Genomic DNA, 60948 nt, shown 5'->3' on the forward strand with positions numbered 1-60948 from the left:
TCAAGGAGAAAACCATGCACTACCTGCCTCTCAAATTATTGTTACAAGTGGAGCAATCAAGACCAAGGGATAGCAGTACTAAAGTAGGTACTCCTCATCCAGTCAGCATGGAACAAATACTGTATACTCCTCAAATAATTCTAAAGTACAGGGGGACCATGAGATCTTCTGAACAAATGTTGTATTGAACATTTACCATTTACCTGTCTACAATGCCAATTTTTTGTTATTCAGCACCACATTGTCCTCGTGCTCCACGGCTATCCTCAAGGACTCGTTTTGTTCGCGGAAAAAAAATAAATTTCACTGGAATATTTTAGCATATTTGGTTAATTAGGAGAAAATAACACGTTACAGAGTGGCTGAGCACCTATTTTTATAGGAAAGTTGTATGTTTTTTCATATCCTTCATGGACTCTTGTTTCTTATTTTCATAAAAATACTTTTTTTTTTCTTCAAAAATTCCAACCAAATAAAAAATATTTTTTTATTTTTCTGCTGACCAAATCCTACACATCAAGCTATGGCACTGTCTATCAAAGAAAGACTTCTAAATGGTCCATTTCATACTAAATCGTCTTGTAAGTTTAGGTGTCGTGTAAGAAATTGACCTCACCACTCCCTAAGGGCTCGTTTGGTTCGCGGGAAGTATTTTCCCTCCTAGGAATATGATTCCTGGAAATCAGATTCCTAGGAAGAGGATACCTAGGAAAGTACTTTTGGCATGTTTGGTTAACCATGGGAAAGTGACAAATTTCCAAAGTGCTTATGTTTGGTTGACCATCCACTCTCCTAGGAAAGTTAAGTATAATTCCTATTATGCCCTTAATAAAAATTAGGTCTTTAATGCCTCTTTAATGCTTCTTTAATGCTGAAGGGTCTTTTTGGGAAAAAATAAAAAAGGAGTGATTCTCAGCTCATGGGAAAGTAACTTTCCCATGTTTCTCATGGGAAAGACTTTCCCATGAAATGTGGGAATCATATTCCCATGGGAATACAACTTTCCCATCTCTCTTCTTTGAAAACTCCAACCAAACAAGAGGCATTTCATTACTTTCCCGTTGACCACACTTTCCCCCTCCTTTTCCTGCGAACCAAACGAGCCCTAAGAGTCCACCAGATTATTAAATTCTGTTGATGCCATGACCAAGTAAGGGATTCGGAGTAGGAAATATTATTTAGAATTCTGGAAGAAGAGTTAGCCAAGATAACTATCTTTTTCATGTACAGGAATATTTTGCAAGCCACTTCCATATAGGTATTTAAGTCAAGAACCACACATCCAAGTACGAGTTTCAAACGCTGGCAGGTTGGTAGCAGCTGGAGGTTGGCGCACGCCTGGGATCACTATTGTAGGAGCAAAGCTTCGGGGGAGAGGCTGTCATATGCGAGGAGGTCCCTTAGAGCCGAGAGAGTGTATCTTGAAGGAATTCTTCCATGGTGATTGACTGGATCCGAGATGTGGATAGATATGGTGATGGCCACCCTCTCATCAGAGGGACTCGTAAGCTGGTCCGGAAGATGGGTGGCTTGCAGGCAGCACATATGTTCTGAAAGACGAACAAGACAGCAAACTGGGTTGCCTCCTTCGTCGCCCGACACTCTGGAAATTTTCTATGGACATCTACAGGAGACATTCCCTCTCCTTTGTATGCTTTACTTTCTCGCGATTTGGCAGAATGTATTCAAGTTAAAGCTATATAAATTGCCGTATTTACCCAAAAAAAAAACCGTTGACAGTTTTTTTTATCAGAATATTGCCATCACGTGAACATTTTGCTGCCCCAGGATTAATTTTCAGAGTTTTTATTAAATTTTTCAAAATAAAAAAAAATATTTTGGCTCCTCCCCAAGCAGCCAAGTTACGGCGCTCGAGATGACGACTCTGGTGCTACCGGTGCACTCGCCATCCAGGACATCCGGCGAAAGTTGAGAGGGAAGAGAGAGCGACGTCGACGACCACCTCCGCGCCAAGATTGCCCAACTCCTATGGCTTCAACTCCGTCTCCGCTTGCAACCACGGCTCCCTCCGTCCTCCACCCCACTCCATCTTCGCCCTCACCTAGTTCTGCGGCCACCACTCCATCTCCGGTCTCTTCTCCTCCGCCACCTCCAAGGACGTCGGTTCAAAGCTCCCCATACTCAATGCTAACCCCATTGGGGTGCTTCCTCCCAAAGCACCACCTCTACTTGCAGCCCCTGGAGGCCCACTGCCCCGAGGTAGCTAACGTCCACCATCGGATCTGCTAGGTACTCCATCATCGCCATCAAATCCCCATGTCCGGCCCATTTGCCTCCAGCAGCCTCTATATATGATGCCTCTTCCATTTCGTAGTCCACCTGCCGGCCACACAAATGCTACCTCCCCCCTTGAGTTAGGTTGCAGAGGTTATTATTGCTTAGTGAATGATATCTCATTTAATTAAAAAAAAAAAGTTTGCAATATTATTATTTCTTAATTACATTTTTCCAACAATTCTTGTATGCCAACTCTATGGCACAGAATTGGAAATTTGGGATATATTTAGCTGCAACTGATTGTTTTATCCTAAGACACCTAATTATGCCTCCAAATATACTTTCTTAAATTTGCGAAATCAGGTAGAGGAAGTAACCAAATGGTCCTTGTGGTATCAACATACATCAAAATTTATGATCTGATGACACCCTCTTCCTGCGAAGGGGAAATAGAGAAATTATGGCAGATAGGAAAACAGAAATTGAGGCAATTGCTGTACAACATTTTAATTATCAAGGATTCCGAAACAACTTGCCCAGCGTCATCTTCCGCTTGCAGTGCTTCAAGTATTGCATTAGATGCAGTTATCAAGGCATGATAGGTCTGGAGAAGGTCATCTTTTTATTCCAATTAACAATGCTGCAGGTATTTGTCCAATATGATGCTCCTCTTCAGAAATCTAGAAGTATATTGTGATAGTGAGAGTGTATCTATGCTCACACATGTCGTGCATGGATAAGGCCAACCGAATCAAAAAAACAAATAAATGGCACAAAGCGTGGGTTCCTCATCCAGCCCAAATAAATCCTCTAGTATATATGGTGAGCTGCGAATGAGATTACTCAATTAGCTGCATTGTCCGTCTCTAGCGAAGGTATATTCTTCATCGCTCTATGGCAATTCATATTACCTGTTACCTAACGCGGATCTAAATATTCTTATTAATTAAGCTTTCAATTCTCCACGTACTCCATGCTTTTTTTTTTATATCTTGCAAAAGGGTGTGAGCCTTCACCTAAACAAGTACGAAAGCTGGCAGTTCCCTCGTGGTTTACCAACCCGTTCCATATGGGCACGCAAAGGTGGAACGAGAACCATATGCTTCCAGTAGCGCACGTTTTTTGTCACTGCGATTACCTTGTGTCCCGGCAGAAATCTAACAGCCGTACGGCACATGCTTTGAGATCCAAGGATTGCCGTTCAACACCAGCTTTTGTGTTCATACTTTCCACCAAACAATTCCTGAGGTGAGCTGTCAAAGCCCCTGTTCAGTGAGCATAAATGAACTGGCATTTGTATAATTTTAATCGTCGAGCAAGGTCCAGCAAACTTACCCAATTCTTCTGGTTGGCATTATTTATGAAGTGCCTAAGGTATTGAAGCGCCTCGTCTAGCCACCGCTATGAGGGTGACTACTCATTGCTACCATATAAGAAGCAAAAGATTCGAAGGTTAAGATGGAAAAAACAAGCAAAGCATAGTAGTTTAATAATAAGGGCCGACGTCGAAAGCTCGAGGTAGAGCCCTATGGTGCGGAAGTCTCATGTACTGTTCTCCGAGAAGGAAGTGGCTAGCATCTCTTAACGTCGTCAACTTATATCTAGCCAATTTATATCTAGTTATATAAGTACAAGTGCATGGGTTTGCATTTCACATGAACAGGCCCAACCTCCCTATATTTAAAGCAGCTAGTTATTATGCATGTGTAGTGCACATGGTTGCCCTAGATATGGAAGAAGGATTATCTTATGAAAGTGAATAAAATTAAGACAATGCCTAATCCGATGATTGAATCCATAATGTGAAATCCGTTCGTGGTAAGTTTGGTTGAGTCATTGATTAGATTGAGTTCGAACCAAGTTTAAGTGGTCTGTAATCTGTATCATATTTGAGTGAGTCAATTTCAAGTTATGTCCCTCTCAGCTCCGAAAGAGACATGAATGGTCCACGTAAGCCAGAGGAAACCCAGCCCACAGAAGCCCATAATTTAAGTCATTGTGGCACCGAAATATCCCAGGACCCGGTTCGCATCATGAAGTTGACAGGCCAATCTCGGGACCAAGCTCAAATCAAAAAGCCTATCAGTAACCCAGCAAAGAAGACTCACGAAGAACCCATTCCCTCCTTTCTTTCATTCCAAAAGCACGGGGGAACAACGACATATCTAAATAAAGAAAGAAACCAGACTGCTTCCTTCATATATATATAATGTCATTTTCCGATACTCCCATTCCGAAACAACCAATATAACTAAAGAAAGAAAAATAATCTCATAACGTAAGCAGACTACATCCTTCATATATATTTTTATATAGGATTTTTTGTTTTTTTTCTGATGGGAATTAAAAGGAGAGGAAGTGAATTAATTACTTTCCCCAGTTTATTGAGTAGAAAAGTAGGATTGATCTCATTATATAGTGGGATTTGGAAGCTTGAACGACCCTTCGAGAACGGTCTGAAACTTGCGAGCGGATGCATTCTTTGAAATTTGCCGCCCTAAGAACGTTATCTCTATGGATGAATGGAATCGTAATGTCATTTCTTACACTCGGATTCTTTGAAATGGCGCGTAGCAACGGATCGGGCGAGAGAGAAGAAACAATGCAAAAACTTCTAACAGTCGCTCCTTCTCGTCCATATATAGTTTCCTTTCTCTTCTCTTTCCAAAGGGCGCTTCGTCTCCTCCCAAGAGACACCAAAGCATCCCACAGAGCACTTTAAATTGGACTGAACGAAGCCCATGCCATGCATCGCACCACCACAATTAATCACCAGCAGCAAGCTGTTCCTCTCAATCAAGGGATCATCTCATGGCATCCGTCAGAGACGTCCTCGTGTTCCACAAACAAGAGCGCCGTCTGTTCGACATGCTCGCAACCCGAGCACCGGCGTTCGCACAGAAGATCCTAGCTTTGTGGTTATGGCTTGAGCTACTTGGTATCAACGTCGTGGCGTTTGTCTGCGGCTGCAGAAATCGAGACGTCGTAGGTCGCTTGATCGATGAAGCGCTGCAAATTCTTGGCCAACTCCGCCAGAATGCTCCTCTGCTGACTGACGACGGTGTCAAAATTCCTCTTACCGCTGCACTCGCCGTCGAGCCATTTAATCTTCGCTTCTTCCACTACCACAGAGACCGCGCGGTCAGGGGCATCGCCCACGTCCTGGACGGAGTTGGCAAACTGATATTCGACGACAACTTGCATGCATTGCTTGGTGCATACGAGACGGGCGCCCTTCCCGAGTTGCCGGAAGAGTTGGCCAGGCCATATGATCACCTCCCGGCCGTGCCCGCTCCTGCCGATGCCCGGTCTTTGTTCGTCACCTTTTCCCCAGCGTTTCCTCTAAGCCTTGAAGATATCGTCGCCTACTTCACTGGGTAGGTTGAAACGACCCCCTTTCGTTAAACTAGATGCATGTTTGTTTTTAATTTTCGTGCGATCTTTACGTAGAGCTGTGATTTGGTTGGGAGCAGGCGGTGGGGTCATTGCGTAGAAAGAGTGACGCTGGAGGATGAGCCCGGACTCAAGCCGATGTACGGGCTGGTGGTCTTCGCCACCGACTCCTTCGTTGGGTTGGCGGTCGACGGCGAAAGGATGGTTCGTTTCCTGATCAACGGAAAGCCTCTCTGGGCTCGTAAGTACGGGAACTAGCAAACGCCGTTGCGGCTGCGTTCATGAAGCCTTCGTGCTGCTGATATTCCAGCAAAAACAGTTGCTATATATTCTGGTTGTGCTTGGAATCGTCTTGCAATCTTTAATTTATCGGCATTAACTGAAGCTTTGGATGTATTTATACAAGCTTATGAGCTAGGAAACATGTTTTCTTATTGGTAATTTTTTCGGATTGGTTATCGTCTGGGTTTGTTTAGAGACAAAACTCACCTAACCAACACTCAAGAATTTACAGTTACTAGGTTTAATTTATTTGTAATTTTTCCTCTATTTAGAGACAAATCATCTTACAGTTCATTCGCAAATGAAACAAATTAAAGAAGAAACAAAATAAACTAAAAAACGAAACGAGAAAAAAAAAATAGAGGAAATGATAGAGATAAAAAATTAATCCAATAACCAATGCCCTGCAAAGAAAAACAAAGAATCTACCCATAACTAGAATTTGCACCAACCATCCGAGGACCACCTCTGATCAATTTGAACCACCTTAATCGATGTCATGTGTTGCTCCAAAGGCATCCACCATCAGGGTATCCTGAAAAATTTAGGATGGAAGTCAGGAATCGCCGTCCTAGTATTGGCTTATTCTCGACTTTGCTTCTTCTCTAGGGTTACATTTAGTATGGGGTGATGACCCAGCGATATTGGTGAGATGACGATATCATTGTAAGTTCTACATCTCTATTTCTAAAATCACCATCTAGCCTAGTGATATAAAATCTGTCATTGTGGACAATTTTTTTTGAATCATTCTAGAGCAATGATGTTTGGCTAAAAATTGGGGATAAAAAATATTCCTCCGTGGGATAATTTTTTTCAAGAAATACCGATCTATGATAAAAATAATGTTTCAATTTATTTTCATGTATATTTTTCTATGACTTATTTGAGAATAGTGGATTGCAAGGTTCTCGCTGGTTGTTAGACAGATTACCAAATGGATTAATTATAGATTTCTGAAAATTTTTAATCATTGAAATATAGCAGAGGTGATGCTCGATCAAGTCTTCACGGGCCCGAGTTTGATGTCCGCTACTTGTGGCAAGTCCATCGCTCCCGCTACTTGTAGGATGCCCATCACACTTCGACGAGGCCCGGCCCATACCCTCCCTATCAAACGGTCCAGATGAGTTCTCCCATAACACGCGGCGACCGCCACGAGAGGGCGCCATTCGCTGCTCCTCGCCCTCCTTGTTTAAATCTTCAAATCCCCTTTGTTTACCTTACCCTAAGATTTCCTCCTCCTCCTCTCAAACCCTAGTTCTCTCTCTCCTTCTCTCTCTCCTTCTCTCTCTCCATCCCCTTGACCCCTCGCTCCTTCTTCCCCATGGACGCCCAGAACCTCGCCGCCTCAATCCTAGCGGCCGCTTCCCCTTCCCAGATCACTGCCGCCTGCTCCGCCGCCACGCATCCTACCAGTTCCGCGCCTTCTTCTCCATCGCCTTCCCCACCCTCCTCTTCCTCATCTTTGACTTCGATGACTCCCCCTCTCCCTTCCCCCTCCTCCTCCTCCGCCTGGATCCGCCGCGTCTCCGCCGACTCCGACCTTGCCGCTCCTCTCTCCCCAGCGCATCCTCATTTCCTCCATCTCCTCCGTCGATCGCCACGACCTCGTCAAATACGTCTTCCATCGCCCTCCAAAACAATAAACCCTCCGCCGTCCTCTGCGATCCATGCCCTCTCTTCAAGAACAGGATCAAGGAGGACAAGATCCAGGGTTCGCACCAGCTCCAGCTCAATGTCTTCGAGTACCAGCTGTGATGATTCCTGGTGATAATTCTTTTGGTTCTTGGAATGCGGTGACACCGAGGCCTTTGTATAGGTTTATGTTGAGGACTTTCATTTTGCCAATGGGGGCTTCTATCAAGAATGCTTCTCAAGTGTTCTCTTTGTGGGTGACCTATATGGAGCCATGGAAGATTAGTCCAGAAGATTTTGTCGAGTGTGACATGCCGGGAGCTGCCCAGAATCTAGAAAGCTCCAGAAAGGAGAGCCCTGAGAAAACTAAGAAGATAAAGAGCGGAGCCGAGTCCAAACCTTATACTCGCCTGCCTGGCAAAGCTATGTGATGTCCAATTATCAGTTCTACAGTGCATTAGTTGTGCATTTTCTTGGGTTTGCACGCAAGTTTCTCCATGAAAATGTGGAGTCTGTTATTCAGATGGTTTCACAGGTTTGCCTTCTACTTTGCTATCTAATCTTATAATTTCTGCACTAGAGTTGAAAGCTGGTGATTTTTTAAATTTCTGCTTTATATTGCATGCCACTTTTTGTACAGATAATCTGGTGGAAAACTGCTCCATCAGTTGCATTTAAATATCTAGATGCATACTCATGTGATAGTTGTTGTCTTGTAGGTGTAATTGAGGCATCAAGCAATTAGTATATTGCCTTCAACAATACAAGTATAAGAAAAATGTGATTCACATGCAGCTCGCATGCAAAAGGATGTGATTATTTTTTTTATTTCGTTCAATCCATTCCTTCCTTCACCTAAAAAAAATAAATTTATTTAATAAATTTCGTATCATAATATTTTTTATTTTTTATTATTTTTTGAAAAAAAATATTTTGATACCTCCTCAATTTAGGGTTACTTTCGACTTTAAAAAATTTCAAAATGATTCCCCAAGTTGAGTGATTCAATGTATCTCATCATTCATCTTCATTTGTTTAGACTTACGAGACTCTATCATATGATGGTTACATGAGATTTTTAAGACTAAGATATTCTTATTCTGGTGGCATTTCCAAATAGGGCTATGGTCGAAGGCGGTAGAGTCAAAGTTGGTGCTATGGTTTTTGATCTCCGTGCAATGCATGACCATAGGGACAAAATGGGAGATGAAGAAGATGGCGGCAATGTAGAGTGCAGTATTGGGGATGCCACAGACGAGATCGAAGGTGGTAACAGGGTGGTAGAGGTGGTGGTGGAGAAAAGAAGGTCGATAATGTGGAAACGAAGGAAAGGTAAGAAGATGATGAGGTGGAGATTGATGGGGAGGAGGGATGAGAATGGAACCAGGTGGAGTTCGGGATGAGATTAGATGGAGGGGAGGGATGAGAATGGCGATAGCATTTAGAGAGGAGGTGGTGGAAATGGGTGAGGCTTGTGTGGGGCTTGAGATAAGGTTAGATAAAGAGGAGGGATGTAAATGGCGACGACATTTAGAGAGGTTGTCGCGGGAGTGGATGAGGATAGCGGCAGGGTTTAGAGAAGAGGAGAAGATGGTAAAAGTGGGTGGAGCTCAAGCTCAAGTTAGATGGAGAGGAAGGATAAAGATGACGACTAGGTTTAGAGAGGAGGAAGACATGCCGGAAGAGGAGGAAATTATGGGAGTGGATAAAGCTCAAGTGGAACAAAGTTAGATAAAGAGAAAAAAATGGAGAGGAGGGAGACAACAGCAGATTTTACGGAGGAGGAGGTGGTGTAAGTGAGAGACAAAAAAGGGAAAGAGAGATTATTTTTTAATAAATTATTTTAGTGACGGTGAAATTGTTCTTCGTAATGACATCTCAACAGTGTTAAACGTAACTGCTTAACTAACTTCGAAGAGCACTTTGAAATTTTTGGGTACGAAGTGAAATTGGTTTTAAGTTGAGAAGATATTTAAGTAATTTTTTCTTATCTTTTTCTAAAAAAATATGCCGGTAGGCTTTTATTATTTACAAATAAAATATTAAGCGTTTGGTGATGGTAGTTTGCTTTCTTTCTAGTTGAAATATGGCGGGCAGGCTCCTAAGTGAATCACTTAATTGCTTTTTTTCCCCAGGTAAGCTATTGCCTTTTTTTTGCTTTTTTATTATTATTGCTAAATATCTAAAACGGCATTAGTTAGACTGACCTGTCCTTCCCATGAGGGGAGTGACTATTCAAAATGCAAGATGTTGACTAGAATTTGACGTGTGAGGGACTGAAATTTCATCTCGAAATTTTTAAAAATCAGCAGAGAAGCCGGAAGACAGAAAATGCTAGTAGGAAAAGATTTTGCCCAAAATTCTTATTCATGATTAATCAAACCTGAAATAAATTAGGTCTAGCCATTAACACAAATTCCAAATATGTCAACTTAGGTCATGCAAAAGCACATACGTCACACCTAAAAAAAAAAATTCTCATATATTAGACGAGCTAAGAGCGGATTTCAGTTAGGTGATAGGTCAGCATTTGCTTTAGAAGTTAAAAACACAATATCGTTACATTCGGCGTCAAAAAGAATGCTGCGTCCAGTGGTTGTGATGCCACTTGCCACCTATAAAATCCCGGACCCGGTTCACGTTTCACAGTAACGGTTCACGGTTCAGTCAGGCCGTTCTTGGAGAAATCCGAGCTATAACGAAGCCCTTCCTCACGCATCATCATCCTTCCTGCCTTCCTTTCTTCGCCCTGATTTCGCTCATTATTAATTACTTTGACGATTGGATTTCGATTCGATCGTTAACAAAGAAGGGAGGAAGAGGGGAAGGAAGGATGGTGCTGTCCCAGAAACTTCACGAAGCCTTCAAAGGGACGGTGGAGAGGATCACCGGCCCCCGCACCGTCTCCGCGTTCAAGGAGAAGGGCGTCCTCAGCGTCTCCGAGTTCGTCCTCGCCGGCGATAATCTCGTCTCCAAGTGCCCCACGTGGTCCTGGTTGGAAGCCTCCTTTCTTCTTCTTCTCTCCCGTTTTCCCCCAATTTCGAATTCTATCTTTAACGTTTTTGTGGGATGGTTGATCTATGGATCTGGATAGGGAGTCGGGCGAGCCCAGCAAGAGGAAGTCCTACCTGCCCGCCGACAAGCAATATCTGATCACGAGAAACGGTATGGGAATCCTCGGACTGACATACTTTCTGGAGTTTTCTTCAAATTCGGTTCGTTTTTGTTCCAAATTGATGTTTCCGACTCGGTAGGGTAGAGTTTGATCGCAAAAAACTGAATTTTTGGCACCCGAGGCTCTTGATTCTAATGAGACGAATGGAAGTATCAAAAAAGATGCAATCTTGGGTTCCCCATGTTCTTGAGTTCAATGAGACCAGTGGATATTCTTGACATGCATCTAAGGGTAACAACTCTCTATTCTCAGTGCCTTGTCTAAGGAGGGCTGTTTCGGTGGAAGAAGAATATGAGGCTGCAGGAGGGGAAGTTCTGCTTGATAATGATGACAATGATGGCTGGATTGCCACGCATGGGAAGCCGAAAGGTGATGCATTGATTCTTCTGGACTGGGTTTCTTGACATGATTCCTTATTATTGATGGCTTGGCTTTGAATTTCCAGAGACCAAGCATGATGAGGAGGACAATTTACCTTCCATGGACACCCTAGAGATCAGCAAAGACAGGGCTATTCGGTCCATCCCCCCATATTTCACCGGTGAGGTGGAGGAAGACATACCTGACATTGGGGATTTTGAAGGTTCTGATAACCTTGTTGAGAACGATCCGGTATGTTGCATTTTCTTGCAGTTTGCCACTTGACAATTTGAATATGTAGTTGCTTTGCTTATCTGAGGTGCATTTTTCATTTGTATTGCCAAGTAGCCCTTGTGTCTGAGATATTTCTTAATTAATTGACAGTGCTTTAGTGGCAAGTTTATTGTCATTGTTTCGCATTCTAATGGCCCACTTTCTATCTCAAGCGTGAAATGTATCTGTTGTTTATGTATTTTGAATTCTATTAGAGGGACAATCGGACTGCTGATGACACAATATTTGTTGCATGTCGGTGGTAGCCTGCAAAAGTTATATCTTAAACAACAAATACTCTAAATATATAGCTCATTCTTTAGATGTGGAATTCCAGGCTACCGTACTACAAACTAATTAATGGGAACTAACTTTTTTGCTATGTTTTAAGGAATGCAAAGATAAAGAAGAATGTAGGGTTTGAAAGGTGATGTAGCCATGTAGGACAGCCTCAAGTCTCATGGAAAAGGAGTTTGAGACTGTCGATTCAAGAAATAGAGTTTTACATAATGACTATTGAGATACATAAACTAGAAGAAAAGAAAATTTTGTTAGAATTATGGGCAAAGTAAACAGTTGCACAAGTAGAGGATATTTTGTTTGGAATACGGAAACCGAAACCAGAAGTTTGATTTCAGCTTGTACCTTATCCAAAACTGACATCTGTTTCTTAGTTTGGCTGACGCCAACTCATGTGACCAAATTAAATGCATGTACAGATTGTTCATTCTAAAAGTTTGGATCTCTTTATTTTATTAAATTCACGAACCCTTTTCCCTAGAGTAAGATTGAATTTTGCAAGTTTTGAGAACATTTGGAAGCATAGCGACATCAAGTTTTAAAGATATCCAAGGAAAAAAGTTTTTTTATGCAGTTTTGGCTATCTCAGATTCTAAATTCATAGACATTTTGTTATAGTGTGTTAGATTGCTAATGCATACTCTATAGAATTACCAATAAATTTCTGTCCAGAAACGATCACAACCCTTGAATTTAAGTGATAGAATCGTAGTCATTGAGTAGATAAATCTAGGAAGATGCGATTTAATACCATCAGGACTTCAGCAAACGTTTAGATTGAAACCAGTCCCACTACAATTTTGAGGAATGGAGGGCCAGATCTCTGTTCAATAGCCTTTGCTTCCTAGACAAGTGCATGTCCCCACTTCCTCTGGTTAAGTTTCCCACTTTCCTTAAAACCCTCCTTTCTTTATGAGTAGTTGGATGCCTTCTTTAATTCAAATTCTTTGAATGTTAGCCAAAAGGATATCATCTCAACAGATTATCCACAATTGTTACTTTCTATTTTAAACAAGTTACTGTAACAATCTGAAAATCATTACTATGGATGGCTGTGATGGAGCTTGTAAAACCACATCAAGTTAGGAACAGTTAGTGTCATGGGCCAAAATCTTTCTTTGTTTTTGAAAGAGTTTAGAACAATTTACATCCCCTCCTCTACACACAAAACAAAATAAAAGGGGTGACGTTAGCTGGTGGCTTGTGACGATTGGATCATTGTTATCACTTCTTTGAATTTATGAGATGAGAAAGGTCTGATCTTTCAACTTTCTGATAATTTAAGAAGCTTAGGAGTTTTCAGACCTATGTGCTAGCCAAGAGTCTTCCCGGCTCTATTCTCCCTGGTGGCCATGGGACTCCAAAGAGTATACTTATATACTTCTAAGGCTCCACTTTGATACATTGAACTAATATGAACTTTAATTTTAGTTTCATACCACTGAAAGTGTAGTCCAATAGACTCATAAACCCCCCATATAGTTCCTATTCAAAATTGCAAAAATAAATATTTAAATTCTAACTATTCTCAAAATTAAAATTATGTAGTATACACTAAATATATCTATGCTTTTCCTTAAGATGATGTTTAACCCAACGTGCATTTTCCCATGTACTTTTACTAGAGATATTATAACATTAAGCACTAAAAGTTATTTTTTTGCTCTGGATTTTTTTTCTGGTTTATTATTCTTGGCTATATTGTCCTTCACTGTTTTTTACTTAATTATATTGATATTTTTAGTTTCTTTATATTTTCAACTAAAACTACTGGAAGTAGATTAAAACCATTGATACTGCTAGAACTGCCAAAACCAAAAGTCGGTCGCTTTGGCCAAAACCGATATCAATCGTTTTTTTTTTTTTTTTTGGCAAAACCTTGATATGTAATTGTTGAAGAGGCATCTATATTAATCATTTTAGTGCAAAGAAAAATTGAAAGGTTCCATCCAAAATTTTCATTTTGATTGAAACTCTATTCTTTCAATTGGTTCTCACTTCTATAATTATGATCACTATCATAAATAAGGGGAAGCATTTCTATGTGTTCCCATAGCTTGTATCAACATTTTAACATTCTAGTGTATCCCTTCAATGCCTGTACAAGCTAACACACTCGCACAGACACTCAGTTGACCACACTTTCCTCCTGTGCTTGCCTCATCAGGTTGATCTCTTCTTAAGCATTCTCCATATCACATTTTTAGTAGTTTTCCTAACGATTACTGAATTTGAATTGCTATAACGCTTTCGGTCACATAAAAGTATACTTCAATATTTGATCTGTATATTGCTTTTAATTCAGGCTACTCTCCAGCCTACTTATTTTGTTACGCATGAACCTGAGGATGACAACATCCTTCGAACCAGAACATATGATGTTAGCATCACGTAAGTGCTTAATTTTATGGAAATAAAGACCATCCTCTTATATAAACTCTCTAAGGATGCAGTTAACAATTTACATACTCCTATTGCATCCAAGATTTGTATATGTTGTTTCATTTTATGTAGTTATTTTTATTTTTATGTACAGACATAAATGCTTAGTTGCATATAGTCATACCATACAGTGCTTACCCGTGAATGCGAGCATATACATGCATGTGCACAGTGTTCTTTCTGGATTTAGTTACATCATTTATCTGATAGTTTTTGTGTTTGCTTGTAGAGTATGGTTGTATAATTGACAGTATCAGATTATTGGTGTCTGAGGAAGGCTCTTTCCTGGACTGTATAGGTTGATCCCAACCCTTAGTTCTGTCCTGCCACCTAGTTGGTGTCCAAGAGGTCTGACCAAATGATCTCTATATGCAGCTTGGCTATCTCTCAAGTGCCAAAGCAGCTCAACTTAGCCTCTTTTTGGGTGGTTTAGGTATCAGTCAGGACATGTGTACTTTAACCTCCGCATCCACTTGGTCCATAATCCCTAAGATTGCCTCGGTTGCAGCTTTCGGGTTTCATCAATTTCTTTTTTCCTGGACTTTGTATTCTTTTTTGTTAATTTGGTAGCTGCATTTGCTTTAATTAATGCACGTCTTTTGGGGTGGCTAATTGTTTTACTGGTTAAAATGTGCTACATTTAAGCAGTTACTTGAATACATCGTAATTGTTTTCTTGATTTTCCTTAATATTCTTAATTGTTAGATATACTTCCATTTAATTATTCAGATGGAAAAAGAGAGGAGAAAGAGAGAATTAAGATGGAAAAGAGGAAGCAATAAAGGTCCACAATCTAATCGTGATGCTGTCTGCCTCCCTTGGAGCTCTATCTTCTGAGGGCAACCACTGACAAGGGTAACCAACAGGTTTACCAGTTAACAAGTAGCCCATTACAGTGCTTTTGGTGCATGACTATGGGTCCACATGCGCACTAAACAGCTCAATAACATGATAAGTAAATCAAAGAAAAAGATCCACCAAAATCAAATTGTCAATGTTTCTCCTCAAATTGAAGGATAGAAATTTGAGCAACCAAACCTTCCCTAGTATAAAACTAGCTGCCTTCTCTCAGTAAATTAGTAGCTCATTTTATATGTTCCATTATCCCATGAAAATCCAGAGTTGTATGCTTAATTGCCTGCTTGTTACAATAAAACCTAAAGGATTTTTCAGTTAAACTTTAATGACTAATGCGGGAACTCATCAATCAGTTTTTTACTGCTTAAGTGGAACCTTGCATTCATTCCTGTACTTCGAACCCCATCTAGAACCTTTACTCATTAACTCGGCTTCCCTTCTTCCACTGTCATGTTAATTTCATTGCTTATTAATTATTTTTTGTAGTTCAGAAAAACTTTCCTTTCTGGTGGATTATAAATTATTCGTTTCTTGGATGTGATCCTGGGTTGCCTCTACTTGCATCTGGTATCACATTAATAATGAATTAATTGTTTGAAGTTTTAGAAGGCAGCAAGTTAGACAGATGTAAATGCATCTAAAGGATGAAATATATGATTAAAAGCACCCCTCCCCTTTCTTAGTAGATTGTTGCATGTTAATCTTATCACAATATACTGATTGATTGATTATTTGTATATGCCAACGATTATGTTTTATTAGTTTGAGGATCAGGATATAAAAGTTATAGCAATTGCACAAAGGTCAACAAGAAGCTAATGCGGTAGTGGACTCAGAAGGATTCAGAGCTCATACCAGTATATTGAGTGTCCTCTTCCTGTCTCGGATCTTGACAGATTGTATATTTTACTGAAATGTGTAAATTATTTTTTTTTGATGCACATAGCTATCGTATGTCTTAGGAGCTTGTGAGCCATCTAATAAGTGCTGTTATATCGAAAGTTGAGCTCTTTACATTCTTATGGGAACACACCAAAGTTGTTATTATCAGGTTTTCAAGTTTTATCAAGTTTTCTGTTTTCTAGCTAGGCTTTTGTAAACTACTAGTTGTTTATCACTATGTCATTGTTTCCTGTAGTGCATTCAATATCTTTTTAAAAATATTTTGATAATTCTGTTATTATTCTTTTATTCTGCATAGGTCTAACCTAGAAATTCTTGCTGCAGGTATGATAAATATTACCAAACTCCTCGTGTATGGCTTACTGGATATGATGAGGTTGTTCCTCTTTAGTTATGTCATTATAATGTGGCAATACATGCAAAATAATAAATTATTGAATGTAACAATATTTTACAAGATAAGATGGATGTGATATACTTATAGTGTTAGGTTGTTAGCCATCGGTTGGCGTTCAGTTACAACTAAGCTACTACCAATCATTTAGATGTCTAGAAAGCATATAAAACCTCCGTATAACATGTTATACCTAAAAGAAGAATTCCAGAATGAATGGTTGATTGACCAGTCTATATTAAGAATGAGTTATATTTCCTAAAATATCTTTGCCCGAAGTCACCATAACATAACCATCTAGCCTTTTCCTAACTATTTGGGGCTGGCTTTATGGATCTTTATTCGCCGAGTATTCCTATTTAGGACCACCAATGGTATTATTCCAAATTTCTCCTTATCCTTTCTCAAGACCTCCATCCATGTCATCTTAGGTCTTCTATCATTTTGGTATCACCTTAAATACAAACCAAAGTTACCTCTCATTATTGAAGCCTCCTTGGATCTTTGTTTATTTTGTTCTTAATTTGTGCAATTCCTATAGCTCCTCTACTATATTCACTTGTTATTTTATCTTTTGTAGTCTTACTACACATCCATCTCAACATTCTCCTTTCTACTTGTTTTTATATACTTTCTTTATTCCCCAATACTCTGAACCATACAACATAGCATGTCTTACTGTTCTATAAAATTTTTCTTCAAGTCTTCAAGATATGCACCTATCACATAATATTTCAAATTACCTTTTCAATTTATCCAACCAGATTTAATTATATAAATTTTTTCTTTAAGTCTCCAATGGATGTACCTATTACATAATATTTCAAATGCACCTCTTCACTTCATCTCACCAACTCTAATTCTATGACATATAGCTTCATCTATCTCTCCAATATTTTGTATAACAGACCCTAAGTAATAGAATGGTCACTTTAATGTATCTGTTGGTTGTCAATTAGTTGTTATCATATCTTTATTTCCATTTTCACTAAATCTTCATTCTATATAATTTCTCTTTCTTCTAGTAATTTTTTAAGTTCTTATTCTCTGAAGTTTTTCTCCAGAAGTCCAATATAGTATTTAATCTAGTTCTTTTTTCATCAATCAACACTGTCGTCTGCAAATAATATGCACCATGATACATCTTCTTGAATAGTAGCAGTAAGTTAATCCATATATGAGCTTAGTGCTAATCCTTGATGCAAGCTTATAGGAACTGGAATACAGTTGTGTTGCGGCAATTTGTAACACTTGTTAATGCTCCAGCATACATGTCCCCAATTATACTGATTTCTTGAACATAATTCTATAATTTGTGTTGTTATTTGTTTTCCTGATTTTAGGTTTTGATTAAATACCTTATGTTGGAACTTGTTTAGTGGGTTGTTGGTGCTAGACTAAGCAGTGTTATGTATCAGTGCTAAAAATTTGTAATTGAATTTTCCAAATCGAGAGAACCAATGGTTATCTTTTGTTTCTTTTTTTCTTTCTAACTTTTAAATTATGGCTTTTTTTTGGATATGCGTTTATATATGATGGGGCTGGTTGGGGACATTTGCGCTTATAATTACAATTTGTTTTACTTAATTGTTGTTTGGTGGATATGGACTGTTGGAGACTTGACCATAAGTAGAGACGATGTTATGGTTGGTGACTTTTGGGATTACTTACTGAAGCAGTGGGATTTATGTTAATATTTGCAAGAATTATCCATAAAATAGTATAATTTTAACAGGCCATTTATCTTATAAACTTATTTTGATGTATTGTTGCAGTCAAGAATGCCTTTACAGCCAGAGCTTGTACTTGAAGATGTTAGCCAGGACCATGCACATAAAACGGTGATGCCTTATAACTGGTCTAATGTTCAAATGCAGCACCATATGCCTTGTGTTAATATTTGACATCATGCTATATACTGGACTTCTGTTCCACGTATGAGCTCCTCATTTCTAATTACCATTTGGCAGATTTGCATTGTGATTTTGGATTTTAAGCTCATGCAACATCTGAGAATTCTGAGTTAGGCAATGTTCTGTTTTTTCAAAGAAGATAGACAAGCAGTACTGTTAAATGGTTGGTCATTAGATACTAGGTAGGTTTATATATACAGCTGTTTAAGTTTTTTTTTATCATTAAAAGATTAAGTCAAAGGATGTTTATGATTAATTGAATTTTAGATGAAGGGTTGGTGTCAGGGCCTTCTCTATCCATAATGAAGTTCTTCATTTTTCCTCCGAGTCATGCTACTCTTTATAAATTATAGTTATTCGAAAGAAGCTTCCTCTAAAGACACGTACAAATCTTGCATTCTGTTGTATGATGAATTTGCTGTTTGATCCATTGTACAAGGTTTTTCACTTTTCTAGCATGGCTTTTCTGATGTTATCATCTTCTTTTTTTTCCAAAAGTTGAATTATGATTTGTATGTTACTATCTGGTTTGATTTGTATTAACTATTTCCATCACATCTGGAAAAAAATACAGGTGACAATTGAGGACCATCCTCATTTGCCTGGGAAGCATGCATCTGTTCATCCATGTCGACATGGTGCTGTGATGAAAAAGATCATTGATGTTCTAATATCACATGGTGTTGAACCGGAAGTCGATAAGTAATATTCTTTATTGTGGCATGCTTGGTACTTCTAAGCCTGTATATTGAATTCATGTTGGCCCAAAAATATTTCCATTTCTCTTGTTAAATTGGCCAATTTGAATAAATGGTATATGTTCTCCGTGTGCCTTTCGTACCATGTGCAGAGTCACATTAATGCTTTAAAGTTTTCAGTTTTATTATGCAGTTGCCTGCTTATTTGATTCCCCCTTCCAGTTAATAACTGTCCTTTTTTACCTGTCCATGTTAATGTTCTGTAGAATGTATTATTATTAACAGTTTCCTGTTCTGTATTCTTTTGGACTATGTTTTCTTTATATTGTCTTTACACTTTATTGCAGGTACCTTTTTTTATTCTTGAAATTTATGGCTTCGGTGATTCCGACCATTGAATATGACTACACTATGGACTTTGATCTTGGTAGTTCCAGTCACTGACAAGAGGTATGTGCAACTTGCTATTTAAGTTCTGATTGAGTCACTACTGCAGTTATCTGCAGGTGTGAAAGGGGGAAATAGAGATATAGTAAGGTTATTATTCTCAATATTTGGGAGGAAATATTAAATGCAAATATCATAGTAAGGAAATGTTTACATGTGTATACCAACCAAAGTTAATGCACTTATTCTATATGCATTGCACCTTAGGTTGACCGGCTTTGTTCTTCTTCCTTCTCTTCTTTTTCTTGTGTCTTTTTTTCTTTTTCTTTTTTGTTTTTTTGTGGGCTCACAGGTGGGGTTGATGGTTGTTGAATTAGCTTTGTGCATGTTTTGTCTGTCGACACCATCAATAATGTAATCAATGTGACTTGGCAGGCTACACTCAGATTCTAATTTACAATTTGGCTTTAAGCAGGTGGCAGGTATGGTTGAGAAGGCGCTTGGAGTAGTCATGCATGTCAATTTGCAGCATATCTTCATAGCCAGTGTACGTACCATGAGTTGCCATGCATATCTGAATTATCAGTAACATGATGGCAGCTTGTTCAAACTCTTACTGGTGGCTCTAAACTGTCTTTATGTAAATGAAATAGTTTGATGGTTATTTGCTACTAAAAAAATTAAACAAAAGAAAAAAAAAGTATTGGTCATTTGGTCCTATATCTAAAAAGCATCTTATACTTTTCTCATTAACGGTAAAGTGTCTACTCCTCTTACCGGTAGTTGTGGCATCAGGCAGGAGATCTGTTGTCTCCTTATTTGTTTATTTTACTTTCTCAGGTTCTTGTTGCTTCCTTGAATGTTAAAATGCTGGAGAGATGTTTCACTAGTTTACTATTAAGTGACCAGGAGTGCTTCCGTCCTTTATTCTATGCTGATGAGGTTCTTATTTTCACTAGAGGCTCTCAGGATGACTATGATGCAATTAACAAAGTATCTAATCAGAAGGTTTATAGCGGTAGCTCGATGTTAATTTTACCAAAAGCCTTTTGTCAGACTCAAGCGCATTGTTAATGCCTAGATTTGCCCCTTGGTGATAGACGTTTTTACTATTGATCTATCTTGCGGGTGCAGAGAAAATTAGCAGGATAGCACCGAGAGCATTTGTCACAGGCTGGAAGCGTTAACTTTTGTTCAGTGCTTTGACTCCATTCCCAGTTACCCACCTCATGGGTCCCGGATGGTCTATTGTATGCTATTTTAAAGATTAATCGGAATTTTATTTGGGATAAGGCACTTAACAAAGCCGAGGAGTCATTATGTTGGTCCTCAATTATCTGATGTTGCCTAACATAAGGGGTTCAGGCTTTCGCAATGTGCATGTGGAGAGCTTTCCCTATGGGGCAAGTTTGTGCATAGGAGGAGATATGGCACATCTGACCCATGAGGAAACTTTGTCCAATGCGTCTTGGGCATGGCGAGCTGTTCTCCATACGTGCACGCAGGTCTATTCGAGAGGGGTTCTGGCATGTTATCGGGATTGATATCTATTTTTACTGCAGATCCATGGGTCTATTCTTGTTTCTTATAGCGCTTGGAATCCACCCCTGTAACAACAGCATATTGCCTGGGTTGATATTACGCAAATGATTCCTCTTTCATGTACTCAGACTCCGGATAGATGGTTTTGTCGATGCTCTTCCAACCAGCACAAACGTGCCAGGGATGTTTATCATTTTCTGTCACAGGATGCTGTTCAAACTCATGGTCAACATTTGAATAATTGGATCATGTTATGGAAGCTGCTTATCGTGCCTCGGGTTAGAACTTTTTTGTGGAAACTGTTTCGGAATAGATTGCCTGCTAAACTTTGGCTTTATGCTATGCAATGAGCATATAGAGAAAACTTGCCCATGTACTCTCTAATTCATCATTTCTAATCCTCCTGCAATGAGCTGGAAGTAGATATATGCTGACCATGCAGACACTACGTGCCCACTTGAATATGACTGTAAACCGACTTTAAAACAAAAAAGGAAAAGGAAAAATTGTCACACCATCACCACATTCTGCACCATTTTCATCATCTCAGAATGGGCTAAAAGCAGAAAATGTGGGAACTATATATATTTCAATACAATCTTTTTGCATATAGTAAGGTTTAAAACACAGGCTGCAGATTAGGAATATAGGTTTAGTACAGTGCCCAAGAGATTCCGCAGCAGGTTTGCAGGCGCATAGAGCTGCATCCCACCAAGAGATCAAGAGCGGAACGTGTCATTTTAGCTTTAATCTTCCTGCACAGACGAACTGCTGTATCGAACTTACAATCGAACACATCGTTCTGCCTTAGATGAAAGGACCAGGTCATTCAAAATGATGTCATGAAAGAAACAAGAAATAACTAGAAGCTTTGCTACACTGATTTTTCACAAGTAGCCAGATCCATATGTACACGTACAGAGGACAGATGCCTCAGGACAAAAGCTGTGTCAAACAATCAAAATTTTACCATGCCACTTGCTCGAAAGAAATGTACATCAACATGCAAACTGTTAGAATCAACCGGAGCAACCTTAGAATTTCTTATTAGCTATTGCAGGCCCGACTAATTGTATATTGTACAATGACAGATATGCAGGGGAACAATGGGCTCTCCCATTGTATCTCGAAACAATTGAATGGATGGGGTAGGCTGATCCAATAGTTCAATGGATGCACATGGGTCTCTACATAGATGACCTGAAAGTCATGTGCAGAAAGACCTACACCTTAAGCATGGGCCACCAATTTCCTGCAACCTGCTATGGATGGAGAAGGGCTGCAAACTCACCTACCCAATCAATTCCCCCTGAAGATATGTTACAAACACAAGCATGCGCACAGCCGGTAACTGTTGTTCACAAGGATCTCAATGCCCTTGGAATTCCATCTCCAGCACAAACAGCTTGCACATCCTGATCATATATAGATAGGTTTCACATCATTGGGCCCAAAACTCACTCCACATGTCGGACACCTGCGTTGGCGATTTTCAAGGGTCCTTTGAATGCACTTATTACAGAACAAATGGTAGCATTTGGCAATAACCACCTAGGTCCATGAGAAAAGAATTGCATGTCAACATATGTGGACAACAAAGAGAGTAGAAGCCAGATGATTAACATGATAGCACTTATCAGAAGAAATAATCACATACTCCAGACTCACATTGTATGACTTATAGCTGAAAGTACCAATAAAAAGTTAACGTTATGTCCTTTTCTACGCTTCAGTTATGTAATCAAATAGGCTCCATAAGCAGATACAGTAATTTTTTTTTATTAAAAAAAAAGACTAAAAATCTATGTTGAGTTCTTACCTCTTTTTGCCGGTCAAGGCAGATACTGCACTTCAGTATTCCCCTGTATTCCCTTATTTCTTGCCGAAGCTTTTCCAGGACCAAAGAGCCCTCAGTTTGAGCCCTAAGATGTGCAGCTTTCCTTGTCATGACTTCCAAGTCCTCCTCTATTCTCTTCCTATTAAACCTGATTGATTCAACAAAGAATTCATAAGCTTTTAGCAACACAATCCCATCAAAACTACAAAATAGAAGATTAGCAATGAATACCGCTCCATCTCTAGCTCTATTAGCAGCTCAGTAACATCCAGCTGGCTTGCCTCCACCTTACTTTGTATTCCATCCAATGATTGCCTCAACTGCTGAGGCTCACTCCGCACATCCAATAGCCTCCTCTGGGCATTCTCCAAAATAACACAATTCCGCGACCCATCCTCTGCCAGTTTCCCAACCTGCTCTGACCAAACTTTTAACTGCAAAAAGCACAACATTAAATTTCAAGAACCCATTTCTTGGGGAACCTACCATTTAAAAAGTTACCTGCTCATCCAAACATCCGAATTTCAGGTTGTATAAATCCATGACTGAATTTGCTTGCTGCAATTTTTGGTCCATCGCTTGTATTTCTGTTCGCAGCGCATCATTCAGTTGCCTTGCTCTCACACCCTCAATAACAAGCTAGACAAGGAATCATACAGAATGAGGCAGAACTTCAAAGTACTTCATACAAATGCAGCAGAGGAACTATTTTCACTAGTTGCTCATTTTATAATTTTAAAATCTGTTCTTGCTAGCATTAGGCTGAGTGAAATGTTTGCCATAGTAACCAGAAGCAGATGTGGAAGCGGGGGGCTGGTGCAGGTAACAGGAATCTTTAATAATTAAATGTCTACATGAGAAAAATGGTAAATGAGGAAATAGCTTTAGAGAATAGGAAGCCCTCTGTTGGCATAAACTTTTTAGCTACAGAAAATGTATGTGATTTAACTCCAAACATCTTAAATCTAATTCAACGCACTGAAACCATTTACCTAACTAGGGCACCAAAGATAAGAAATCCCCTATAACCTTAACCTACTAAAACCGATGTAAGGTAATCGTCAGAGTATACTTAGCCTCCAAGCTTCATCACCTCCTCCATAGTTTCCATACCATAAATCTGAAATTTTGTAAAGACATTATAGTCATGATAATTTTAAGTCGGCTTGATTCTCATCTTGCCTTGTGCCTTAAGGCAAAGCTCTTTGAAAATGCCTTGAGACTCATGGCTAAGCTATATATAAAGTGAGGAATAAATATTGTATTGTTTGAGACATGTCTTATGCCCACAAAATGCCTTTCACAGGTGCACATAATTAAGCTTTAAATCCTCACAACCAATGGAAATTTGGGCATAAATTTCATCTGTTTGAATGGTTTTCTTTTTGTGGCTAAATGAGAAATATGAGGCTATGTCATTGTAAAATTTTAAGCTTTACATAACAGTGATATTAAACCAATTAATTTTTTTTCGCACTTGAAGAATGAAGTTCTAGATCTTTACTAACACCTAGCCAAGTAACCACCCCTAAACACAACAATCATTTCGTTTATCTTGCATTTTCATGAAATACTTCTCATTTTCAAACTGCTTTATTTGATGAAACATGCAGACATGATATGCCCTCTTTCCCTGCCCATGAACGAATCAATCTTTGATCTCCTGCAATTCTGTATGATGGTTGATTACTTAGACAAATTTAGAGGCAAATTTCTTTCCCAAACATGCCATGACTAGCATCGAGGCTGCTACTGCTCACAACCCCTCCCTCTAGCCATTCAGAAACTAGCAAAATCATACAAGAGGTCCTTTCTATTCTGTTTATCCCAAGGATGCATGCTCCAGGCCACCTCATAAAATGGGGCATCAACTATCGGGGTGATACACTTCTGCATACGAGTCAACAGGTTGAGAGCAGATAAATGAACCTTTTTGTTTTACAGATCCCATTATTTTCTACAATGTATTGGAAACAACACATTTGGATGATAAATTGCAAAGCCAATAAGGCGGTCTAGGTAAGACAAGATTGACCAACCTAGCACCAATATCAACGATTGGACCCATGCAGCACTCATAAAGGTGAAGACCCAAGCCTATTCAAACCTTGTAAGCTTTCTGTGTGATCCTCCAAAATCAATAGGACGGAACCTGAAAATAAGTCTTCTAATTATGTACCCAACAATCAATTGAGTCCTTGATGACTATACTTATTGCCATTTCTCCTGCAATCAACTTTTATACTATGGAACAGCAAGAAGCAAAAAAAAATCTCCAAGTTACAGTATATATCTGACAAGAAAGAAAGAATCCCAAGAGAAGTAAGGGGACACTAAAATCGAAAACCAGATATGATGAGAAATTCATATTGTCAGAATATTCTAAATGCTCACAGCAGGCTATCTAATCCAGCCAAATGTCAGTCTACAACAATTTTTGCAGCAAAGTCATCCGATAGCAAAGAGGATGCTGTCCCATGCTTCTGACAATCGACTCAAAACCATCAGATCCTTTCATCCATACAACATCAGCCAGCAAGTGCCTCTAAAGCCAAATTGAACATCAAAGCTATGTGGCAGCTGTCCCACGGCTAAAAATATGAGGCATCACATGTCAGAATCCTGACCACAGGCATCCATGACCTAAAAAGTTTTATATTTCAAGTTACTTGCTTTTGAATACCAACATTGTGCACAAAAGAATACTTCACCAAAGCCAACATATAGAAAAACTGAAACTTTATCACTTTCATCACGTCCAACATAGAGCTTAATTCGAGCACATCTTGAAACGTATCAATTTTGGGGTACAGATAAGGGAGATATGGTCATTTTAGTGAATTGTACTGGTAAAAGTTGAGGACAAGGATGCTAATAGTTACAATCTTGCCATTGCATGGCTGGCTCGACTGAAACATGATGTGACAACTATTTGTCTATTTTTCTTACTAAGCTTTGTTAGGAAAGATTGCTTATCAAACTACTAAGTCCTATTAGTATTAGAAAATATATTTTTGTTTTATTTTCTCATTGGAGTTGGGTCCTACAAGAATTAGGCAATGAATCCAATATAGATGGGGTGTTACTCTTAAAGTTGAGAAGGAAACCTATAGGCTATGGCTAGAAAAACTGATGTACTCTACTTTTTCGCATGCATAATTAAGTTAATAATGTTTAAGTTTTCTCTTCTTCCTTCTTTTGTGGTTTGAGGCCACGGTGAGAGGTCGAGCAACTTCAATTAGAGTTTACGTCATGATCTTGTGTACATCCAGGACAGTTCCAACAAAGCCTTGTGAAGTCAAAAACATGTGACTGAAGGTGAAGCTAAAAACAAGTGCAAGGTGGAAGGTCAAGCTGGAAAAGGTGTAAGGCCTTATAAATATCTATATTACCGGTTTACCTTGAACCCTGCGTTATTCCTCATTTTATTTCATTGTTTCCACTTCCATTGTCCATTAATTTATCTCCCTTTCACCTACTTGTCTATTGAATTGTGCTTACTCTTTACATCAGAAGAAAAAGTGGACCCCTACCTTTACCTGCATCATCCCCTCAGCTTTAATGCATAACTATCTTGCAGTGATCTTAAAAGCAGTCCACAAGATTAGTATGATGACCTATTGTTTAAGCATTACCAAACTTAAATCTTTGGCATTTTGGAAAGGATGAAAGGCATTTCGTCCTTTTGTCTTTTCTTGAATATTTTCTCCAATCTTCTCTTTGATTGCTTCCTAGCTGGCTTTGTTCTTCTTCTATAATTTTGCTCATTTTGTACATAAATATGACCTTAATTTCCTCTTTTAAGAAAACAGTGAGTATGAAAAATCCAATCAGAATTACACCTCAGTGTCCTCCAAAAACATCAGCAAGGTCTCCACTTAAAGATAAGCTCTATATCAACCTCCTATTAACTATGCCAAAGTTAAGACAACTATTTGTGTTTTTGCCCTTGAAAAATGATTATGGAACATAATCAATAGGCCAAACTTACAATGCATCCTCATTAAACAAAATGATATGTTCTACAGAAGCTTCTTTATTATGTTTAATTTGCACAAAATGTCCTCAGATATTCCAAGCCAACATACGTGCATGGCATTCTGTTCAACATATATGCACAACATTCTTCCTTTTATTAAATTGTTTTATAGGTTTTGCGCACATATTGGCAATTGGATTATTCACAATTCTTAGGTTCAACCATGTTCATGATATGAAAGAAAAACATTAAATTCTCCAGGACAAAGGGCTTCTTCCTTTGCTTTGTGTTGTACTTGTAATTTCTTTTTGCTGATCATAACAAAGACTATGCATCTAACTTGTTATATGTCATAAATACATGCTTGTAAAATCGTAAATGTCAATGTGCATGTCCATTTTACATGCTGTAGGTATTGTGTAGCACGACATCTAGAGAAGCAAATGCCTCATACATGTCTGGCTCTGATTTTAATACAAGAATGCATGTGGTGTAGCAAGATAGCTTTCTTTGTAAAATCATTAAGCACTAAATCTTCAGAAAATGACACAAATGGCTACTGAAGGTCCAGTTTACATCCTATGATTTATACCAAGAAAATTTTGATTGCTTATTCTAATCCCCTACTTCATAAAAATAGTATTTTTATGTTCTCCCATGCAAAGATGACAACCATGCCATGCTATCTAACAGAATGTAAGCTTACAAGGTGCTATGACAAATATTGAAGGAACGGACTATAAACAAACTCAACTGTAGCCATTACAAATATAAATTTAAAAATCACCTTGATGTTGTAATCATCTCTTTCTATGATTTGCTGCAACAGGTGTTGATTTTGAGTTTGCATGTCTTCGTATGCTTGCCCAATACTCTGAAAGGAAAACGTGAAATATTTACTCTTAAATATACTTCCATCAAGTAAGACTGTCACTTCTAATAATATTACAAGAGGAATTTCGAACCTCAATCTCAGATAAATAGGCTTCGCCCTCCTCATGTTTGGATTTCAGAGTCTCAGAGTGCTTACATATTTCCCTAAATAGGATGTAACCGGCATTTCATCATTAACTTCTTCAAGCACAACAACAAAGAAAAAAAAACTCTAAACAACCCACCAGTTACTATTCCTCTGCTTGAACAAATACAAATATAGGTCTAAAAATGAATAAAAGGCTGACCTTGACAAGTTTAAATCAGTAGAAAACGGATAGCTCTTGAGCTTCTAGATCATATACTAAGGAGGGAAGATGATACAATCGACTCCACTAACAATCAAGAACCGCTGCAACAATTATTAGCTGGCTTGGTGAATTTACCTCACCAATCTTTCATGATACATGCTCCTTACAAAATTATATCAAGGTTTGCAATCCCACCAGCGGCCCCGTACCTGTACCATGTTGGTATAGCGCTGGTACCATGGTCGGAATGATACATGCTCTTTACAAAGTTATATCAAGGTTTGCAACCTCACTGCCAGACACATACTAGTATCATGCTGGTACGGCATCGGTACATCCGGTACCAAGGTTGGTTCAGCATATTGTAGTAGTTGGTCCAGCATCGGTACATCCAGTACCAAGGTCGGTTCAGCATATAGTAGTAGTAGTAGTAGTAAGGTTTGCAACCTCACTACCAGATCCATACTAGTATCATGTTGGTACGGCATCGGTACATCCGGTAGTTACAAAGTTATATCAAGGTTTGCAACCTCACTGCCAGACCCATACCACTATCATGTTGGTACGGCATCGGTACATCCGGTACCAAGGTTGGTTCAGCATATAGTACTGGGTCAGTTCAGTGTTTTGTAGTAGTAGTAAGATTTATGCTTCATGCAATCTGCAACATGTTAAATGCGAGGACTAGAACTTACGTTGCTGGCAAAGTATGGTCCTATATTAGTATGTTTACACATTTGTCTTCCTTCAATAGTCCAAGAGTCATAGAAAAAGACAGAAACAAGTACCTTCCAGAGTCTTCCAACTTCTGCCTCAGCTCAGCAATCTTAGCTTCAGCAGTGGCTAGTCTCTGCTGGGATATTGCTTCAGCTTCATTGGCTGCCTTAACACGAAGCTCCAGTTTGTGTTCATCAAGAGATGACTTAAAGCTTTGAACAAGAGCCCATGCCTTGTATTCCATGTCCCTAGATTCTATCACTTCTCTGCATAGCCCCCACCCCCCACAAAAAAAAAGCAGCAATTTTGGCGGTAAGAATCGGACAAAGACAGTAGATTAACATATATTAACAAACAGAAGCACTGCCAGTTTTATACTTATGGTCTTTTTTGTTGCTTAACAACATTATTTTTAAAAGAAGGTATGCCATCAACTTATAAAATCAATTAATCTGCAAATAGTGAAAAGCCAGTAATGCATAAAGTTTCAATTTCAATAGTTGACAAACATAATGCAATCATGTCCCTAAAAGCAAGCTGTCTCACCAGCAACTGCTGACAACTTTTGCATACCAAACTAGACACTACATATGCAATATATATATATATTAGAGAGATTGAGAGAAAGAAAGATAAAAGAGCTTCCACTTTTTCTTTCCATTCCTTAAATAAAATTAGGAAAGTCACCAGATAGAAAGAGGACTTAATCTGTCCAAGCAAAACTGTATTGTAAATTACGAAAGAGTAAGAAATGGATTGTCCACTCAGATAGGCTCTTACAAAGCATGTTGGAAAATCAAATCAGCTATAACCTAACCTAAGTCTTTTATTAACAAATTACTATAATCTGGATATGAATGGCCAAACCATATTACAATACTATAATTGACAAGCATGTTAATGAAACCCTCGCAAATCAGTCATTGACTTTACTATAGTTATACATGCTCATCCAAAAAGCTTATAGCAATTCCGCGGAAACTTCAGTTAAATGAAGACAGTATTCGAATGATCAGAAACACAGAACTAAACCTAATGAATTCCACTTACTGCACCCATAATGAGCATGTTGAAATCATGGAACAGTATTTACAAGTATATTGCGTAACGAAGGATTTTATGAAAGCAAATTTTATTCCTGATTAATAATGTCGTGCACGTAAGTGCATTAGGTCAACAGGACAGCCTATCAGAACAATAGAAAATCCGTTCCAAGTTGTAAAGTTAAGGCTTTGTTTGGTTGCTGAGAAAGCAAAAGAAAAGACAGCTATGTTGGAATCTTTTTTCCCAATACTTGGTAATCAAGGGGAAACTCTAATACTATTTTTCATTGTCAGAGCGGGAAAACCATTCCTAGAAATCATCGGGAATGATTAGTTCAATTCCTTTGTTTGGAGAAGTCCAGGTAAATTCATGGAAAATGAAATCTGATAGCATATAATATAATATGCACTAATATATCAATAATAATATTAATATAATGGCATTATTTAATAATAATATTATCTTGATACAGTTTAATATGATTTAATAATGAATATTATTAGTATAGAATATTATTAATATTCATGATGCTACTATAATACTAATATTACTAATGTTAGTTTCAGATAATATATAAATAAAATAATGTAATATACGTTAATTATATATAATACTATATAATCGTAGTTTATAATTATGAACTATATACCAATAATAGTATAACATACTCTATTATATAATAATTTCAAATTATTAATATAGCAACATCAGAATTAATCTTGTAACAATGTCTATAATAATTACATAATTCATGTTAATGTAATATAATATTAGTAAACACTAATTCTAATACTATTATAACAATAATAAAAAATAAGCAGATATAAATAACATATAATATACCAATGCACTACTATAATGACTAAAAAACATATCATAATAATTATAGTAACATTATTGCAACAATATATAATATATTATGTAAAATAATATAAAATAGTATATAATATAAATATTTAATAACTTTTCTATTAAAAATATCATATCATCAATATTAATATAATAATAACATTTTAATCTTATATTATATTATTAAAAAAATGATGCAAACAAAAATATTATTATAAATATTGTATTAGAATAATTATAAAATGAATCCAATAGTAATTATTTTTCTTTCACTTTCTAAGCAATCATAGAACTTAAAGGAGTGGGCATTCCAATTTAAATTTATCAAGGAGAATAAAATGAGCACTCCTACCTCATTAATATGTATAGGCTGATCTTTCTTGCTTAAGGACTCAATCACAACAATTTTCAAAAAGTGATGCCATTATAATCAATAAACTTAACACTCAAAAAGGTACAAGTCTCACGTCCCACCCACATTGTAATTGTCAACAGAAAGACACTAAACTCTAAATAAAATTATAAAACTATTTCTTCTCTCCCTGTATTAAGTCATTCTGACAATACATAAAAAGGCTGTCCTAATTTTAAGCCCTAAGCAATGCTTGAAGTAGGCCAATAGCGACACAGCCCTTTGGTCCTGATCCTCCAGCCAAATTCAAGGACCAAACAAGAACCGAGCCAGCCCTGTGCTGCCCTTGGAGCAAATTAAGAGCCTGTTGCCCTTGGCTGAGGCCATGAGTCCCCAACGGTTTGTGTGCTGGTTGTGGGGTGGGGGATTACATTTTTAAAGATCCAGAGTGTCCATTAAAATGGGCAATCTGAATTAAAATTTTAATACTTAATTCCAGCTCTAATACCCTAATCATCACCCAACCACATCCTTCTCAATTCCCCTCCCTATTCTCTCCCGTGTAGTGCCGCCTCTGTTGCATTCCCCAACCATCGCCATTCATCGTTGTCGATCTTTCACAAGTCATCATTGTTGTTGGGGGGAGGGAGGGGATGTTGGGTTTAGGAGAGTTCTTGTTGCACCCAAACCCCAGCTAATCTCTCCTTCCTCTCCTCTCTTTTGACCAACAACTTGAAGGCCTGCTTTCTCAGACATTGCCCCCAAAGCCCCACCCTAGGACGATGCAACCTCCAACAGGAGCAAGTCACTCCTGACCTCTTCCTCCTCCCTAATCTGCTCCCATGCTACGGAAGCCCCAAAAGTCTTGCTAAAATATCAAGAAGCCTTCTTTTCCTGGTTTGCAACCAATAATTGCTCGAGGAAGAACCATACTGCCTTCAGCAAGAAGAGCAAGCCCACCCTCAGTCCTCATTCCCCTACATCTATTCAGCCAAACATCCTTTTCTTCAGATGGGGCATGAGCTGAAGCATAGACTGTCTTGAACTTATTTGGGCTATGCCAGGCCAGATTCCCGCGCTAATTTAAAAAGGCAGAGGTGCAAAGCAGGCAAGGCGTCCAGAATATGAAAGAGGCAAGGCATGAGCCATATTGTATTCACTAAATGGTTTAAAAATGCATCGACAAATAATGTAAAAATAAGAAAGTATAAGATATAGCTACTACACTCGCAAATGACTACAATAATTGGCATGGATAGCATATCCCACACACCAGTATAAACAAAACTTTATGATAACGACACTATCAAACAACATCTAGGTTTGAATTCGAGTCCACGCACAATGTGATGCAAAACACATTAAAAGAGATCCATTTCTTCGGATAACCTAACTTGCATGCTTCCCATACAAGGCACAAGTTAAAAATATAGGGTGTGCAGTTTGCATGAACAGCTTGACTTCACACCCTTCACATTATAAAGCCACCAAATGTTCTACAGAGCCTTCCCTTTAGGCACAAAATGAGGCAATCCTCAAAAACCTTTACAAAAAAATGCCAATAAAAGTTCACAATGAAAATAAGACAATTAACTAAATTCCAGTATATTAAAACTAAAGACTCCTGCAAAATTCAATGCTTTAAAAGAAGGTATGTGGCTTTATATTAAAGAATAAAACTTGCTACCTGGAATCATTGAATTCACATCTATACATCTCTAGAAATAGCTTCAACTCTTGATTAGTCTGTCTTAAATCTCGAACCTACATCACCGTAAACATGCAACCGATGGTAAAGCAGGATACAGCAAGTGCAAAATACAAGATATAAAATAGCAAACAAACCAATATATCATTTAACACATCATGACAAGAGGGAGTAGAGATAGAAAAATTAGCTTAAAGAATACCTTAGATCTACCAAATGTAAAATTGGTTTTTACCATGACATTTACAGGTAATGTAAAACTATCACAAAGGCTATCACCAGAAGAGTTGTCGATTTAATTACAAGTCAAAGTCAAACATGATGGTATAAATGTAGGTTATTTTTTTAATATATACAACGATGAGATCTACAGGCCATTAGTCCAACTCAAAATGTTTGGCAAGAAAGGAGATATATGCACATATGATGAATATGCCAAGTTGAGGATGGGCATGTTGAGAACCAAGAGCGATCTCAAAATCAGTACACTATGTAAAGATTCGGACTAGTACTAACAGGAAAAGAAAATAAAGTAAATCCTTCTGAAATTGTTTAGAAATAAGCAAAGATCAAATCAAAATGTTGAAAAAGTTGGAGGACGACCAAGAAAGAAGGACTAGGTGCAAAATCACCTTAACAAGCTTGCCATTTCAAAGATTTTATTTTAGCCTTTGATATGATTAAACAACTAAGTAGCAAACAATGAGTATCATTTACATTTGATGTTTATGAAAGAGGTTGTACGTGGGATGTTGTATTTTCATGTCACCATCTTGTATAGGCAATTAATATGTATAACTATAACTGAGAAGCCATATCGTATCTAATCTGACTTAACTAATTAGGCAACTTTAATAATCTTCCCTTCTTTCCTCTTACATGTTAAATATTAAATTAGCAGAAACATGATTCTCCAAATTCCTTTTCTTATTTAATAAGCTACAAAACTGGGAAGAGCTCCCACAAAACCTTGCAGAGCACCCCAACCTTGAGAAAGGTGGCATTCTGTCTCAGGTTTTCAATACAACCATTACAACTAACCATCAGGCTAGCCAGCATGTTCAATTTCCAATTTTTTCAAAGATCATGGCTAGTTTATTAGGTCTTAACTACTACTCCAATTCCTAAATTCAAGCTTCAATCAAAAGAAAAAAGAAAACCTCCTCCCCAGTTTGGGGCAGCCCTTGAAACAATCCAAAACAAGTGTCTAAATCCCAGTCCCAGGAGCCGTATCGGTCCGGGGCTGGGTTGAGACATTCTCAACCCGAAACTTGGACAAGTTGGCATCTCTGTGATTCATTGGGACCCCCTTCTTTTGTTTTTTATTATTTAAAGGTTTTTGGGAGTTGTTTGTCAAAATTTAGGTTTTAAGATGGGTTACTTGAGCTGATGGTTAGGTTTATGGTGCTGGCACCGATACTAGCGCATTGAAAATACTTGCAAAAATAATAATAAAATTGAATGAGACATCATATCAATCATATCATGGAAAAAAAATATGAATTTAAATAGAATATGTTTTCCTTACAGTATCAATAAATTTGGTTTCCTTACAATGTCATGAATTTTCTTCTGTTAAAAAAAAAAAAATCTAGTTATATGTTGAAAGATCTCATTCATCTCGCTACTATACAGAAGTGTTGAGATAACAACAATAATCCCTTAACAGATGTAAAATGTTGGGACCAGATTTATTTGTATATCCACCAAAAATCACATTTTTATTTGTCATCTCATTTACCATGTAAGCCCTTGAAGAGTTTCATCTGTAAAAAATATTATGAGAGCTCAGGCTAGCTAGTTCACACACACACATATATATATATATATATATATATATATATATATATATATATATATATATATATATCTTTTCTTAACTACAAAATTCTAAGATAACTCTCTGAAGAAGAAGAAGAGAGCATAATAGTTCTATCCCAAATTTCAGCATTAAACAGTGTGACAATTCATGTTACATGAATGGGTTATTCATAGAGTGAAAATTTTGAATATTTTAGGTGTACACCCTTTGTTCCAACATAGCCTATGGCAGGTATCATACCCATGAATAGCAAAACTGCATATTATTCTACCATTCAGACAACCCAATATCCTGCAATAAGAACTGATGTCGCTCATACAGAGCTTCTAATATTGATATCAGAATCAATATCATTCTTGATTCATGTTGTCATAGAACCTAGCATGCAAGCAATCTGACAACTTTTAGTCTGTCCTTCCCCAATAAAATTGCACTAGTCAATGTTAGGCAAGAACCATCCTACTCTAGGGCGCCCTTTTTGTTCACAAATAACCTTGAATAAAAAGCAGAACAAAGTTCACTTACCAAATTTATTCAGCCAAGCAACTTTTCTAGCACCACTATAAAGTAGGAAAAGGGGATCTGGGATTCAGAAAAGCTGAAAAGCAGTTTCAGGTACTTGTCCCTCTTTAACCTGGCCAAAACTATTTGGCCATTATAGCCAAATAGTTTTTCTAGGTTAAGAACAGATAGCCAAATTTATATGTTTATTCACAATTAAACTTATGCAGTAACCAAGCAGGACCTAGCTGATTGTTGATTTTTTGGATCTAGTTCACAATAACTTCTAACTTACTGATAACTGCTTACTTGAAACAAAAGAACAACAATACCAAATCAAACAGTAATCAGAAGGCAAGATTTTGAAAGTCTACCAGCCCATTTCATTTATTTACTTGAACTAGTAAATGTGGCTCGTTATCAGTTGTTGGTAGGCTGAAAATAAAAATTGATGTACAGAAGATAGCATACCACTAGCTGCAGTTTGTTGACTTCAGAAAGCTGGTTAGCAGATCTATCAGATAAAGACTCCAGCTCATTCTCCTATAGCAAGAACATGGTTTAAGTCCTTCCGACGATCTCATATGGACAAACTAATGTAGATGCTTTTGTGTATGGCCTACTAGGCAAACCCTTACCTTTCTTCTTAACATGCCAGAAAGAAATTGAACTTCTCCTCGTAGAGAATGGAGCTCTGAAGCAGCTTCCTTGTATTTACTAAGTTCACTTTGCAAGATCCCCATATCCTTAGGTAGTGATAATACAAGCGCTTTGAATTCTGCGATAATTTTTTTCCTACCTGAAATGCACAACAGCGATGCCTAAAAAGACCGTATTGAATGACAAGGTGAAAAAAGATCTGCCGATGTTCTGAAGTAGAACCAACCAAAATTTCAAGATACCTGGTTCTCTTGAAGCCTCTTCAAGCTTGGTCTCCAACAGAATCCTTTCCTCAGCTAGTTTCTGCAACCTCTGCTCTAGCTCAGCAGTTCTAGATTCAGAAAAGGATGATACTCTCCAAAATATGTCAGCTAGATCAATTTTCAAACTCATTTCCTTTTCATGCCAAACAAAGTTGTCCTTTTCAACCTATTGTGATAATTAAGAAAAAGAATTTCAGCATACCAAGAAGTGACTCACACAACCAGCATATCTACATAGGCTACTCATATCTACCAACCAGTTATCACCTGTAATTTCTCCAAAGATGCTCGACACTGATCCATTTCTGCCTTTGATTTTTCTAACTGATCATTCAGCAATTGAAAAGCTTTGGATGAAGATATATTCTTCATATCCACTAAAGTATTCTGCAAATTATTTTCCCCAACACAATGAAATTTCAACTGTACTCAGACTGAAAAAGTCTAGAATATAATACATGATTAGTTTGTATTTAAACTGATAACTGAAAGTAAACAACAAAACTGACCTGCAACTTAGCTAACTTCTTCAAAATTTCAATTCTTTCTTCATGTAGACTCCTAATCTCTACCAGCCGGCTTGAAACCAAATTCTGGTCAAGATTCCCAAATCAAAGCATGAAACTATCAGTGTATCACATCAATTAAAAGAGCTGCTAAATATCACAAGAAATTAAGCGCTGATATCTACCGTCAGTTCCTTGAGTGCACACTCCAGATCTTGCAGTTCTTTTTGTTTATCTCTGACCTTATCTCCACCAACATGTTTATTTCCTAACATTGGAAAAGGAGATGATGTCCCTTGTGTTGTGTCTCTTTGTGCCTTGAGGGTTGCCAGTTTACGATTGCTTTCTTCCAACTCAGCAATAGTACTTGCCAACTCCTCTTCACAAACAGGGTAGCAGCAATAACACATAATTACTTTGTGTTAAAGGAACAGGGCATATATACATTCTCAACATTATGTAATACATACACACACACACTAATTCTTTGTCCAGATTGGTGCCTACAAGGTGGTGCCCTGTAGAAGAATGGGGCATGCCCTTGAATGTAATCAACAATCTTCTTGCACATTTATGAACAAAAAGTTGTTAACTCCACTATTATATATGTAACGTGATATTTGTTGCAAGAATGCAAGCACACACTGCATGTATGATGTACAGGAAATTTTAAGAGGATTGTCTAATAGATTTGACAAAATACCTGCCAAACGTTTATGCTCAGCCTTATTTTTAGCATCTGCATCTTGATGATTCTGAAACTTATCTGCCAACAGTCTGTGTTTCAGATGAAGATCACCTAATGCCACTAAGGAGTTCCCAAGTTCTGCATGCAGATCATTAGTGGTCTTCCATAATTGTCTGCTGGGCTCTATGGTGCACCCAACCAAAATAGGTCAGAAACAAATTTCAAACACAAACTCGAAGTGTAAACTGCTGAAATAATAATTTGCAACATGAGCTTGGAGGCTTTACCATCTTCTGGAAGAGCCACCAGGACAGCAGCAGCAAGTTCCTCATTTACATGGCACACATCATTAAATGAAGCTATAATATTTTGTAAAACATTTTTTCCCATCAACTCCATTGCTCCTACATCATCTTCCTTTTGACTCGAGCATACAGAATTCGAACTTTCAGTAGCACCAGTTTGGAGGAGTCTGCTTAAAAAATCATCCTCTGTGGGGCAGGATGCTCCATCTGAATGAGAAATTTAACAATCTGATATAAGTATTTGTTAATCCAACAACTAAAGAAAGGACTATATGAGAAACGTAACATTTGAAACAGATTAAGATGATTTGAAAACAGAATTATCAGTTACACAGTTCTCCATTGAATGAGCACATAACCTGATAAGCTGGTCGAACAGTGTCATACATACAGATGCTCGTTTGCATAAAATATTCCTGACCAAAAGAAAGAAAAAGACCTGAGCTAACCCTGACCCATGGCAACTCCTACTATAATACGAAAGCCCTCGCAACTCCAACATCCATTACCTTATCATCTCAGACAAAAGAAGGATTTCAAGGTTACATCAAATAGCTGCACAACTTTAATGATTTCAAGAGGTGGTTCTGCTGGTCACCGTGCACCAAGCTGAGACAATATTGGCACCAGCATGGGTTGGCATGGAACCTATCAAAATCATTTTTTTATTTAAAGAGGTTTTATTTTTACTTCCACTTTATTTTTGTTTTTTCTTTTGCATCGGCACAGAACAGCGCATTGCATGCTGCGGTCAACACAGCAATACTGCAAAGATGCATGGGACAGAGCAAGTACCAGCACCTGCTTCTAAAACCTAGTTACAGATCAAACTAGCAGTCAGGAAGAATCGTAAAAACGACATTTCTAACAAGTTGTATGCCTAGGTACTGTAATTTGTGAAACATTTGGAATATGACCACTGAAAAATATTAACGAACCTCGAGTTCCGGATCTTCGGATGAGGCAAGGAAGGTAGTATGGAACTAGTTAGTTTAGCTATCGTAAAAACCGAATTTAGCATGAAAAAACAGCAGGCCTACCAAATTCTGCTACAAATAAATCTACCAATTATATAGAGCTTTGAAATGCCAAGAAATACCAATGAAGCAATGGATATATCATATATTCCTTTGAATAGTATAGAGCTTTGCAATAGGCATCACCATGAAAATTATTTTAAGAACATCACTTCCTTAAATGTCTGGTATCTTATTAATATGTCTTGCAGAAGCACTTTTCATCCACTAAGCAACAAAACAAAAGGGAGAAGGGAAAAATAAGAAGAACATGACTTTGACTAAAGTGGGGTGAGTCTTCTATTTTGAAAAAAGAATGGCATGAGATGTGCATTAAAACTCAAAAGGCAGCATAGACTTTACTGAAAGCCTTCTCATCTAATCCTTATGCAACAAGCCTTGCAAAAAGTGTGTATGTGCATTCCTCATCCCCCCAATGGAGCAATTTCTTTTCATAAGCTGTTAGGGAAAAAAAAACAATAGTTTTCTTGTTAATCCACACGAGTTTCTAAGGCAGCACCATAAAGCACTCAAATCAAATATCTAATATGCACGAACTTTCATAACTAGCAATCTTTTGAACATAAGCTAAGGTAAAACTTTTAATTGTTTGTCCAAATTATGTTAAAACTAATCTCTGAAGAGGGAGCATGGAGCCAATTTATCAGAAAGAAGGCTAGAAAGTCTCACCATCTAACATATGAGAATGTCTTAAATCATATGCATCATTTGTAGATCCACTTGTGCAAACAGAAAGCGATTCCAAATCACCAACAAGCTGTTGAAACATCCACAAGAATATTATTTAATGCAATGCACAAGAATATGTGTGGAATATCATAATCTTTTTTTTTTTTGATGAAAAGGCGGAATATCATAATTAAGTTAGAACGAAAGTTTGCTTACTCGCTCCCAGGAGTTATTGACCACAAGTAATGTGTTTCTGTAATTCTTATGTTTCTCTTTCAGCTGATTGTGTTTATTCTCAAGAGCAAGATACTCAACTTTCTGAGATGCTAATTGTTCGACAAGCTTTTGATTTTTGTATTGAAGGACAGCAACATCAAGCTACAAGAATTAAATTACGAGAACAAATTACTTTATATCACAAAGAAGGAAAAAAAATATTGAGAGAAAAACATTTGTCATAAGTGTAGCTTTTCACTGAGGGTTCACAGAACTATCAAGCCTGGAGACATCCAAAACAGGCCTGCCTTTCCTGTTAAGCATAACTCAAAATATTTGGTTTCATGACCATATAGAATGAATCAGTAACAGCAGTAAAAAAAACTAGCAGCAAAAAAAAAAACTATAGCGGTTGAGCATACTTCAGTAGAAATTGACTGCTAAATGGTATTCGAGCATGTATCCTTCAAGGAAAAAAATCTAGTGCATCAAGTGTGACATGGGAAAAAAATTATAGATGGTGAGTGTACATTATGACATCAAACATCAGTATCATAATATAATAAAATGTATGTATGTATGTATGCCTGCTGGTTTGCACCCAAAGCTGGTTACTTCATCTTGTGATGGGTATACAATGCTTAGGAGTAGGACAAACACAAAATTCAACTATCAAAATTTAAGATAAAACAATCTATCTTTTTATCCTAACAGCTTGAAGTCTATCAAAAACCTAAGCTTGTCCTAATTTTATTAAGAAGCCTGCATCTTTCTTTTCAGATAAGTTTATCAAAACATAAATAAACCAATATAACAAAAGGTATGATTCTCCCTTCAAAGTTTAAACAGTCTCTCTTCTCAAATTAAAAGGCACAACTTCAATTTTCAGTTCTCATCAGATGATTAAGATCACATGATGCAACTACACAGTAGCTATTAAGCATGCATGAGAAAAGAATAAAGAGCAAATGTACACAAGAACACTTCGAAAGCTTTCGATGCTATGTTTTCAACTTAAAAATATCATGCATTACATAATGTGTATGACAAATACCTTCAGATGCCTGAATGGTTAAAATGAGGTGCAAGATCTAATCATTGGTGTAGTTGAATAACCTTGTAACTTCCTAAAATCTTTTTACTAAAGAATATTATTCCTGCAAGCTGTACAAGAGTGAACATCTACAAAAACCATGCAGGTGCCACTAGTAACGAATTTCACTAACTGACAAATTTAACCATATCTTTTACAAGAACTTGATGCTATCTAAAATAATGAAAGACATGGAAGAAAGATTAAACAAATAATTGTTTTTGTCTTAAAAAACAATATCTGAAAATTCAACATGTTAGGCATTGGACTTATGGTCTAGAATTAGTAAACTTTTATTATTAGATAAAAAAGCAGAACAACAGTCTGATATATCGATTACAATTAGATAAAAAAACAGAATAGTAGTCTGATATCTCAACAAGATGTTTACTTCCAAAATAAAAAGTACACAATACTCCTTTCTAGAAAATGATTAAAAAGTAAACAATACTCTTTTTCCAGAAAATGAGCAAAAGGTAGAGAAATAAATATAAGTAGTTCATAAATGTTTAAATATTTGACACTCATATAATGCCAGATAAAAAAAATTATTCCAGAACATGATACACCTATAATAAATAATTCACACCAATCAATCTAAAGCATGGATGATGGAGCAGGACAAAATGGTGCATCTTAACCTTCACGAGATTTGCAGCTACTTGCAGAGCTAATTACAGTGTCTCAAACATCTAATATCTTTTGAGAAACTACGTTGGTATCATGATTGATAATAATATTTTAGTGGTTCTCAAGTATACTACCACATGGTATAATGCCTGTTTTCTTCATACATAATGCATGCCTCTGCATACGTATGCATGTATTTGTTCAGATTTTTATATCACACACCCTTCTTGTGTCTAGTAGAGTGGTTTTATAATTATTCAACTAACATGTGCTTGTGTCATTCATATGCGAAATCCATAGCCAGCTCGGTTAAGAAGTAGGTCCATGTCTAGGACTCATCCTAATACACCCTACGATATAGGTCCAGATTTCTTGTCTAATTGGATCTGATTCAAATACAAGTGAACTAAATCAACCTGCAAACCGTGCCAAGCATATACAGTCGCAACAAGACATGTGCATTGTTTTTGAAATTGGGACAATATACTATTTTACTAAAGCATAAGGTGAAATTAATAGTTGATAATCGCTAAATGCTTTTTTCTTTGCATGCTTCTTAATTACTAGCAATTTCATTATAACAAGCTAGAAACTAATGCATCTACACAATCAATGGCAAAAAACTGTTTCTTTTACATGACATCAGAAGTTGGTGGCTGACATCAAAGAAAGCAAATTGCATCAACACATTAATCATCTTCATGTTAAAAGTTAGAAATAACTAGACAGTAAATTGTTCATGATATAATGATTAATTAAAAAACTAGCCTGGCCTTTAAAGCAGCAAGACAAACACTAAACAAAGTACTGCTTGAGATAAATACTTAAATGAAGCTGAACACCTTTTTCAAAGATAAGCATTACTTGCGGTCATAAAATATTAGAATACAAGAGAACATAAACTACTAACTGTAAAGAGATGACTGGTGTAACAGGTAGAATTAATTCAATAAGCATTAGTCCAATCAGCCACTCACATCGAATACATAGATTACATAGAACTTCATAATTATTCAAAGTACAAATACATATTCATGGTTGGTCACAATCTACATGTCTGATGACAAACGGCATTTCTAGCAAGCAACACACATGGCTATAGTGATATACAAATTGAGAACATGAAGCAAATGCATCTACTATGTAAAAGTGTACTAGATGTTTTGATATATCTGTAAAAATAATGGTGATCTACCGCAGAAATTAGATTATATGAGAGAGAATTCGCAAAAAGAAAAAAAAAAGGAAATGTGATAAAGTTTATTTATAATCAAAGAGGTTAACTTTGCCTTTGAGTCTATGCTATTCTATTCACAGGAATCTGATGATGCCAGATTAAATCTATAAGTAGTAACAACAGAATCCAAGCAACATAATAACATATAAAGGATGTAATAATTCACACAGAATATGTGGTCAATCTTTTTGTTTCCATGAAAAAATGATGCAGGTAGCCAAATTTGTCAGCATGATACGGTGCATCGATAGTTCCACTCATTTTTATGACAATAGAAGTGTATCGTACTTGTTTATTTTAAATTTCATTTTTTCCTGATGGCCTCCACTTTGTGCATAGATGGCAATGCAGTGACAGAAGCTTAATCCAAACCGTTTCCCATAAAAATGGGATCAGCTATGAAGCACCTCTAAGTCAAGAAGTCTCCATGTAAGGATTGAGCAGAGTTTGCAACCAGCTAGCAACCTAATTCCAGTTATTAATAAAACTTTAGGCAAGAGGATTGAGTCATAAAACCTAGAAGATAATTGGTAGTAACAAGGTATACCATATTATTGACAGTTTTAGCTCCTTAAGCCAAGAAATACCCTCCACAACTTCCCTATACTGGGAAGACAAAAATGGATGATCACAATATTCCATATTAGAATTGTATGCATCTCCAAGGCAACTTATGAGCACAGAATTAAATCAGGATAAAATTTCATAGATGGCATAACATCATAAAAAAAATTTAGCTTATGTGTTCCAGATCTTAGTAGCAAAAGAAACTTGTACCTAGGATAATGAGCCCGCTTTGGAAACAGCCTGGTAACTTTAACTCACACCTTCATCATAAATACTTCCTTATTTGTAATATTTTAAAATATCCGTTGCCCTACACCTGCACCCACTTGTTCACCCTCTCTCATTTGAGGCAACTATGTTCCTTCACTCTTGGATATTTCTTAAACAAGCTTCTTCACAATCAGACTATAAATCAATAAAGGAAGGGAAATAACCGTTTATTTTGCTAAATAGGGCTCGATGTGATTGATATCAATAAGATAAATCGATAAAATAAGCAATGCCATCAAAATCATGGTTCAACAGGTCAAGGCTTTAAGTGATTGACACCAATAACTCATGAAAACATACATTAAAATCAGAAAATATCCCTGATCTGTTCACTGTTTTCTATGTCTAGAAGGTTAGAGGCATAAGGCGAGGCTTTCAAACGCTCAAAATGAAAGGTGCAAACCTCAAGAACTGAGACCTAAGCCTTCAAAACATTCCTTAAAAGATTTAGAATTTAAAGAAAAGCCATACCAACGGAAGCAAACATATGAATTTTGTGTTCAGACCCACCACCAAACTTTGGTACATATCAAAAATTGGACCACCAGAAAAAGATCATAATGGTTATTATATGATAATAAATCCTACCACAATTAGGTTTGGCACTTAAGTCCCTAAAAAACAGCATCATACAAGCAGAGACATCTCATATGAGGAGTGGCCTGAGTTGCCATAACTAGAAACACGTATTGGTGCGGATTCAAGCAAGAAAAGATTTTTTAGAGACTCTCGCGGTACAGAAGCACTTAAGAAGCAGGTGCATGTTCAAGATTAAGGAGATTTGGAAGTAGGTTCATTAAACTATGTAAAAGATTCTTGCTATTGGGGTAGTTCATCGCACAAAGTGCAAGCCTCAAACATGCCCACACACATACGTGCCACATATCATGTAGCCTTAATTATGAGCCTCGAGGTATTTGGCATAGCCCAACCTCAACATGAAGTGAACCTCAAATTAAAAGTGTTAGATACATTAAATAATATAAATGTCAACTGGTCGCATTGAAAACTGATTTGAAGCTTTCATTCAATCATCGATTTAATTTTAACCCAACCTAGCTAGGTGTCACCTAACACACAGAATAATTCCCACTGACAGTTTGTCATCCTTTTCCAACTGATAGTTTCTCAAGAAAATAAAAGGGTTTTTTGCATATCTGAAATTGCATGCATACCCCCGTGAATTTACTATTCATGTGCACCTCATAAATATCTGAAATTACATGTATACACTTGCAAATTTGTTGTTTCTTTGTACGTCCTTATAAAGTATTTCTTTTTATGTATATATCCTCGCGAATTTACTATTTGCTGCATGCCTTATAATTTTTTTCTTTTATACACATCTATCTTTATTGAGTTAACATATACACACAAAACGAAATGGTTTATAAGAGCATACACGCAAAAAAAATAATTTATAAGAGTATATATGGAAAAAAAATAATTTATAAGAGTATATATGGAAAAAATAATAATTTATAATGGTAGACATGCAAAAAGAAATAATTTATAAGGCTATACATATAAGTATTGCAAGGTTATACATGCAGTTTTAGATTTTTATAAAGGTATATGTGCAAAAAGAACAATTCATAAGAGTATACATGTAGTGAACTTGGAAAGGTATTCACATAATTTCAAATGTTTATAAGAATATACATGCAAAAAAACCCAAAATAAAATACAACATGTATTTGTTTTCCATGTAAAGTCTATTTTTTCTTTAGCACATAAATAATGGGACACATGCACCCATGAAACAACTATACAACATAGATATGAGTCAAGCTTCAAACAGGTACAGCATCCTCTCCTCTGCTGCAGCATTAACAATTACTCCAAAAGTTTTATGGAATCATACGGGATTTCATTAATTGAAAGAGACTCTAAAAACAACATCGCAGTTAATCTATACTGTCATATACTAACTATGGCAACTGATATTTTAGATGATAAACGTGTAACAATTTCAGTCTTATATCTTGTGCATCAATTGGACTCTCCTCTCCAGCCTCATTTCGCCAAAGCTCTCTATAAGTCCACGCATACTCTTTGGGGAACAAATTTTCCTTGTATTTGATAGGCAAACAACAAAGCAGTTAACTTCATAGAAGCAACCCAAAAAAACTAAAAATTAAAATCTTGAAACCGCGGTGCACGATTGGGGAACACATCAACCAAATCCTTGGATCAATCCACCCAATTACTTTCTTTAGTGCAAGAATACCAGCAATCAATATCGCATAACCACCACAAGTGCCCCTCCATCTTACAAGATTCGTCTTCCCCCGACCCCAACCCCAGAGATTACATAAATAGTCCACGGGAAAGAACACTCTTAGAGACCACAATCAGATGAGATCATCACAAACTACCAGTAGGGAGGCGTTCATGAAATCCATAAAGAACGTACCTTCTTGTCATCGGAGGAAGGTGCCAGCGGCTGCTTCTTGGCAGCTGCTCCGGCAGTGGGGGATATGGAGCTGAAATGGCGCCGCTTCCGGTCCGGCTCGCCAGTGCTCCCCATACATACTAATAAAAGAGAAACCCTAGACAACCGTCCCACAGTCACATCCGGGCTTCAAAGGAGCCCGATTTCGCAATGGAGAAGCCAAAGATAGATCCAAGAACGGGTTCTTTCTCTGCAAAAAATGAAATTTATCAAAACCTAATTCAAAGATCACTGAAAAACGATGGAAGAAAAGAAGTTCCAGCAAAACTAGGGCGACAAGGAAGCTAAAGATTTCGACTCGTCTACCAGAATAGGTTCTTTCCTTCTCCTCTACCCACCAAATAGGCTAAAAATCGAGGAGATATGGGAATTCTTGGGAAGGGAAGCAGCGAGGGGGTGGGAGTTGGGGCCTGGGCGCACAGGAGGGGTTTTCGGATATGCAGCGAGGAAGACGCGAGCACACAAAAGAGGAGAAAAAGAGGGAGAGAGAGAGAGAGGGAATAACATTAGGATTATACGGGCACGGTGCCGACGGGATTTATTTTGAGGAACCCTTGAGGGTATTATTGTCATTCAAGAAAATAAGATCGGGTCACCACGGGTGGTTCTATATACACCCCCCTATTGCTCAGGACACCCCCCAAAAATTAAAAAAAAATTAAATACTCTCTACACCCCCCCCATTTGCTGAGGACCCCCCTAAAAAATTAAAAATTCCTAAATTACCCCCCACCCTCCCCACCCCCTCACCTAAATTGCTCTCTACACCCTCCAAACCCCCCCACCCCGCTCTTTCCCTCCAAAACACCCGCCGGCTTCTCCCTTCCGCCCAAAAAACCTCGCCTCAAGCACCTCGCCGGCGGCCAAACCCCCTCCGTCTCCCTTTGAACTGTTCCGCCCAAAGCACCTCGCCAACGCCCAAAACCCCCCCGTTCCCCCTTCTCCCTCTCGTCGCCGGCATTCTGTTCGGCTGCACAGAGCCGGACAGAACCCTTCTGTTCGGCTGCACAGTGCCGGACAGAAGCCTTCTGTCCGGCACTGTGCAGCCGAACAGAAGAGTTCGATTGAGGGTTGCCGAACAGAAGGCTTCTGTTCGGCACTGTTCAGCCGAACAGAAGCCTTTTGTTCGGCGATCCAGTGCCGAACGGAGCACGAACCGTGAAAAAAAAAAAAATTTCGAAACAAGGTGGAACACGTACCTTTGCGGCCGATTCTTCGTCCCAAATCACTAGTTGCTTGTCCATGCTTCGAATGGGGCTTAAATCTCCTTCAAAGATCGCCTAAACGATGTAAATGGATCGAGGGGTTTAAGGGGGGTTTGAGGGGTATTTTTTTTTTTCTTTTCAAAACGAAACGGAGGAGGAGGAAGGGGGGGTGTACTGAGAAAATTTCAAGGGCAATATGATAATTACACTAAAGGTTAGTTTGGGTATTTTTTTTTGGTTTTTGGGGGGTGTCCTTAGCAATAGGGGGGTGTATATAGAACCAGCCGGTCACCACCCAGCCTCTAATGACGCTGGCACTTTGCGCTTTTTTTTTTTTTTTTTTTTGATAAAAACGGTTACTCATTTCATATAACTCTGACATGAGTACACCCTGCCAAATCACGAAAAAGTAAAAGATATAAGGAGGGGTGAATGTTCGATACAAACGTCCACAGAAAGTCCCCAGAATACCGAGCAACAAAAGAGGCGACCCAGTCTGCAGCCCTGTTCGCCTCCCTAAACACATGTCCAATCCGAACCTCACCCATCATCCGCGCAATCCCACGGGTCTCTCGAATGAGGGGGTGACCATCCCCAAACCGATCCGCCCCTCGAATCCAATCAATAACCACAGAAGAATCGCCCTCAAGGCATACCCGCTCCACACCAAGTACATGGCATGCATAGGATATACCCTCCCACGCTGCCTGCAGCTCTGCCCCAACCACTGTAAGACCTGGCGTGCGCCGCCCTCCTGCTGCAATCAGCCTACCAAAATGGTCTCTGATCACAAATCCAACCCCTTCAGTCGCACCATCTGCTGACCGACTGCCGTCGAAATTTACCTTAAGATAGCCAGGAGGTGGGGGTACCCAAGAAACAAGGGCAAACTGGATCACTTTGCTTTCCCTGGACGCCTCTCGGCGGCAATGCGCATCCGGACCAGTAGGTTCCGTCAACCGCCCGGTAGGCGTTTCCCTGGAATTTTGGACCTGGGAAAGGCGTGAAATTTTTGGCCCGCGCCTGAACTGGAGAACGAATATAGTGAATTTAGTATAATAAACGGTTGCTTAGATGCAACCTATCAGACTATCCGGAGGCTAACACGGTGAAAAGCCAATAAACGGTTCTTAACAAACTCTGACGGTGGGATCACGTTTCCCATGCGTCATCTACCAGCTATTTTATTTTGACGGAGTCCAAAGGAGCCGCAAAACGCTCCATGAGTAAGGATGACTCAGCCATGATTAACTAAATTCAAAATAGCTCTAGCGGCTGTGGAGAGGCCCCGCCAGGCATATTTTTAGAAAAGTAAATATGACCGCGGAGTAGGTGGCCAGTCACTTCAAGACATCCTATAGGTTAAAAAAAAAAAAAAATTGCCTAAAATATTCTGAAACTTTTTATTTTCTCACTTTATTGCATGTATCTGTATTAAATATGTATGAATTATCTACTAAAAAAAAAAGCTAGTTTCAAAAAAATAAAAAAATATTTTACTTTAAAATAAATAAGAAGAGCATCCTATAGTTTTTTTTTTCCCAAAGAAAAAAAGATCCATCCTCATATTAATTATTCATGCCCAAATATTGGAGAATGCACTGGTAATTTTTCGAGCTTGGAACCTTTAATCGGCAAGAAGAGGGGTCTTGTATGTTTTTATGAAGACTTATCTCGTAGGTTCTTGCCTTGTATGTTTTTATGAAGACTTATCTCGTAGGTTCTTGCCTCCAAGTTCTTTCAAGAACCTGCAAGGTCATTCTATGGGCATCGAATGGTTCTATGAATTGTGTAAATCTGAAGTAAAATTCAAGCACAAAGCATGAGGCAAAATAGTGAAGCATGAGGATGGTTATATGTCATCCATAGTTTGATTAGTTAGTTACTCTTTATATATACCCCTACAAATATAAGGTATTGCATATTTATTACCTTTTTTGTTTCAATATTCCAAAAAAAAATAATTAACATTCAATTTGCATGGCAAAGAGTTATTTTTACATCAAATTTTAATGGGGATTGATGCAAAAGAGAAATTGAATCATATCATATTAAAATAATTACTTATTAGTGCGGTCGACTAAGAATCTAACAGAAGTGGTAACATCTCAAAATAGAATAAATTAAGAGGTATATATGTAAATATTTATTTTTGCAGGGTAAATATTCAATCCCTATACTTAATAAATAGATTGGAGAGAGAAAACTTAACCTCTGTCCAAAATTCAGAAAAAATTAAAAATAAAAAAAATAATCTAAAGCTTTTAGAAGTTGTTTCTTATTTGGTAACTAGATTTATAAAGTGTTTAAAACTTTAATATATATTTGATGACTAAACTGAGAAAATACTTTTGGTATGACAAAATAATAATAAAGAACAATATTTTATAGTAACTTATAATTTAGTATAATATTTTTATTAAATATTAAATTATTATGATATAGTATAATATTATTATAATATAATATAATATTACATTAAAAATATAATAATAATATAATTATAATGTAATAATATAATATAATAGTATGATAAGATATGATAAAATATAATATAATAATGTATTATCACATATTAAAATATTATTTCATGTTATATTATTATATTATAGTGTAATATAATCTAATGTATTATTAGAATAGATGTAATATAATACAATATTATTATGATGTAATAATATAATAGTTAGTGTCGGTTAATATTTAAAATAAAATGTTTTAGGAGCATATTTACACAACTTCCTCCATATTGCAGTAGCACTTCTAGGAACAAAAATATTAGATTCATGGGACCACAATACATGCTTTGCATGAATCAATACTCCAAGAATTGTTAGGTTTGCCGGCCGACTTGGCTGCCATCATAGTGAGAAGAGCATTATGTCTAGCCAATAAAGATGGAATTCGAAGACCACCATCCCGAGTTGATCGACAAATCCCATCCCAAGATATGGATTTTTTCTGTATTATAGCTCCCCTGCCATGGAAAATTCCTCATTGACTGCTCTACTTTATACAGAACTGATCTTTGTATCATAGTGTTGGCCATCAAGCAAACAGACAGAGAGAAGAATTGGTTCAATTAGTACTACTCTATCCATCATTGAATTTAGTTTTCCAACCTTCCAATTTATCAGTAACCATGTGCATGAGACTACTAAAATCAGAAGCCATAGCCCTTCTGACCTGATGCAGGAACTCCCAAAGGTACTGCCAAGTAGAATCTGATTCAAGGATAGATAAAATGTATAACAGATGTTGCTTCATAGAGTGTTTTTATCTTTTGGGCTGAAGTTGACAATTGATTTGTTCATATTCACTATCTGGCACGAAGAGCAGAAGTATTCCTCCACTATTTGTCTAAGCAACCAGGCATTGGATGCAATGGCCCTGGCAACAACAGAGTCATTGGCAAACAACAGATGAGAAACCGAGCTCATTAGAGTTGTTGCCTGATAAGCTGTCAACCCACCCTGTTGCACCGCAAAGTCAAGCTATCTTGAATAAATATGGTGATAAAGGGTACCCTTGACACAATCCAATTGAAGAAAAGTATTCAGCTGGCTCACCATTAGCATCATCCAGCTCATTGTACATATTATACTTGCTTCACTTGTCTTACTTGGTCAGTAGAGAGACTTGATATCATTTTCATGAGTCTGTTAAAATTTCTAAGTCTCTTTTGGTCAGTATCAGTTTACTTACTAGTGATGTAAGTTTTGTTTTAATATAGGGACATTCTGCAATCCATATCTAACAAGTTCTTCAGATTGTTTACAGCAAAACATGAAGGTTTCCTTCTCCACTTAAAATATGGACTATTAAAATGGGATATGAGCGCAAACAGCATGGTAAGACCTTGGAATGATGGTGTTGTGTGGTAAATGTAAAAGGATCACTCGGCAGAACCAATCATTGTAGGACTGTAAACCATTCCCAGCATTTGATAATATACCTTGACAGAAACAATAGATCTGAAGAAAACTAGAACAAATAAGTTTAGAAGTTTTTTCCTATTTTGCTATTCCTCTCACTTCAGCTGCAACGGTCCTCCGAAGAGCCATGCAGAGTTTTATTCCTGTGTGGAACTTGTGAATGTATTGGAGTGTTCAAATAGGGTTTAGCAAGGTATTTATAAATTTCGGGCCATGTTTTAAAGGTTTCTTAAGATTTATATGTAATTTTAATGATATACTATGCTGATCCTGCTTGCATGGTGATTAATTCTGTTATTTTTAGTATTTCCATCCTTTGAAATATCGGTTGTTAGTGGTACTCAGCTACAACCTTTTGTTAAGAAAAGTCGTTATCATGGCTGGTCGCCCGTAATTAAATTAAATTAAAAGGGAGAAGGCTAGCTTTAGTGTCTCAAATGCACCAAGAGGCTGATGAGTCGGTGTTATTTAAGCTTGTCAATTGTCTATTTGAAGGAATCAGTATTTGAAATGATCATGGTGGTGCAAAAGGATGTTAGGAGTATAATTTTTCCCTTTTTTTTCAAAAAGAAAAGTCTCAAGTCTTTTAGCTTCTTAGGTCTACAAAATACCCTATTCGGCTGAGCACTAATTCCTCCTAACTCTTGATATCCATATCTCTTTAGGCTTACCATGATCACTCTAAAATCGATGTTTAATTCTAGGTCCGAAGCGGATTTAGATAAGAGAAGGGTCTATCAAGCTCATGCAAACAATTGGCAGACCCTCTGAATTTTCTTAGACTTCCGAAGAGTCCAGATGAAGGCATATAAGATGGCAGATTTTAGCATTGGAGCAGCTGCAGTTTGTCTCAAAGATGCGTATAAGTTAAAGTGTCAAACAAAAAGGACATGAAAAACTCAAATAAGATAGGCTTACAATCATCCCTATTTCCTCCATGTCCATGGCACCTATGTAGCTAGTAAGTAGAAGGAAAAATCCATCATTAGAACTTTATGTCACAACTCAGAACCTCATCTAAAAAGACTAATTAAAATATATTATTTAAGTTATTGGGTCCTATATAAGTACCTAAAATTATATCCAACAAATAACCGATATGAGATTAAATGTACATCCGCATCCGCACGGATCCGCACATACTCTCTCTATTTGAGCTATGGCATTCTCGCTAGGCTAAAAATCCAAATCCAATTGTAAACACGGCAATCAGCTTATGGTCAGCTTAAATATACATGTACTGCAGTGTTTCCTAGTTTATATAGATCATGGGCCAGATCTGATATCATTTGTTACATTTTAGAATATCATCCAAAAAGATTAGCCAGAATATATTATTTAATTTTTTTAGTTATGAGAAAAACCCGCAGAGGCACGCAACGTTCTGGTCTTTTCCTATTCAACCTATCCATCTAAAATTAATTCGAGCAGTCCAAGCCTGACCGAAAAATCTCATACACCGAAGATGGCACCCGGCAAGTCCCCAAATTAGATTTGAGGACTAGTTCTCCGAAGCACTTCTGATTGGAGCTTCTGTTACTGAAGTTTTTGTAGTAGAATTTTGCTGTCGCCCAATATTCCCTCCAACATGGTGTCTGGTGATGGATCCAACCACTGTGCTGACCGTCACTTGCTCCTTATACGTTGCACCAATCTCCCAACAGCTCATAGGATGAGAACTCAAAAACAATATATTTTCTCATGACATCATTCGCATATTGTCACAAGATTGAGGAGCAGCACGAAAACACTAGCATCTACTAAAGAATTCAGCTAGACCTATAGAGGGGTCCTTTGTCGGAAGCTAGATCGTTAACCTTGTTGTTCTTCTAATTGGGATGACGGCAGTAGATTCCCACCAAGGAAGGCCCAAACCGAGGAGGCGGCTTTGCGTGGGCTCCATGGTTTGTCATTTACGCGGCAGCATCCCGCCAACTACCGTCCCCGGCATCAAAAAACCCCCACTAACAGCATTTCTCCAAGTGCTCCTCGTTTGATTTATTTTAAGCCACTACTGGAAATCCTTCCACTCTCGACAAATCATCAATAGAAAGCTGACCGCATGTGTTTTCAAAGCAAATAATGAGGTAAACACCCCACTCTTTTTCATTGTAGTAGCCATAGGGCCATCATGTAGAGGTCTAGCCTAAACTCTAGTCCCCTCAGAATGCGTCGAGAAAACGTCGTGGAGAATATTATTGTATTTATTGATAAAAGGGGAAAAAGTAACTCGACTAACAACTCTAACACTTGAGCCTCAAATAGATAAAATAATTAGATTCCTTTGTTTGGAGGCTAGACTCAAGACATTTTCCTTAAAAACATACATAGAAAGACATCCATGGTTCCATTCTATGGATTTCTCGACCTTCATGTATGAATAAGTTTAAACCCTCATTTTGTGAATTACTCGCCCTCCATGTTTGAGCAAATTGAGCCTTCACCCTTTTGGGAAGGATTAGAACCATGCCCATTAATTATTAGAAATCTTCGGCTACTAGAAAACTTTGATTTCTAAAATCATAGAATGAAGCCTTTAGACTAAGTGCTTCATAAGATGTGCAATTTAAAATAGAAGACAACTGTTGCTCGATAGTGCTGTAGTGTCAAGTTCGTCGAGAAGAGACTCGTATAAAACCTCTCTATCTTTATTAAGAATAAAGAAAATTACTTTTAGCAAGAACTTCTTCTAGATGGTGGTTATTCGATTGTTAATTTACATAAATAACTTCTTTGGATAATTACTCTTATATAACCTCTCTGGTTAGTCGCACATTGCTTGTTCCCAAAATCTAGGTCGATAATATCATGAGCACTTCAAAAATAAAAAAAATCTAGATCGATAATGATACAAATTAAATTTTGGATGTAAACACATTGTACTATAATACTGGTAAAAAAAGAGAGACATGTAACTTCTTGTCAATTTGAATGCTTGACTCTTTGCAAGAAAATAACAATATAAAAATAATGTTTGATAGTGTTTTAGTATACATAAAATCATTAAAAAAAGAGTAGTTTGAGGTGTTCCCTGTAATTAACGCCAAAATCCTTGCCTTAATTCGTGTTTCCCCTGCTATAAAAGCCGCACCGGGGATTCCACACCTCGGCCTCTTTGATTCCCCCGCCAAAAGCCACCAAAATCCAAAACCCCGTAAAAAAAAAAAAAAAATCCAAGAAAATGCGAGCCATTCACCACCACTGCCATCTCCCGCTCCCGACTCCCCCGCCGGCGACCAAACTCCCCCCCTCCGCCTTCACCTCCACCGCCGCCGCCGTCACTCACCGGAAAGCCCCTTCCGCCTCGTCCTCCTCCGCCGCCTCCCCCACGGCCATCGATCTCCAGTCGGCGGACTCCCAGGCCGCGGCCTTCTGGGACTACCAGTTCCTCTTCGCCTCCCAGAGGTCGGAGTCGGCCGAGCCGGTCCCCCTCCGGCTGGTAGCCGGCTCGGTCCCGGCCGACTTCCCCGCGGGGACGTACTACCTGGCCGGCCCGGGCCTCTTCGCCGACGACCACGGCTCCACCGTCCACCCGCTGGACGGCCACGGCTACCTCCGCGCCTTCTCGTTCGCCGGCGACGGAGGCACCGTCCGGTACTCGGCGCGATTCGTTGAGACGCAGGCGCAGAGGGAGGAACGCGAGGAGGGGACGGGGCGGTGGCGGTTCACGCACCGGGGGCCCTTCTCGGTGCTGCGGGGCGGGAAGCGGGTGGGCAACGTGAAGGTGATGAAGAACGTGGCGAATACCAGCGTCTTCAGGTGGGGCGGTAGGCTGATGTGCTTGTGGGAGGGCGGGGATCCCTACGAGATCGACCCACGGTCGCTGGAAACGGTGGGCCCCGTCGACCTCGTCGGACGGGAGCGGCATGATGGTGACCGGACGGCGAAGGATCGGTGGTGGGAGCTGGCGGGTGCCCGGGACGTGGCCGGCCTCGCGGTCGACGTCGCGGCCCACTTCCTGAAGCCCGTCCTCCACGGTGAGTGTAGTTCTGTGATAGTCTCAGCGGACATATTCGGCATCACGAAAGTGAGAGAAGCTAACCGCCATGGTTTCGGGTGAATTATCAGCAGCAGCCGAGCAGTACATATTATTTGATTTTAAAAAACTAAACTTCTATTTCGTATAAATTAATGATATGTTCTTCTTTTCCATAGAGGATTCATCCACCATTTCACGTCTTTGATTACGTCTAGGATGGTTTAGAATAGGAATATTGATACGGGGCTCATTTCTCTTGCCAAAGATTTTTCCCCGCTCCGCTGGTGTTCGATACGTCAACAGGTCGGCATTGGTGAATACAATCTCTCAATTATAGATTAAAAATATCAACTACTTGAGAAAATATTTATAAAGTTTGGACATGAACGTCCATTTCAGTGACTGTTTATTGCTATGAAAATGTTTGCAAATTGTCAGTACATCTTTCTAAATAGATTTAGATATCAATCTAAAAGAATACAATTTATAAATAGAAGATAAAAACTATGATTTATTGCTATGAACTAGTTTTTTAAGAGAAGAAAACTGTAATTTCCATTACGATAGGAAAAGCAACCATCATTGCTTCTGGTGGGAAAAAGAAAACAACCATGATTGCTAAATTTCCAAGGCAAAAAGCCTTCATGTTTAGAACATAAACAAAAAAGGTTATGCATATATATACACACACACACTCTTACAAATATCTAAAATTACATGCATTTCCTAACAAATCTATATTTATATATATATCCTTATAGATTATTTCTTCCTGCAGATACACCTTTATAAATATCTGAATTATATATATCCTTACAAATTTATTATTTGCACATATGCCTCTATATTTTTTTTTTATATACCTTTACACAATAATGATAGAGGAGCAAAAAAAAAAAATTTATAAGAGTATACACGTAATATATAGTAAATTTATGAGATATGCACATAATTTTAGATGTTGATAAGAATATTTATGCAAATTTGTGAGGATATACATATAATTTTATATTTTTACAAGGTATACAAATTAAAAAACCCAACAATAAAGAGTTACTCTTCCATGAGGTTTTTGTCTTGGAAAAAAATAAATGAGATTCTTACATGAGATTAGTCAATGATTAATTTTAGACTGATTGATAACATGGGTTTTGAGGGCACAGGAGTGTTTAATATGCCACCAAAGAGGATGCTGGCCCATTACAAGATCGACCCGACAAGGAACAGGCTTTTGTTGCTGTCTTGCAATGCCGAAGACATGCTCCTCCCTCGCTCCAACTTCACTTTCTACGGTACGTATATATATTTCCACCACCTTTCTGTACTTTCTTGCCAACTATTATTACCACCCTCAACAGCCAAAAGAAACATTAAAACAAGCGTCACGGCCGGCACTTTGGGTAGGATACCTTAGCTTTCATCATCACAGACGACCTTGCAAAAGCCTAAAAATATAATTTGCAGTTGTATTAGTAAGTGGCCAGCTTGGCTTTTATCTTCATGTTTTTTTTTTTTTGTAGTAAACATACCTATGAATTATAGTCGCTATGTAATCTAGGTGACATCATGTAATGCTGTTAGATATCAATTACAGTGATTACTATTAAATTAGCACCACACACCGTGTATACAAAAGTTTTAAAATATATTTATAATCATATCTTTATCTGTAAATATATAAACATGCATGATAATTGAACTTCAACCTCCTCATCTCCTGCCACCATAGGTAATAAGGGAAATTTAACTCCAGCCCCATGATAAATCTCTTCCTGTTGATTTTGATGGCTTTCTTATTTATATTAGGTTCTTAACATAAAAATGGATAGCTATGGGAGGACTGATTGTTAGAAGCTGTCAACTAGAGGACTGCAGTTTCTGTTTCCCAAGATAATAACAAAATCATAATAGCACAAAAGAATAATATAAAAATTAAGTTGTTAAATTTTGGCTAGGCAAGTAGTTATCGTTTACAGTGATAAAGCATCCCATTTGAGGCCATGGCCCTAATAGATGTTAATCCCATGCTTCGTTATATAGTCCATATTAGTATAATTTTAGGGATCATGTAACAACTTGCATCGCGTATAATATTTTTCTTTATTAGCGTGATTCCGTATCAACCTATATTATTTTTTTTTACTAGCCTGCTCTTGTTAGAGTGATTTTAGAGATCATACAACAACTTATATCAATTACTAATATTTTTCATTATTAGTATGATCCTATATCCGCGTATATTATTTTTTTATATAAAATCTGTACACAAGTATATATAACCTCTGAGACGTGTCGAATATGATGGAAAAGAGATATAAATATTTTTTATTTTATTTTTCTCTTCTTCTGCAAATATTTTAATGGTCTATTTTCGTTTGATACTGATATTTTAATTCTGATATATTTTGTACTTCATGGATGTAGAGTTTGACTGCAATTTTGAGCTGAAGCAGAAGAAGGAGTTCGTAATCTCGGACCACATGATGATCCACGATTGGGTTTTCACTGATAACCACTATGTTCTGCTTGGCAACCGTATCAAGCTCGATGTACCTGGTATCTCTCTAAAATAACATGTCATCTGGTACAGCATTAGGTAAACTTCTATGAGTTTGCTCTAGTTAGAAAAGTCCCTTTATAATGATCTCTAGTTAGTAAACATATGAATTTGATCATGGAATATATTTGAGTAATGAGGAACCATTTTTATAAGTCAAGAGCTTTCTTGATGAACAAAATAAAGTAAAAGCAACAACATGACACGGGACATAAGGGTGCAGTCCACTAGAAGAAAACACCTCCGAATCCTAATAACTCTGATCTGAATTATGACATAAACGTGTTGCTTATAGGGACCGAAAATGAATCCGAACCTCCCAAATTTTGGAATAAACTGAGTTTTAATTTTTCTTTTCGGCTAGATCTAAGAGTCAGCTAATTTTTTTGATCATTTAAAAAAGTTGCTAGAAGTTGTTACTACTTACTAGTTACTTTAGATTTGTAAAGCAACCTGGGCTTGAGTAGCTATCATGAGGCCACATATTGACGTTATAGTGTATGCTATTCATCACAACCTAAAACCTCATCCAAAAAGGCTAGTCAGAAAATATTATTTAGTTTTTTTGATTTTATATAAGTACTCAAGATCTACCTAGCAAATAACCGATATGGGACTAAACACATACGTTCACGGTCCTCATATTTCATCATCTTAAAACCTTTTCAACTAATGAAGCAGAATTGTTATGGATTTATACATTTGAAATCCAGGATCACTGCTCGCATTATCAGGCATATGTCCAATGATAACAGCGCTCTCTGTGAACCCAAGCCAGCAATCAACACCAGTTTATCTGCTACCGCGATTCTCTGAGAGTGCGAAAGGTGGCCGTGATTGGAGGGTGCCCATCGAAGCCCCATCGCAACTATGGTCATTGCACGTCGGCAACGCCTTCGAGGAAAGAGACGAAGTCGGCAACTTAAATATCCAATTGCAGGCTTCAGTTTGCTCCTACCGGTGGTTCAACTTCCAGAAGATGTTTGGTAATTTACTTGTCTCTGTTCTATTTTAAGAACAAAACCTATACATGAAGTAGAAACCACCTAGATGCAAATAAACCACACTTACCTATGTGAAGATCACTTCTACATAAAAAAAAAAGGCGTTCCTTGGCTGACACTTTTGGCTTCATACACGTAGATCTAGTACGTTATAAAGAACATCACCCTCTAACTATTTAGTCTCACGAGTGTCGATGAAACTTTGGCATTTGGATCAAATGGACAACTTTTGGTTAACATCAAGTCAGTTCACAACGTCTGTAGGGTATAACTGGCGCACAGGGAGGCTGGATCCTTCTTTCATGAACATGGTTGCAGGCAAGGAGGCATTGCTACCCCACCTGGTTCAGGTAAACAGTCTCTGTTCTGCTTCAAGATTTAACAACGTTTGAGAACTAATACCAAATAACAACAGGGGAGTTTCACAAATCATTCAGTTGCTTCTTTGCTAAGTGAAGATTTAAGCTGGACGTCGAGCATAAAGAGCAAACTAAAAATAGTGATTTGTAATCACGGATGGATATTTCACCATGTTGATATTTCAGCAACATTATAAGACTTCAAAATCCATATATTTAAGATTAAAAAAAAGAAAACCTTTTGCCATTTGTGGACTTACGAGCATAAACAGAACATTATTTGATAATTCCTCAAAATATGCATTAAAAAAGTCATGAAAATATTGTGGAATATGTGGACTATCAAATAGTTAAATAATTCATCTGTTTAGATTTGTAAAGAAGTATTTACCATATCGGAATTCATGAAAGAATTTCAAAATCGCTCTTATGGAACGCATGCTCGAAACTATAGCGTAAGTTGAACGGTTTATGTTCTCATGGCAATGTCCTTCTTTCCCAACTGACCCATGAATTCATACATTTCTTAGGTTTCAATTGAGCTGGACAGGAGAGGAGCATGTAGCCGGTGCATCGTGAGCGATGCCTCCAAACAATGGAGCAGGCCAACAGATTTCCCAGTGATCAATCCGGCCTTAGCCGGCCGGAGAAACAAGTACGTTTATGCAGGCACGGCTTCCGGCTCCCGCCGATTCCTGCCGCATTTCCCGTTCGACAGCGTTGTGAAGATCAACTGTTCAGATGGATCGGCGACTTCATGGTCGGCTGGGAGCAGGGAGTTCATTGGAGAGCCTATATTTGTTCCCAGAGGCACCAAGGAGGATGATGGCTATATTCTTGTAGTAGAGGTCAGAGAATAATTACGGATGATATGTTTATCTCATTTGGTCATTCTGGGGTGGTTTTTCTCTTCATTTTGAGTGTTTTTATTTTTCTTTTCACTCAACAGTATGCAGTTGCAAAGCAGAGATGTTACCTTGGGGTACTGAATGCACAAAGAATAGGGGAAGCTGATGCATTTGTAGCTAAGCTTGAAGTGCCAAAAAATTTGACGTTTCCTATCGGCTTCCATGGATTTTGGGCCGACAGATGACAGGAACAATAAGCTGCACCGTGAAGAAGAAAATGTGATCGTTTCACCCTCATCCAAACATTTTTTTTTTTTTTGTGTGTGTGTGTGTGTGTGTGTGTGTGTGTGTGTGTGTACAATCTTAAGGTGCATTTCACAGTATCCATTTCCTCGACGAACGCAAATCAATCTGTATCTTCATTAAGAAATATGGTTACAACTTTAGCAGTCTTTTACTCTCGTTTTCGAACCCTCTACAAAAGAAAGAGATGACTTGTATCTCATTTTTCTCTCTCTTTTTCTTTCCCTTTTTGCTGAGAAAGATGCCGTATATCAATCACTCACATATTCTTCTGAATATATTAGATTGAATATAGAGAATTGTGACAGAGAGAGCATTTACAACCATTCAGAATTGGACAATAATGGAATCTGTCTGCACTAGCACTATAACATCATATTGGACAGTATGCATGGTTATCTTCAGGCAGCGAAGTTACAGGCCAAACAATAATCCTTTGGATTCCCTCCTATATTGCAACAGCAGCACTTAATCAGAAATATTAGCTTCAAATGGACTCTCCTGCATGTGTGGCAATGGCTTAGAAGTTACCATGCTCTACCTCAGCCGGTAACTGATATCTAAGATATTAAAAAAAAAAAACCTTTGTTCGAGTGTGCCAACTTCTTCCAAAGTGCATGTAACAACCCAGAACCTCACCCAAAATGGCTAGCCGGAAGGTATTATTTGGGTTCCTTGATCCTGTATAAATATCCAAGATCTACCCAGCGAATAACCGATGTGGGACTAAACACACGCCCGCATGGATCCTCACATACCCCCCGTTCAAGCCCTGACTTTCTCGTCAGGCTAAGGGTTCAAATCCATTCAAATATAATCACAAACACTACGATCGGTCCATGGTCAGCCTTCATGAACCCGGCTGTAGTATCTCCTAGTCCATATAGGCTATGGGCCGAGTTCACTCTGATACCATTTGTCACAACTCAGGATCTCCTCCGAAATGGCTAGCCGGAAGGTATTATTTGGGTTCCTTGATCCTGTATAAATACCCAAGATTTACCCAGCCAATAACCGATGTGGGACTAAACACACGCCTGCACAGGTCCTCACAGTGCATCACATATGTAAAAATCTAACTAAAATTATTCTAAAAGAATACATCATTTAAAACTCAAAACACAGCCCTATGTGCATCTTTCCTTTTTAGCAATTAATTTGCACATTAAATCTGAAATGTAGCTACCAACTTGAAAGAAAAAGCGGGACACAGTTGCCAAAAATTCTTCAACAGTTGCAATAACATAGTTCAAAACTTAACAAACACCCAGATATAGGAAGTCATTTGTGCCTGCCGAACTTCTCTTAGATTTGTAATGGCACTTGGACAACATCCAAATAACTCACACTCAAGATCCAGCTGCGAGAAGTTA

General features: G+C 37.9%; 4 protein-coding genes across 10 annotated transcripts; 3 read left to right on the forward strand and 1 right to left on the reverse strand.

Moving 5' to 3' along the window:
• Positions 1 to 5049: 5049 nt before the first annotated feature.
• On the forward strand, positions 5050 to 5619 carry LOC120110922. The gene has a single exon (XM_039126967.1). It carries the CDS (start codon positions 5050 to 5052, stop codon positions 5617 to 5619), a length of 570 nt encoding a protein of 189 aa, XP_038982895.1.
• A 4566-nt stretch (positions 5620 to 10185) lies between these two features.
• LOC103711664 (autophagy-related protein 3) lies at positions 10186 to 20075 on the forward strand. Of its 2 annotated transcripts, XM_008797907.3 has the most exons (10): positions 10187 to 10545; positions 10646 to 10716; positions 10979 to 11095; positions 11172 to 11338; positions 13965 to 14050; positions 16187 to 16238; positions 18032 to 18097; positions 18744 to 18871; positions 19215 to 19317; positions 19730 to 20075. In XM_008797907.3, the coding sequence occupies exons 1-9, from the start codon at positions 10385 to 10387 to the stop codon at positions 19309 to 19311; spliced, it is 945 nt and encodes a 314-aa protein (XP_008796129.2). In that variant the 5' UTR covers positions 10187 to 10384; the 3' UTR covers positions 19312 to 19317; positions 19730 to 20075. The 2 variants fall into 2 exon arrangements, 1 of the variants encoding a protein (XP_008796129.2); XR_003386569.2 differs by lacking the exons at positions 19215 to 19317; positions 19730 to 20075 and adding an exon at positions 18227 to 18351 and having other exon boundaries at positions 10186 to 10545; positions 18744 to 19109.
• Positions 20076 to 21655: 1580 nt separating this feature from the next.
• On the reverse strand, positions 21656 to 45887 carry LOC103711663 (E3 ubiquitin-protein ligase BRE1-like 1). 6 transcript variants are annotated; one of them, XM_026806433.2, is made up of 19 exons: positions 45347 to 45883; positions 39134 to 39295; positions 38918 to 39005; positions 37194 to 37418; positions 36922 to 37044; positions 36404 to 36597; positions 36222 to 36305; positions 35980 to 36099; positions 35692 to 35878; positions 35428 to 35588; positions 35261 to 35332; positions 32446 to 32522; positions 28585 to 28779; positions 27578 to 27650; positions 27400 to 27486; positions 23135 to 23272; positions 22865 to 23067; positions 22616 to 22781; positions 21656 to 22347 (listed from the first exon to the last, which is right to left on the reverse strand). In XM_026806433.2, the coding sequence occupies exons 1-19, from the start codon at positions 45458 to 45460 to the stop codon at positions 22216 to 22218; spliced, it is 2601 nt and encodes an 866-aa protein (XP_026662234.2). In that variant the 5' UTR covers positions 45461 to 45883; the 3' UTR covers positions 21656 to 22215. The 6 variants fall into 6 exon arrangements, 5 of the variants coding, with proteins under 5 accessions (XP_026662234.2, XP_008796125.2, XP_008796128.2 ...); XM_008797903.4 differs by having other exon boundaries at positions 36922 to 37089; XM_008797906.4 differs by lacking the exon at positions 45347 to 45883 and adding an exon at positions 37571 to 37627 and having other exon boundaries at positions 36922 to 37089; positions 39134 to 39256.
• Positions 45888 to 53706: 7819 nt separating this feature from the next.
• Positions 53707 to 59517, forward strand: LOC103711689 (carotenoid cleavage dioxygenase 7, chloroplastic). Its single transcript, XM_008797931.2, has 7 exons — positions 53707 to 54502; positions 55668 to 55796; positions 56929 to 57060; positions 57775 to 58047; positions 58330 to 58415; positions 58955 to 59272; positions 59374 to 59517. Exons 1-7 carry the CDS (start codon positions 53707 to 53709, stop codon positions 59515 to 59517), a joined length of 1878 nt encoding a protein of 625 aa, XP_008796153.2.
• Positions 59518 to 60948: the final 1431 nt, after the last annotated feature.

The sequence above is a fragment of the Phoenix dactylifera genome, chromosome 5 (genome assembly GCF_009389715.1).
Source record: "Phoenix dactylifera cultivar Barhee BC4 chromosome 5, palm_55x_up_171113_PBpolish2nd_filt_p, whole genome shotgun sequence".
Classification (NCBI taxonomy): Eukaryota; Viridiplantae; Streptophyta; class Magnoliopsida; order Arecales; family Arecaceae; genus Phoenix; species Phoenix dactylifera.

Excerpts from the sequence above, each read along its gene's own strand:
- LOC103711664 (XM_008797907.3), top strand. The coding sequence starts at position 10,385 with ATGGTGCTGTCCCAGAAACTTCACGAAGCCTTCAAAGGGACGGTGGAG. Across the intron at positions 14,051-16,186 it reads ACATATGATGTTAGCATCAC|GTATGATAAATATTACCAAA; the intron begins GTAAGTGCTTAA and ends TTCTTGCTGCAG. Across the intron at positions 18,872-19,214 it reads GTTGAACCGGAAGTCGATAA|GTACCTTTTTTTATTCTTGA; the intron begins GTAATATTCTTT and ends ACTTTATTGCAG.
- LOC103711689 (XM_008797931.2), top strand. The coding sequence starts at position 53,707 with ATGCGAGCCATTCACCACCACTGCCATCTCCCGCTCCCGACTCCCCCG. Across the intron at positions 54,503-55,667 it reads CCTGAAGCCCGTCCTCCACG|GAGTGTTTAATATGCCACCA; the intron begins GTGAGTGTAGTT and ends TTGAGGGCACAG. Across the intron at positions 58,416-58,954 it reads TGCTACCCCACCTGGTTCAG|GTTTCAATTGAGCTGGACAG; the intron begins GTAAACAGTCTC and ends TACATTTCTTAG.
- LOC103711663 (XM_008797903.4), bottom strand. The coding sequence starts at position 45,460 with ATGGGGAGCACTGGCGAGCCGGACCGGAAGCGGCGCCATTTCAGCTCC. Across the intron at positions 39,296-45,346 it reads CTTCCTCCGATGACAAGAAG|CTTGATGTTGCTGTCCTTCA; the intron begins GTACGTTCTTTA and ends TAATTCTTGTAG. Across the intron at positions 35,879-35,979 it reads CATCTTTGGAGAAATTACAG|GTTGAAAAGGACAACTTTGT; the intron begins GTGATAACTGGT and ends TTATCACAATAG.
- LOC120110922 (XM_039126967.1), top strand. The coding sequence starts at position 5,050 with ATGGCATCCGTCAGAGACGTCCTCGTGTTCCACAAACAAGAGCGCCGT.